This window comes from Copadichromis virginalis, linkage group LG4 (genome assembly GCF_057382275.1).
Source record: "Copadichromis virginalis isolate Kocher_CV1m ecotype Utaka linkage group LG4, C_Virginalis_male_GT1.1, whole genome shotgun sequence".
NCBI classification, from domain to species: Eukaryota; Metazoa; Chordata; class Actinopteri; order Cichliformes; family Cichlidae; genus Copadichromis; species Copadichromis virginalis.
Window position 1 is genome coordinate 565929 of NC_140621.1, and position 72089 is coordinate 638017.

Below are 72089 nucleotides of genomic sequence, written 5' to 3' on the forward strand. Positions count from 1 at the left end.
CATCATTACGCGGGGATTTCCATCGAGGACGGCACGAGATCGGTGAAAGACACGATCCCGAGGACCTAGACTGACATCCACAGTACAGTATGTGGAGCGCAAACAGGTGTCCGTTAGTGGCGGAGGTGTGGTTCCTGGCTCAGCTTCAGGGGAGGGGCGGTACAGTGAGCTCAAGTGCCGGGCAGGTGAGTGGACAGGTGGTGGTGATGGCACTGACGAGCTCTCTACTGCTTTTAGTGACGCTGGAGTGGAGAAGAGGAGGCATCGAAAGAAGCTGTGCGCGCCACACCGGGAGAGCTGCAGTGCAATTATGTGTGTGCCAACCCAGAAAGTACATGGCTGTGGGTCGTCAATTAAAAGAGAAACCGTGCACGCTGTGTGTCTGTGGGTCCTTCTACAGCGGTGTTTTACTCTGAGGCAGTTTGCTGAATCAAAAGTCAACACATCTACTCCGTTCACGAAGAACGCCACAGATATTCTCGTGATGTGATTTGTGATGACATGATGGAAAGCATACACGATTACAGTCTTCTCTTTGCGGACACACAACTGAGGGAACGGTGCTCCTGGTGTTTTTACGCACAGACTGTGGGTGCTTTTCCCTTTTATGAACTGCTTGAATTCAAACCGAGCATTCATGGAGCCTTTTGCCCGACATCGTGTGTTACACCACTCTATAATCAGACTATTAAATCTTATAATGCTGGATTCAACATCATCCTGTTGACGGGAGGGACGCATTTTAAAGACGAAATGCGTACAGCTGTCCAAATGTGTAATAGAAGGATCATTCTTGGTGACAAATAATTTAAAAAAGAATAAAAATTAAAATGTTAACTACAATAAAATCCTGTCCGTGTGTTAATGTGGATTCTTCTCTGGAGGCTTCAGCATATCAAATCAGAGCCCCGCTGTGCATCGACGCACTTTCCCCGCTGTCTACCTCCGAGCAATAGCCCGACTCCTTCCGCCTGCATCTCTCCAGTGCTGTGCTCACAGCGCGGATTGTAACACGGACAACAAACAAAGTAACATCTTTTCTGTGCGCGCGGCCACAGCTTTCTTTCGTTAAAAGCTGTTTGAATTTGAGGCTTTAAAATCTTTCCATTTGCACTCATTACTGTTAAACAGCAGAGCATATCAAAGGTTGTAACTACACAAGTCGTGTATAAAATCAGCGACACACCACGGGGTTGTTAGATCATTTTAATTGTCATCTTTTCAATATGTACATATATATGTTTAATATTTATCAGTTTCCATGTGTCTCATTGACATAGCAGCTCTCGGCTCCAGCGTCATCAGAAGCTGGCCGTGAACAGGGCGCCATGGCTCCGTGCACAGCCCCACACGTTCTAGATCGTTCTTCTGTGGTTTTGCTTTCCTCTGAAATGGTCTCAGGAAGCGGAACTGTCAGCGCGCACAGAGCAGCTGAGCCAATCCTGACGCTGGTGACGCCGCGATCACACCCTGCTACTCTGCTCCGTTCACGAAGAACACCACAAATATTCTAGTCAGGTAGATCTCAGCAAGCCTTTCGTTGGACACGTGAAGTGTTGCCACCAGCCCGTGAGTGTCGTTATAATTTAGCTGGATCCGAAACCGAGAGAACAAACACAAGACCCAAAGCGGCGTCTGCTGCTGTGCGGCACTCACACGTCCAGCGCCTCCATCCATAGTTTGTTTTAGTTCGAGTGCAACAAATGCTTTGGTGAATCTCTGCGGGGGCTCGAAGAGTGCGTGACAGTGAGGAAAGCAGTATCTTTAATATTTCAAAGTGCACTTATTCAGCCGAGAGTTTTCTGGTCAGTCAGCCTTTCAAATAAACGATCACTCCAATCCCTGCACTTCTATTTAAAATGCGATGACATTTATCGACTTTGACACCGACACCACCGGCCTGTCTCCTTTCTTTGAACGTTGTACTCTTGACTATTGTTTCCTCCCAAGCAATATTTTATTCTGGAGCAGATCAACGAAGTGGGAATCTTAAAGTAGGTTCATTAAGAACACGAGTTGAAGTTGGTCTGTGTGGATCTTGTCGAGTGTGTTCATCAAATTTTCGTTCATGTGTCAACAGCTCTTGTTCCAGTCTGCTATTGAAATAATGAATGGATCTGTCTGCTCCCGGTTTTTATCATCTAACCCACAGCTGATCCCGCCCACTTGAATGCACTCGCTTGGCACTCCTACTGTACTTGCAAACGGCCAGAGCGAGACCGGTGGCGCGAGCTTCCTCGATTCACACTTTCTTCTTTACTATCGCCTGCGCTCCGAACCACGCCAGGACAGGGAGAGCAGAAACTCCCGCGGATTCATACACACTGAAAGGTGTGCTTCAACAACCACAAAAGCGACGGCAGAGTATAGAGGTGTTTTAAATGTATGTCAACGAATTGAAGACAGTAGTCGTGTATGCTTTCACTGTTGAAATCCACGCTGCGAGCACAGCACGGGAGCGGCAAAATGACTCTGGCAGTTGCGGGGAAATGCAGGCACACACTGACTCGTGGAGAGCCGGTCGCTGTGCACTCAGCTTCATCAACCAGCACCTGCGCGCACGGCCTCGTCCACGCTGCGAGCAGCTTTTGACAAACTGTAGAAGAGAAGCTGGTGTCCGCCAGTTCTGTATTTCAGGTTTCCTGTTGTTTCATGTTTTACCGCCATCATAAGCTGTTTGCCGGTGGAGCAAATACACGACCGGCACAGATCGGTGTGAGACACGGTCTGCATCTATAGAGTGTAGTGTCTGGAGCGCAAACAGGAGTGCCGTGTTTTACTCTGAGGCAGAGAGGAAGAGCAGAGACTCCAGCGAATTCATGCACACTGAAAGATGTGCTTCAATTACGATAAAAGACACCGTACAGTAGAAATCTTTGAAATTCGTGTCAGTGAAGGGAAGACAGTAGTCGTGTATGCTTTCACTGATGAAAATCCACGCTGTGAGCACAGCAGGGGAGCGACGAAATGACTCTGGCAGTTGCGGGGAAATGCAGGCACACACTGACTCGCGGAGAGCCGGTCGCTGTGCACTCAGCTTCATCAACCAGCACCTGCGCGCACGGCCTCGTCCACGCTGCGAGCAGCTTTTGACAAACTGTAGAAGAAGAAGCTGGTGTCCGCCAGTTCTGAATTTCAGGTTTCATGTTGTTTTATCCCCATCATAACCTATTTGTCGGTCGGGGACAGAGATCATCCAGTGGGGATGTCGGTGGAGGGGGAAAATCCACGACCGACAGAGAGCGGTCTAAGCCACCATCTCGAGGATCTTAACGACACCCTGAGATTCAGTGTTTGCAGCTCATACGCGGTTCCCATTACGACCTCTTTAGACAGACATCATTACGCGGGGATTTCCATCGAGGACGGCACGAGATCGGTGAAAGACACGATCCCGAGGACCTAGACTGACATCCACAGTACAGTATGTGGAGCGCAAACAGGTGTCCGTTAGTGGCGGAGGTGTGGTTCCTGGCTCAGCTTCAGGGGAGGGGCGGTACAGTGAGCTCAAGTGCCGGGCAGGTGAGTGGACAGGTGGTGGTGATGGCACTGACGAGCTCTCTACTGCTTTTAGTGACGCTGGAGTGGAGAAGAGGAGGCATCGAAAGAAGCTGTGCGCGCCACACCGGGAGAGCTGCAGTGCAATTATGTGTGTGCCAACCCAGAAAGTACATGGCTGTGGGTCGTCAATTAAAAGAGAAACCGTGCACGCTGTGTGTCTGTGGGTCCTTCTACAGCGGTGTTTTACTCTGAGGCAGTTTGCTGAATCAAAAGTCAACACATCTACTCCGTTCACGAAGAACGCCACAGATATTCTCGTGATGTGATTTGTGATGACATGATGGAAAGCATACACGATTACAGTCTTCTCTTTGCGGACACACAACTGAGGGAACGGTGCTCCTGGTGTTTTTACGCACAGACTGTGGGTGCTTTTCCCTTTTATGAACTGCTTGAATTCAAACCGAGCATTCATGGAGCCTTTTGCCCGACATCGTGTGTTACACCACTCTATAATCAGACTATTAAATCTTATAATGCTGGATTCAACATCATCCTGTTGACGGGAGGGACGCATTTTAAAGACGAAATGCGTACAGCTGTCCAAATGTGTAATAGAAGGATCATTCTTGGTGACAAATAATTTAAAAAAGAATAAAAATTAAAATGTTAACTACAATAAAATCCTGTCCGTGTGTTAATGTGGATTCTTCTCTGGAGGCTTCAGCATATCAAATCAGAGCCCCGCTGTGCATCGACGCACTTTCCCCGCTGTCTACCTCCGGGCAATAGCCCGACTCCTTCCGCCTGCATCTCTCCAGTGCTGTGCTCACAGCGCGGATTGTAACACGGACAACAAACAAAGTAACATCTTTTCTGTGCGCGCGGCCACAGCTTTCTTTCGTTAAAAGCTGTTTGAATTTGAGGCTTTAAAATCTTTCCATTTGCACTCATTACTGTTAAACAGCAGAGCATATCAAAGGTTGTAACTACACAAGTCGTGTATAAAATCAGCGACACACCACGGGGTTGTTAGATCATTTTAATTGTCATCTTTTCAATATGTACATATATATGTTTAATATTTATCAGTTTCCATGTGTCTCATTGACATAGCAGCTCTCGGCTCCAGCGTCATCAGAAGCTGGCCGTGAACAGGGCGCCATGGCTCCGTGCACAGCCCCACACGTTCTAGATCGTTCTTCTGTGGTTTTGCTTTCCTCTGAAATGGTCTCAGGAAGCGGAACTGTCAGCGCGCACAGAGCAGCTGAGCCAATCCTGACGCTGGTGACGCCGCGATCACACCCTGCTACTCTGCTCCGTTCACGAAGAACACCACAAATATTCTAGTCAGGTAGATCTCAGCAAGCCTTTCGTTGGACACGTGAAGTGTTGCCACCAGCCCGTGAGTGTCGTTATAATTTAGCTGGATCCGAAACCGAGAGAACAAACACAAGACCCAAAGCGGCGTCTGCTGCTGTGCGGCACTCACACGTCCAGCGCCTCCATCCATAGTTTGTTTTAGTTCGAGTGCAACAAATGCTTTGGTGAATCTCTGCGGGGGCTCGAAGAGTGCGTGACAGTGAGGAAAGCAGTATCTTTAATATTTCAAAGTGCACTTATTCAGCCGAGAGTTTTCTGGTCAGTCAGCCTTTCAAATAAACGATCACTCCAATCCCTGCACTTCTATTTAAAATGCGATGACATTTATCGACTTTGACACCGACACCACCGGCCTGTCTCCTTTCTTTGAACGTTGTACTCTTGACTATTGTTTCCTCCCAAGCAATATTTTATTCTGGAGCAGATCAACGAAGTGGGAATCTTAAAGTAGGTTCATTAAGAACACGAGTTGAAGTTGGTCTGTGTGGATCTTGTCGAGTGTGTTCATCAAATTTTCGTTCATGTGTCAACAGCTCTTGTTCCAGTCTGCTATTGAAATAATGAATGGATCTGTCTGCTCCGGGTTTTTATCATCTAACCCACAGCTGATCCCGCCCACTTGAATGCACTCGCTTGGCACTCCTACTGTACTTGCAAACGGCCAGAGCGAGACCGGTGGCGCGAGCTTCCTCGATTCACACTTTCTTCTTTACTATCGCCTGCGCTCCGAACCACGCCAGGACAGGGAGAGCAGAAACTCCCGCGGATTCATACACACTGAAAGGTGTGCTTCAACAACCACAAAAGCGACGGCAGAGTATAGAGGTGTTTTAAATGTATGTCAACGAATTGAAGACAGTAGTCGTGTATGCTTTCACTGTTGAAATCCACGCTGCGAGCACAGCACGGGAGCGGCAAAATGACTCTGGCAGTTGCGGGGAAATGCAGGCACACACTGACTCGCGGAGAGCCGGTCGCTGTGCACTCAGCTTCATCAACCAGCACCTGCGCGCACGGCCTCGTCCACGCTGCGAGCAGCTTTTGACAAACTGTAGAAGAGAAGCTGGTGTCCGCCAGTTCTGAATTTCAGGTTTCATGTTGTTTTATCCCCATCATAACCTATTTGTCGGTCGGGGACAGAGATCATCCAGTGGGGATGTCGGTGGAGGGGGAAAATCCACGACCGACAGAGAGCGGTCTAAGCCACCATCTCGAGGATCTTAACGACACCCTGAGATTCAGTGTTTGCAGCTCATACGCGGTTCCCATTACGACCTCTTTAGACAGACATCATTACGCGGGGATTTCCATCGAGGACGGCACGAGATCGGTGAAAGACACGATCCCGAGGACCTAGACTGACATCCACAGTACAGTATGTGGAGCGCAAACAGGTGTCCGTTAGTGGCGGAGGTGTGGTTCCTGGCTCAGCTTCAGGGGAGGGGCGGTACAGTGAGCTCAAGTGCCGGGCAGGTGAGTGGACAGGTGGTGGTGATGGCACTGACGAGCTCTCTACTGCTTTTAGTGACGCTGGAGTGGAGAAGAGGAGGCATCGAAAGAAGCTGTGCGCGCCACACCGGGAGAGCTGCAGTGCAATTATGTGTGTGCCAACCCAGAAAGTACATGGCTGTGGGTCGTCAATTAAAAGAGAAACCGTGCACGCTGTGTGTCTGTGGGTCCTTCTACAGCGGTGTTTTACTCTGAGGCAGTTTGCTGAATCAAAAGTCAACACATCTACTCCGTTCACGAAGAACGCCACAGATATTCTCGTGATGTGATTTGTGATGACATGATGGAAAGCATACACGATTACAGTCTTCTCTTTGCGGACACACAACTGAGGGAACGGTGCTCCTGGTGTTTTTACGCACAGACTGTGGGTGCTTTTCCCTTTTATGAACTGCTTGAATTCAAACCGAGCATTCATGGAGCCTTTTGCCCGACATCGTGTGTTACACCACTCTATAATCAGACTATTAAATCTTATAATGCTGGATTCAACATCATCCTGTTGACGGGAGGGACGCATTTTAAAGACGAAATGCGTACAGCTGTCCAAATGTGTAATAGAAGGATCATTCTTGGTGACAAATAATTTAAAAAAGAATAAAAATAAAAATGTTAACTACAATAAAATCCTGTCCGTGTGTTAATGTGGATTCTTCTCTGGAGGCTTCAGCATATCAAATCAGAGCCCCGCTGTGCATCGACGCACTTTCCCCGCTGTCTACCTCCGAGCAATAGCCCGACTCCTTCCGCCTGCATCTCTCCAGTGCTGTGCTCACAGCGCGGATTGTAACACGGACAACAAACAAAGTAACATCTTTTCTGTGCGCGCGGCCACAGCTTTCTTTCGTTAAAAGCTGTTTGAATTTGAGGCTTTAAAATCTTTCCATTTGCACTCATTACTGTTAAACAGCAGAGCATATCAAAGGTTGTAACTACACAAGTCGTGTATAAAATCAGCGACACACCACGGGGTTGTTAGATCATTTTAATTGTCATCTTTTCAATATGTACATATATATGTTTAATATTTATCAGTTTCCATGTGTCTCATTGACATAGCAGCTCTCGGCTCCAGCGTCATCAGAAGCTGGCCGTGAACAGGGCGCCATGGCTCCGTGCACAGCCCCACACGTTCTAGATCGTTCTTCTGTGGTTTTGCTTTCCTCTGAAATGGTCTCAGGAAGCGGAACTGTCAGCGCGCACAGAGCAGCTGAGCCAATCCTGACGCTGGTGACGCCGCGATCACACCCTGCTACTCTGCTCCGTTCACGAAGAACACCACAAATATTCTAGTCAGGTAGATCTCAGCAAGCCTTTCGTTGGACACGTGAAGTGTTGCCACCAGCCCGTGAGTGTCGTTATAATTTAGCTGGATCCGAAACCGAGAGAACAAACACAAGACCCAAAGCGGCGTCTGCTGCTGTGCGGCACTCACACGTCCAGCGCCTCCATCCATAGTTTGTTTTAGTTCGAGTGCAACAAATGCTTTGGTGAATCTCTGCGGGGGCTCGAAGAGTGCGTGACAGTGAGGAAAGCAGTATCTTTAATATTTCAAAGTGCACTTATTCAGCCGAGAGTTTTCTGGTCAGTCAGCCTTTCAAATAAACGATCACTCCAATCCCTGCACTTCTATTTAAAATGCGATGACATTTATCGACTTTGACACCGACACCACCGGCCTGTCTCCTTTCTTTGAACGTTGTACTCTTGACTATTGTTTCCTCCCAAGCAATATTTTATTCTGGAGCAGATCAACGAAGTGGGAATCTTAAAGTAGGTTCATTAAGAACACGAGTTGAAGTTGGTCTGTGTGGATCTTGTCGAGTGTGTTCATCAAATTTTCGTTCATGTGTCAACAGCTCTTGTTCCAGTCTGCTATTGAAATAATGAATGGATCTGTCTGCTCCCGGTTTTTATCATCTAACCCACAGCTGATCCCGCCCACTTGAATGCACTCGCTTGGCACTCCTACTGTACTTGCAAACGGCCAGAGCGAGACCGGTGGCGCGAGCTTCCTCGATTCACACTTTCTTCTTTACTATCGCCTGCGCTCCGAACCACGCCAGGACAGGGAGAGCAGAAACTCCCGCGGATTCATACACACTGAAAGGTGTGCTTCAACAACCACAAAAGCGACGGCAGAGTATAGAGGTGTTTTAAATGTATGTCAACGAATTGAAGACAGTAGTCGTGTATGCTTTCACTGTTGAAATCCACGCTGCGAGCACAGCACGGGAGCGGCAAAATGACTCTGGCAGTTGCGGGGAAATGCAGGCACACACTGACTCGCGGAGAGCCGGTCGCTGTGCACTCAGCTTCATCAACCAGCACCTGCGCGCACGGCCTCGTCCACGCTGCGAGCAGCTTTTGACAAACTGTAGAAGAGAAGCTGGTGTCCGCCAGTTCTGAATTTCAGGTTTCATGTTGTTTTATCCCCATCATAACCTATTTGTCGGTCGGGGACAGAGATCATCCAGTGGGGATGTCGGTGGAGGGGGAAAATCCACGACCGACAGAGAGCGGTCTAAGCCACCATCTCGAGGATCTTAACGACACCCTGAGATTCAGTGTTTGCAGCTCATACGCGGTTCCCATTACGACCTCTTTAGACAGACATCATTACGCGGGGATTTCCATCGAGGACGGCACGAGATCGGTGAAAGACACGATCCCGAGGACCTAGACTGACATCCACAGTACAGTATGTGGAGCGCAAACAGGTGTCCGTTAGTGGCGGAGGTGTGGTTCCTGGCTCAGCTTCAGGGGAGGGGCGGTACAGTGAGCTCAAGTGCCGGGCAGGTGAGTGGACAGGTGGTGGTGATGGCACTGACGAGCTCTCTACTGCTTTTAGTGACGCTGGAGTGGAGAAGAGGAGGCATCGAAAGAAGCTGTGCGCGCCACACCGGGAGAGCTGCAGTGCAATTATGTGTGTGCCAACCCAGAAAGTACATGGCTGTGGGTCGTCAATTAAAAGAGAAACCGTGCACGCTGTGTGTCTGTGGGTCCTTCTACAGCGGTGTTTTACTCTGAGGCAGTTTGCTGAATCAAAAGTCAACACATCTACTCCGTTCACGAAGAACGCCACAGATATTCTCGTGATGTGATTTGTGATGACATGATGGAAAGCATACACGATTACAGTCTTCTCTTTGCGGACACACAACTGAGGGAACGGTGCTCCTGGTGTTTTTACGCACAGACTGTGGGTGCTTTTCCCTTTTATGAACTGCTTGAATTCAAACCGAGCATTCATGGAGCCTTTTGCCCGACATCGTGTGTTACACCACTCTATAATCAGACTATTAAATCTTATAATGCTGGATTCAACATCATCCTGTTGACGGGAGGGACGCATTTTAAAGACGAAATGCGTACAGCTGTCCAAATGTGTAATAGAAGGATCATTCTTGGTGACAAATAATTTAAAAAAGAATAAAAATTAAAATGTTAACTACAATAAAATCCTGTCCGTGTGTTAATGTGGATTCTTCTCTGGAGGCTTCAGCATATCAAATCAGAGCCCCGCTGTGCATCGACGCACTTTCCCCGCTGTCTACCTCCGGGCAATAGCCCGACTCCTTCCGCCTGCATCTCTCCAGTGCTGTGCTCACAGCGCGGATTGTAACACGGACAACAAACAAAGTAACATCTTTTCTGTGCGCGCGGCCACAGCTTTCTTTCGTTAAAAGCTGTTTGAATTTGAGGCTTTAAAATCTTTCCATTTGCACTCATTACTGTTAAACAGCAGAGCATATCAAAGGTTGTAACTACACAAGTCGTGTATAAAATCAGCGACACACCACGGGGTTGTTAGATCATTTTAATTGTCATCTTTTCAATATGTACATATATATGTTTAATATTTATCAGTTTCCATGTGTCTCATTGACATAGCAGCTCTCGGCTCCAGCGTCATCAGAAGCTGGCCGTGAACAGGGCGCCATGGCTCCGTGCACAGCCCCACACGTTCTAGATCGTTCTTCTGTGGTTTTGCTTTCCTCTGAAATGGTCTCAGGAAGCGGAACTGTCAGCGCGCACAGAGCAGCTGAGCCAATCCTGACGCTGGTGACGCCGCGATCACACCCTGCTACTCTGCTCCGTTCACGAAGAACACCACAAATATTCTAGTCAGGTAGATCTCAGCAAGCCTTTCGTTGGACACGTGAAGTGTTGCCACCAGCCCGTGAGTGTCGTTATAATTTAGCTGGATCCGAAACCGAGAGAACAAACACAAGACCCAAAGCGGCGTCTGCTGCTGTGCGGCACTCACACGTCCAGCGCCTCCATCCATAGTTTGTTTTAGTTCGAGTGCAACAAATGCTTTGGTGAATCTCTGCGGGGGCTCGAAGAGTGCGTGACAGTGAGGAAAGCAGTATCTTTAATATTTCAAAGTGCACTTATTCAGCCGAGAGTTTTCTGGTCAGTCAGCCTTTCAAATAAACGATCACTCCAATCCCTGCACTTCTATTTAAAATGCGATGACATTTATCGACTTTGACACCGACACCACCGGCCTGTCTCCTTTCTTTGAACGTTGTACTCTTGACTATTGTTTCCTCCCAAGCAATATTTTATTCTGGAGCAGATCAACGAAGTGGGAATCTTAAAGTAGGTTCATTAAGAACACGAGTTGAAGTTGGTCTGTGTGGATCTTGTCGAGTGTGTTCATCAAATTTTCGTTCATGTGTCAACAGCTCTTGTTCCAGTCTGCTATTGAAATAATGAATGGATCTGTCTGCTCCCGGTTTTTATCATCTAACCCACAGCTGATCCCGCCCACTTGAATGCACTCGCTTGGCACTCCTACTGTACTTGCAAACGGCCAGAGCGAGACCGGTGGCGCGAGCTTCCTCGATTCACACTTTCTTCTTTACTATCGCCTGCGCTCCGAACCACGCCAGGACAGGGAGAGCAGAAACTCCCGCGGATTCATACACACTGAAAGGTGTGCTTCAACAACCACAAAAGCGACGGCAGAGTATAGAGGTGTTTTAAATGTATGTCAACGAATTGAAGACAGTAGTCGTGTATGCTTTCACTGTTGAAATCCACGCTGCGAGCACAGCACGGGAGCGGCAAAATGACTCTGGCAGTTGCGGGGAAATGCAGGCACACACTGACTCGCGGAGAGCCGGTCGCTGTGCACTCAGCTTCATCAACCAGCACCTGCGCGCACGGCCTCGTCCACGCTGCGAGCAGCTTTTGACAAACTGTAGAAGAGAAGCTGGTGTCCGCCAGTTCTGTATTTCAGGTTTCCTGTTGTTTCATGTTTTACCGCCATCATAAGCTGTTTGCCGGTGGAGCAAATACACGACCGGCACAGATCGGTGTGAGACACGGTCTGCATCTATAGAGTGTAGTGTCTGGAGCGCAAACAGGAGTGCCGTGTTTTACTCTGAGGCAGAGAGGAAGAGCAGAGACTCCAGCGAATTCATGCACACTGAAAGATGTGCTTCAATTACGATAAAAGACACCGTACAGTAGAAATCTTTGAAATTCGTGTCAGTGAAGGGAAGACAGTAGTCGTGTATGCTTTCACTGATGAAAATCCACGCTGTGAGCACAGCAGGGGAGCGACGAAATGACTCTGGCAGTTGCGGGGAAATGCAGGCACACACTGACTCGCGGAGAGCCGGTCGCTGTGCACTCAGCTTCATCAACCAGCACCTGCGCGCACGGCCTCGTCCACGCTGCGAGCAGCTTTTGACAAACTGTAGAAGAAGAAGCTGGTGTCCGCCAGTTCTGAATTTCAGGTTTCATGTTGTTTTATCCCCATCATAACCTATTTGTCGGTCGGGGACAGAGATCATCCAGTGGGGATGTCGGTGGAGGGGGAAAATCCACGACCGACAGAGAGCGGTCTAAGCCACCATCTCGAGGATCTTAACGACACCCTGAGATTCAGTGTTTGCAGCTCATACGCGGTTCCCATTACGACCTCTTTAGACAGACATCATTACGCGGGGATTTCCATCGAGGACGGCACGAGATCGGTGAAAGACACGATCCCGAGGACCTAGACTGACATCCACAGTACAGTATGTGGAGCGCAAACAGGTGTCCGTTAGTGGCGGAGGTGTGGTTCCTGGCTCAGCTTCAGGGGAGGGGCGGTACAGTGAGCTCAAGTGCCGGGCAGGTGAGTGGACAGGTGGTGGTGATGGCACTGACGAGCTCTCTACTGCTTTTAGTGACGCTGGAGTGGAGAAGAGGAGGCATCGAAAGAAGCTGTGCGCGCCACACCGGGAGAGCTGCAGTGCAATTATGTGTGTGCCAACCCAGAAAGTACATGGCTGTGGGTCGTCAATTAAAAGAGAAACCGTGCACGCTGTGTGTCTGTGGGTCCTTCTACAGCGGTGTTTTACTCTGAGGCAGTTTGCTGAATCAAAAGTCAACACATCTACTCCGTTCACGAAGAACGCCACAGATATTCTCGTGATGTGATTTGTGATGACATGATGGAAAGCATACACGATTACAGTCTTCTCTTTGCGGACACACAACTGAGGGAACGGTGCTCCTGGTGTTTTTACGCACAGACTGTGGGTGCTTTTCCCTTTTATGAACTGCTTGAATTCAAACCGAGCATTCATGGAGCCTTTTGCCCGACATCGTGTGTTACACCACTCTATAATCAGACTATTAAATCTTATAATGCTGGATTCAACATCATCCTGTTGACGGGAGGGACGCATTTTAAAGACGAAATGCGTACAGCTGTCCAAATGTGTAATAGAAGGATCATTCTTGGTGACAAATAATTTAAAAAAGAATAAAAATTAAAATGTTAACTACAATAAAATCCTGTCCGTGTGTTAATGTGGATTCTTCTCTGGAGGCTTCAGCATATCAAATCAGAGCCCCGCTGTGCATCGACGCACTTTCCCCGCTGTCTACCTCCGGGCAATAGCCCGACTCCTTCCGCCTGCATCTCTCCAGTGCTGTGCTCACAGCGCGGATTGTAACACGGACAACAAACAAAGTAACATCTTTTCTGTGCGCGCGGCCACAGCTTTCTTTCGTTAAAAGCTGTTTGAATTTGAGGCTTTAAAATCTTTCCATTTGCACTCATTACTGTTAAACAGCAGAGCATATCAAAGGTTGTAACTACACAAGTCGTGTATAAAATCAGCGACACACCACGGGGTTGTTAGATCATTTTAATTGTCATCTTTTCAATATGTACATATATATGTTTAATATTTATCAGTTTCCATGTGTCTCATTGACATAGCAGCTCTCGGCTCCAGCGTCATCAGAAGCTGGCCGTGAACAGGGCGCCATGGCTCCGTGCACAGCCCCACACGTTCTAGATCGTTCTTCTGTGGTTTTGCTTTCCTCTGAAATGGTCTCAGGAAGCGGAACTGTCAGCGCGCACAGAGCAGCTGAGCCAATCCTGACGCTGGTGACGCCGCGATCACACCCTGCTACTCTGCTCCGTTCACGAAGAACACCACAAATATTCTAGTCAGGTAGATCTCAGCAAGCCTTTCGTTGGACACGTGAAGTGTTGCCACCAGCCCGTGAGTGTCGTTATAATTTAGCTGGATCCGAAACCGAGAGAACAAACACAAGACCCAAAGCGGCGTCTGCTGCTGTGCGGCACTCACACGTCCAGCGCCTCCATCCATAGTTTGTTTTAGTTCGAGTGCAACAAATGCTTTGGTGAATCTCTGCGGGGGCTCGAAGAGTGCGTGACAGTGAGGAAAGCAGTATCTTTAATATTTCAAAGTGCACTTATTCAGCCGAGAGTTTTCTGGTCAGTCAGCCTTTCAAATAAACGATCACTCCAATCCCTGCACTTCTATTTAAAATGCGATGACATTTATCGACTTTGACACCGACACCACCGGCCTGTCTCCTTTCTTTGAACGTTGTACTCTTGACTATTGTTTCCTCCCAAGCAATATTTTATTCTGGAGCAGATCAACGAAGTGGGAATCTTAAAGTAGGTTCATTAAGAACACGAGTTGAAGTTGGTCTGTGTGGATCTTGTCGAGTGTGTTCATCAAATTTTCGTTCATGTGTCAACAGCTCTTGTTCCAGTCTGCTATTGAAATAATGAATGGATCTGTCTGCTCCGGGTTTTTATCATCTAACCCACAGCTGATCCCGCCCACTTGAATGCACTCGCTTGGCACTCCTACTGTACTTGCAAACGGCCAGAGCGAGACCGGTGGCGCGAGCTTCCTCGATTCACACTTTCTTCTTTACTATCGCCTGCGCTCCGAACCACGCCAGGACAGGGAGAGCAGAAACTCCCGCGGATTCATACACACTGAAAGGTGTGCTTCAACAACCACAAAAGCGACGGCAGAGTATAGAGGTGTTTTAAATGTATGTCAACGAATTGAAGACAGTAGTCGTGTATGCTTTCACTGTTGAAATCCACGCTGCGAGCACAGCACGGGAGCGGCAAAATGACTCTGGCAGTTGCGGGGAAATGCAGGCACACACTGACTCGCGGAGAGCCGGTCGCTGTGCACTCAGCTTCATCAACCAGCACCTGCGCGCACGGCCTCGTCCACGCTGCGAGCAGCTTTTGACAAACTGTAGAAGAGAAGCTGGTGTCCGCCAGTTCTGTATTTCAGGTTTCCTGTTGTTTCATGTTTTACCGCCATCATAAGCTGTTTGCCGGTGGAGCAAATACACGACCGGCACAGATCGGTGTGAGACACGGTCTGCATCTATAGAGTGTAGTGTCTGGAGCGCAAACAGGAGTGCCGTGTTTTACTCTGAGGCAGAGAGGAAGAGCAGAGACTCCAGCGAATTCATGCACACTGAAAGATGTGCTTCAATTACGATAAAAGACACCGTACAGTAGAAATCTTTGAAATTCGTGTCAGTGAAGGGAAGACAGTAGTCGTGTATGCTTTCACTGATGAAAATCCACGCTGTGAGCACAGCAGGGGAGCGACGAAATGACTCTGGCAGTTGCGGGGAAATGCAGGCACACACTGACTCGCGGAGAGCCGGTCGCTGTGCACTCAGCTTCATCAACCAGCACCTGCGCGCACGGCCTCGTCCACGCTGCGAGCAGCTTTTGACAAACTGTAGAAGAAGAAGCTGGTGTCCGCCAGTTCTGAATTTCAGGTTTCATGTTGTTTTATCCCCATCATAACCTATTTGTCGGTCGGGGACAGAGATCATCCAGTGGGGATGTCGGTGGAGGGGGAAAACCCACGACCGACAGAGAGCGGTCTAAGCCACCATCTCGAGGATCTTAACGACACCCTGAGATTCAGTGTTTGCAGCTCATACGCGGTTCCCATTACGACCTCTTTAGACAGACATCATTACGCGGGGATTTCCATCGAGGACGGCACGAGATCGGTGAAAGACACGATCCCGAGGACCTAGACTGACATCCACAGTACAGTATGTGGAGCGCAAACAGGTGTCCGTTAGTGGCGGAGGTGTGGTTCCTGGCTCAGCTTCAGGGGAGGGGCGGTACAGTGAGCTCAAGTGCCGGGCAGGTGAGTGGACAGGTGGTGGTGATGGCACTGACGAGCTCTCTACTGCTTTTAGTGACGCTGGAGTGGAGAAGAGGAGGCATCGAAAGAAGCTGTGCGCGCCACACCGGGAGAGCTGCAGTGCAATTATGTGTGTGCCAACCCAGAAAGTACATGGCTGTGGGTCGTCAATTAAAAGAGAAACCGTGCACGCTGTGTGTCTGTGGGTCCTTCTACAGCGGTGTTTTACTCTGAGGCAGTTTGCTGAATCAAAAGTCAACACATCTACTCCGTTCACGAAGAACGCCACAGATATTCTCGTGATGTGATTTGTGATGACATGATGGAAAGCATACACGATTACAGTCTTCTCTTTGCGGACACACAACTGAGGGAACGGTGCTCCTGGTGTTTTTACGCACAGACTGTGGGTGCTTTTCCCTTTTATGAACTGCTTGAATTCAAACCGAGCATTCATGGAGCCTTTTGCCCGACATCGTGTGTTACACCACTCTATAATCAGACTATTAAATCTTATAATGCTGGATTCAACATCATCCTGTTGACGGGAGGGACGCATTTTAAAGACGAAATGCGTACAGCTGTCCAAATGTGTAATAGAAGGATCATTCTTGGTGACAAATAATTTAAAAAAGAATAAAAATTAAAATGTTAACTACAATAAAATCCTGTCCGTGTGTTAATGTGGATTCTTCTCTGGAGGCTTCAGCATATCAAATCAGAGCCCCGCTGTGCATCGACGCACTTTCCCCGCTGTCTACCTCCGGGCAATAGCCCGACTCCTTCCGCCTGCATCTCTCCAGTGCTGTGCTCACAGCGCGGATTGTAACACGGACAACAAACAAAGTAACATCTTTTCTGTGCGCGCGGCCACAGCTTTCTTTCGTTAAAAGCTGTTTGAATTTGAGGCTTTAAAATCTTTCCATTTGCACTCATTACTGTTAAACAGCAGAGCATATCAAAGGTTGTAACTACACAAGTCGTGTATAAAATCAGCGACACACCACGGGGTTGTTAGATCATTTTAATTGTCATCTTTTCAATATGTACATATATATGTTTAATATTTATCAGTTTCCATGTGTCTCATTGACATAGCAGCTCTCGGCTCCAGCGTCATCAGAAGCTGGCCGTGAACAGGGCGCCATGGCTCCGTGCACAGCCCCACACGTTCTAGATCGTTCTTCTGTGGTTTTGCTTTCCTCTGAAATGGTCTCAGGAAGCGGAACTGTCAGCGCGCACAGAGCAGCTGAGCCAATCCTGACGCTGGTGACGCCGCGATCACACCCTGCTACTCTGCTCCGTTCACGAAGAACACCACAAATATTCTAGTCAGGTAGATCTCAGCAAGCCTTTCGTTGGACACGTGAAGTGTTGCCACCAGCCCGTGAGTGTCGTTATAATTTAGCTGGATCCGAAACCGAGAGAACAAACACAAGACCCAAAGCGGCGTCTGCTGCTGTGCGGCACTCACACGTCCAGCGCCTCCATCCATAGTTTGTTTTAGTTCGAGTGCAACAAATGCTTTGGTGAATCTCTGCGGGGGCTCGAAGAGTGCGTGACAGTGAGGAAAGCAGTATCTTTAATATTTCAAAGTGCACTTATTCAGCCGAGAGTTTTCTGGTCAGTCAGCCTTTCAAATAAACGATCACTCCAATCCCTGCACTTCTATTTAAAATGCGATGACATTTATCGACTTTGACACCGACACCACCGGCCTGTCTCCTTTCTTTGAACGTTGTACTCTTGACTATTGTTTCCTCCCAAGCAATATTTTATTCTGGAGCAGATCAACGAAGTGGGAATCTTAAAGTAGGTTCATTAAGAACACGAGTTGAAGTTGGTCTGTGTGGATCTTGTCGAGTGTGTTCATCAAATTTTCGTTCATGTGTCAACAGCTCTTGTTCCAGTCTGCTATTGAAATAATGAATGGATCTGTCTGCTCCCGGTTTTTATCATCTAACCCACAGCTGATCCCGCCCACTTGAATGCACTCGCTTGGCACTCCTACTGTACTTGCAAACGGCCAGAGCGAGACCGGTGGCGCGAGCTTCCTCGATTCACACTTTCTTCTTTACTATCGCCTGCGCTCCGAACCACGCCAGGACAGGGAGAGCAGAAACTCCCGCGGATTCATACACACTGAAAGGTGTGCTTCAACAACCACAAAAGCGACGGCAGAGTATAGAGGTGTTTTAAATGTATGTCAACGAATTGAAGACAGTAGTCGTGTATGCTTTCACTGTTGAAATCCACGCTGCGAGCACAGCACGGGAGCGGCAAAATGACTCTGGCAGTTGCGGGGAAATGCAGGCACACACTGACTCGCGGAGAGCCGGTCGCTGTGCACTCAGCTTCATCAACCAGCACCTGCGCGCACGGCCTCGTCCACGCTGCGAGCAGCTTTTGACAAACTGTAGAAGAGAAGCTGGTGTCCGCCAGTTCTGTATTTCAGGTTTCCTGTTGTTTCATGTTTTACCGCCATCATAAGCTGTTTGCCGGTGGAGCAAATACACGACCGGCACAGATCGGTGTGAGACACGGTCTGCATCTATAGAGTGTAGTGTCTGGAGCGCAAACAGGAGTGCCGTGTTTTACTCTGAGGCAGAGAGGAAGAGCAGAGACTCCAGCGAATTCATGCACACTGAAAGATGTGCTTCAATTACGATAAAAGACACCGTACAGTAGAAATCTTTGAAATTCGTGTCAGTGAAGGGAAGACAGTAGTCGTGTATGCTTTCACTGATGAAAATCCACGCTGTGAGCACAGCAGGGGAGCGACGAAATGACTCTGGCAGTTGCGGGGAAATGCAGGCACACACTGACTCGCGGAGAGCCGGTCGCTGTGCACTCAGCTTCATCAACCAGCACCTGCGCGCACGGCCTCGTCCACGCTGCGAGCAGCTTTTGACAAACTGTAGAAGAGAAGCTGGTGTCCGCCAGTTCTGAATTTCAGGTTTCATGTTGTTTTATCCCCATCATAACCTATTTGTCGGTCGGGGACAGAGATCATCCAGTGGGGATGTCGGTGGAGGGGGAAAATCCACGACCGACAGAGAGCGGTCTAAGCCACCATCTCGAGGATCTTAACGACACCCTGAGATTCAGTGTTTGCAGCTCATACGCGGTTCCCATTACGACCTCTTTAGACAGACATCATTACGCGGGGATTTCCATCGAGGACGGCACGAGATCGGTGAAAGACACGATCCCGAGGACCTAGACTGACATCCACAGTACAGTATGTGGAGCGCAAACAGGTGTCCGTTAGTGGCGGAGGTGTGGTTCCTGGCTCAGCTTCAGGGGAGGGGCGGTACAGTGAGCTCAAGTGCCGGGCAGGTGAGTGGACAGGTGGTGGTGATGGCACTGACGAGCTCTCTACTGCTTTTAGTGACGCTGGAGTGGAGAAGAGGAGGCATCGAAAGAAGCTGTGCGCGCCACACCGGGAGAGCTGCAGTGCAATTATGTGTGTGCCAACCCAGAAAGTACATGGCTGTGGGTCGTCAATTAAAAGAGAAACCGTGCACGCTGTGTGTCTGTGGGTCCTTCTACAGCGGTGTTTTACTCTGAGGCAGTTTGCTGAATCAAAAGTCAACACATCTACTCCGTTCACGAAGAACGCCACAGATATTCTCGTGATGTGATTTGTGATGACATGATGGAAAGCATACACGATTACAGTCTTCTCTTTGCGGACACACAACTGAGGGAACGGTGCTCCTGGTGTTTTTACGCACAGACTGTGGGTGCTTTTCCCTTTTATGAACTGCTTGAATTCAAACCGAGCATTCATGGAGCCTTTTGCCCGACATCGTGTGTTACACCACTCTATAATCAGACTATTAAATCTTATAATGCTGGATTCAACATCATCCTGTTGACGGGAGGGACGCATTTTAAAGACGAAATGCGTACAGCTGTCCAAATGTGTAATAGAAGGATCATTCTTGGTGACAAATAATTTAAAAAAGAATAAAAATTAAAATGTTAACTACAATAAAATCCTGTCCGTGTGTTAATGTGGATTCTTCTCTGGAGGCTTCAGCATATCAAATCAGAGCCCCGCTGTGCATCGACGCACTTTCCCCGCTGTCTACCTCCGAGCAATAGCCCGACTCCTTCCGCCTGCATCTCTCCAGTGCTGTGCTCACAGCGCGGATTGTAACACGGACAACAAACAAAGTAACATCTTTTCTGTGCGCGCGGCCACAGCTTTCTTTCGTTAAAAGCTGTTTGAATTTGAGGCTTTAAAATCTTTCCATTTGCACTCATTACTGTTAAACAGCAGAGCATATCAAAGGTTGTAACTACACAAGTCGTGTATAAAATCAGCGACACACCACGGGGTTGTTAGATCATTTTAATTGTCATCTTTTCAATATGTACATATATATGTTTAATATTTATCAGTTTCCATGTGTCTCATTGACATAGCAGCTCTCGGCTCCAGCGTCATCAGAAGCTGGCCGTGAACAGGGCGCCATGGCTCCGTGCACAGCCCCACACGTTCTAGATCGTTCTTCTGTGGTTTTGCTTTCCTCTGAAATGGTCTCAGGAAGCGGAACTGTCAGCGCGCACAGAGCAGCTGAGCCAATCCTGACGCTGGTGACGCCGCGATCACACCCTGCTACTCTGCTCCGTTCACGAAGAACACCACAAATATTCTAGTCAGGTAGATCTCAGCAAGCCTTTCGTTGGACACGTGAAGTGTTGCCACCAGCCCGTGAGTGTCGTTATAATTTAGCTGGATCCGAAACCGAGAGAACAAACACAAGACCCAAAGCGGCGTCTGCTGCTGTGCGGCACTCACACGTCCATACATTCATGCATGTTCCATTTGAATTCAAGTAGTTGTGCGTAAAAACACCAGGAGCACCGCTGCGCACGGTCTGCTGTGTGCTGGAGTGGTGTACGTGTAAAGGGGGAGAGTGACACCGGTGGCGCGAGTTTCCTCGATGCACGTTTCGTTCTTTACTGCCTGCGCTCTGAACCACGTCAGGAGAGGAAGAGCAGATACTCCAGCGAAGATTTGGTTTTGGCATTGGTGGGGACGGAATATTCAACCACCGAACCCTGCCCTGTTTCTTTTTTTCTTTTTTTTCCTTTTTGTTTTTGCTTCTTAATAAAAAAAAAAGGAGAAATATACTTGCCTACATATGCTATTCTACCTGCTTTTAAACCATTTAAAATCACAATTCATAGTTTTACATTTGAATTATATAATGTTAAATTACTATTAAACAAATGACTGACGAAGTATTTTAGAGTTTAGTTCACTTCAGCCATATTCCATATAAATCAGGTATCATACAAAAATAAAAATAGCTTCAAATACAGTCATGACAATAAAAGAATATGACTTTAAGGACTTAACAACATTACTTCAGTTACACCAACATCTCTTATTAGCACTAAGGGAACACTGAATGACCTGCTGGGTTTTGTCCATAAAACTACTCATCTAAGATTACCACAAAGTAAAAGATCTCTCAGCAAAATTATGCAACATTTTAGGCACTACTGCCCCGATCAAATCAGTGAGCTGGGATGTTTTATTCTAAACATAAACTACTGTTACAGCAACAGACATGGACTACTGGTGTCCCACACAACAACTCAATGTCCACTATGTGAAGCAGCCAAACACATGCCTGCTCCTCTCGTTAGCTGAGATAAACTGCTGGCATATTGGTTTTCCATCTATACTGTCCAGCCTCTCCTGGTGGACACACAGCAGCATTGTTTAATCTCATTCGAGTCATTGTTAACCTTACCCATCTTTTTAGTCTTCTGAGAGCACTGAAGCTTCTTACAGCCTCAGTACCTGCGTTTTATCCTCAGATTAAAAGTATTATTGTGTGCTTGATGTGCCTCAGCTTTGGCCCTGGCTCCTCCCCTCTGACTGCACTAGGACATATTGTCATCTGACAAAATAACACATGGATTCGTGCCATATAAAAAGTGAGACATGTCAATTCAGATTCTTTGTCAAACATACACTAATGAATCAATTTACATCAGCAGCCTAACAATTGTCATGATAATAAATACTAGTTAATCTATAGCACCAAATCATCAGTCACCTGTGAGCTCGCCTCTCCACCTCTGTCCGAGCTACAACGTGGCAGAGCTGCCTCTGTCACCTGATGAATAACAGTGAGACACTCCACATACATGCAGTCACACATGTGCTTCAAATACAGTCATGAACCATCAAGTCATCATTTCACCTGTGATCTTGTGTCACCATTACTCTCTGAGCTTTGTGTTGGTTCTTCTGTCACCTGACAAATAGGACATACATGACAATAGAATAAAATGTGGAGCTGCTTCAGTGTTTCTGTCAATTTGTGCAGATCTTGACTCGTCAGTAATGTTTGTGCTGAGTGCATTTTTAAAACAATTTGTGCAAACTTCACTACAAAGTGGATATTTGCACAATCATGACTACCTCATGACATTTTTTCTCAAAAATTAACCCTATGAATATGTCAGTGCCATTAGGATGAAATTATTGTGTCACCAACATTTAACGTTAGACATATAATTTTACATCACGTAGGACCTGTCATGGTCCTGTCACATCAACACCGTGGTGAAAAAGGCCCGTCAGCGTCTCTACCACCTCAGACGCTTGAGAGACTTCCAACTGCCCTCCAAGGTGCTCAGGAACTTTTACTCGTGCACCATAGAGAGCATCCTGACGGGAAACATCTTAACCTGGTTCGGGAACAGCACCATGCAGGACAGACGAGCTCTACAGAGGGTTGTGCGGTCAGCTGAGCCCACCATCCGCTCCGAGCTCCCTGACCTGCACTCAATCTACAGCAGGCGGTGCTGGACCAAGGCCAGGAAGATGGTGAAGGACCTCAGCCATCCCAACAACAGACTGTTCTCTCTGTTGAGGTCAGGAAAGCGATTCCGCTCCCTGAAGACCAACACAGAGAGACTGAGGAGGAGCTTCTTCCCGCAGGCGATACGGTCTCTCAATCACACCACCACACAGTACTGACCCACACATATGGTTCTTACACACACACTGGACATTCTGGACTTTGGTTTCACTTCATCACTTAAATCACTTTAAGCATATTTGCACTGCACAAGACATAATGTGGATTGCACAACACTGGTCACTATATTCTTCATTTCCAGTTAATACTTGTACAGCTGCTGTTATTGTGTATATATTTATTTATATTTCTTCATACATTCTTATATAGTTCTATATTGTGTATTTTGTTGTACAGTTATTTTATTTTCAACTTTAATTTATATATTTTATCTTATTCCTTCCTTGTTAAATTTACCCTTCATTCTAATTTGTGTTGTACAGTTATTTCATTTTTAACCTTAATTTATATTTTATTCCTTCCTAGTTAAATTTACCCTTTTTAATTTTTCATATTTATTTCCTATCTTATTCATAGCCTTTTTTTTCTTTAGGTCACGAGCAGTTATATAAGCATTTCACTGCATATCGTACTGTGTATGACTGTGTACGTGACAAATAAAATTTGAATTTGATTTGAATTTGATTTAACAGCCTCTGTAAACTAATATCCTGGCTGCTCGAGGCTGCAGTTTTCTCTGACAGTTTCGATCAAAATGAGAAACGCTGCTCTGAGACTGAGAGAACTAACAGTGCTGCCTGTTGTGCAGTTAGTTTCCCAAACACGTTATTCATGGTTACATACAGTTTTAGACTGATGTGGGCCAAAGCCTAGCATAGCCTGTAACGTTATTATGACACATTTTATGAGTGAACTTGGCTTTAAGTGACTTGAAGGTTTCTTTGAAAAATACTTTCTTATATCCAGGTTCTTCCTCTTTGCTGCCGTCCTCCTCTCCTCCTGGCAGCGCAGGTTTGCCGCTGCTAGAACTAAACAGAGCTCCCTGAAAGGCTCAGCCAATCACATTGGCCATATTTGTCACATGACGTAGGACCCCAGTAGAGAACGTAATTTAACTCTTTCTGCACCGCTGGGTGAATGAGACGTCGACAGATGTTTTTTTCTTTATATCGGGTTTGATTTTCTTTACTCGAAGAGATCAAATTATTGGTGGAGACAATTCAATAATCGCTGGATATTAGTGGGGACATGTCCCTTCCGTCCATGCCAAATCTACGCCCTCGGCCCAGCCAGTACCACTCACTCAACTGAGGGATCTAAAACTCTACACAGATGATCTAAAAACACAAAACCTCTACACACTTCTAACATGCACATTTACACAACTAAATGGCAGTATTAACGAAAAGAAAAACATTCAACAAATCCCTTTAAACCTTAACACAAACAAAAGGAAGCATCTCTATGGACAAAGAAACCCCTCCACTTGGTTTGACCTGCTGATGCCATGTGTGACATCATCAGGACTTTAAAATGAGGAAATGCCAGGTGGGCGTTTCCCCACACCTGACCCTCATGGAGACTGAAAAGACAAACAAAGTAAGTATGAACAAATGACTTAATGTGTAACATAATAAAATATAAAGAAACATGTACCTGAGTATTTGTCTTAATTTGCAGCATGTTTGATTTGCCGGCAACAAAACGCTTCCACAAACAAACCCGGGATAGTGAGTGAAGCAAAGTTACATGACAAACAGCAAATCATAGCAAATACATAGAAACAGAATAATGTGTACAATGTGCAAAAAAAAAAAAAAAAAAAAAGGTAAACGCATATGGGACAAATGGAGAGCATTGCAACTGCTCCTCCACTTTGTCACAAAGAGCCTCCGGGCCAGAACTCGCAGACTGAGAGAGCTTCGTCCATCAGGCTGTCAGGATGCTGACCATCTCTGAATCGAGAAAGGGGGCCCAAGGGTACGTCTTTCGCCATCTTACAGTGCTGTGATTGCAGCCGTTCAGCACATTGTTCATTCAGTGGTGCTAGTTTCCTTCACTGTGCAAATGTACTGTTTATAAGGTTGTGGAAACCTGCAGTCAGCTGAGACTGAAGAAGTCACTTGGATGAGTGACAAAATGTTTCTCCCACTGAAAATGTCCAGATGAACAGAATCAACCTTTTGGAATTTACTTACCTGGATGATTGAGCACGCTTCAAGACATTATTTTATTAATATTTTTGAAATGATAGCAGCACAAACGAAATTTTTTGCAGCACAAACGTTTGATACCACTTTTGTTGGATTTGAAGAAGGTGGGGGGGCAACATCACTCACATCAGCAAGTTCATTAAACCAAGCTGTGGGTTAGATGATAAAACCCCGGAGCAGACAGATCCATTCATTATTTCAATAGCAGACTGGAACAAGAGCTGTTGACACATGTTGACCCAACTTCAACTCGTGTTCTTAATGAACCTACTTTAAGATTCCCACTTCGTTGATCTGCTCCAGAATAAAATATTGCTTGTGAGGAAACAATAGTCAATACATCTTTGAAGAGTACAACGTTCAAAGAAAGGAGACAGGCCGGTGGTGTCAAAGTCGATAAATGTTTTAACACAGGCATGATGTTTTACTGTACATGCATCCTGTTGTTGATGGGAACAACGTCAGTGAGAATAAAAACGGGAAAAGAAAATATCACTTTGGGCCCCACTACTATCACGCTAGCATAGACCTACATTCTGCTTAGATAGTTTTTTTTGATGAGATGTTTGCGAGCCACTTTTAATTTTAAAATTGATTATAATTATTTATTAGATTGATTGGTACCTTACACCACACACAGCTTAGAGAAAAGATACATTGGCTTTCTGAATGAAAGTACATTTAAATTTTGATCTATAAAATTATGTAAAAATATGTTTTATTCCTTAAAAGGGTAAAGGAGACACAAATGTCTGATGGACTCCAGGTCCATGGGAGCTTTTATTAGGAAACACATGTTTAGAAAATTAATAACCTTCTTTTTGTTTTGTTTTTTTAAATAAGTTAAATAAATAACAGAAATGTTTCCTGGATAATCGCTTCTTCAGGTGTGAGGTGCTTAATTCTTATTTTAACCGCTTCATATATTAAAGCTTTTATTCGAACCGAGCGCCATCTCTTGGTGACATTCTGCAATTGAGTCAAAGGGGAGATTTTAGAGTGGAAAATAGATGTCTCTTTGAAACTGTCTTTGGATGCATTACTTTGAGAAATCATCAAAAGACTGTTTCGTTTCATTTAACATTCAAATCAAAGTTTTAAACTTTTAAATTGATCTAATGACCCAAGTCTATAATATAGTGTTGTGCGTCTACTGTAGCAGGTGGTGTGCAGATGATCTACGGAAAATAAGGTCATTAAATAGAATTAAAAAAAAATGCTTCATGCAGTTTTTAATTCTTTGCATGTCATTTTGTTTTAAACAATTGGTGTTCTATGATGTTGGCTTCACATTTTTGATTCATGATACTTTCATGATCAGTTTGATGTTAATTTTGTCTTTGAACAGTGAGATTTATTCATCACACACACGGTTTCATATATATATATATATATATATATATAGATATTTATCAGTTCCACTTGCACTTCAGCTACAAGGCAAGGCAAGGCAAATTTATTTGTATAGCACAATTCAACAACAAGGTGATTCAAAGTGCTTTACAGAGACATTAGAAACAAAAACAAATAAAAAGCATGATTTAAAATTGATTAAAACAAACAAACAAACTAACTAAACACACACATTTCACACCTATTCGCGCGATCGGAACCCTTATCGTAAGGGGAGCTACCAGTCCTTCTGTGGACGAGCTACTTTCTATTTTAAATTCCCTGAATTTAAAATACTCTCTAGACCCAGTCTAGACCCAGTTGGGGAGCTACCCAGAGCTCTAATCCCACTTAACAAACAAACAAACAAACAAACAAACAAACAAACAAAACAGTATATAAAATCAAAACAGATAAAATCAGAAATAGATAAGATCAGTAGTTAGTGCAAGTTTTGAAATTTAAGCTTAAAAGTGTGGATTTGGTGCTTTATTCAAATGCAGCTGAGAACAGGTGAGTCTTCAACCTGGATTTAAATAAACTGAGTGTTTCAGCTGATCTGAGGCTTTCTGGGAGTTTGTTCCAGATATAAGGAGCATAAAAGCTGAATGCAGCTTCTCCGTGTCTGGTTCTGAGTGTCTACAATCAACGGATTTCAGGTCGTGTACCAGAGGAGGAAAATAGTAGCACATTATATATATAAAAATATATAAATAAATATATTTATTTATTTATTTATTACAGGTCTGTGTGTGTTTGTGTGTGTGCATTTCTTAAGTCACCAGTTCATCATTTCTGCAAACAAACATTGCTGCCCAGTTTTTTTTCAGATTTTTAGATTTTTGCCACAAAGTATTCCACAGCATGTTGCAGGAAATCGAGGAAAAGGGCAGACTACCACCAAATATGAATTCTGCCAACATTAGTCTCCTGCTAAAACCAGGCAAAGACCCTGTATATCCCTCAAGCTATCGTCCAATTTCTCTTTTAAATGTAGACCTTAAAATAATCTGCAAAGCTCTCTCAAAGAGATTAGAGAAAATGACCCCCCTCTTAATTCATCCTGACCAAACTGGTTTCATAAAAGGTCGGCACTCCTCAACAAACACTCGTAGATTACTTAATTTAATAGACTACTCATACGATAAAAACATCGAAACCATAATATTATCTCTAGATGCAGAAAAAGCATTTGACAGAGTTAACTGGAAATTTTTATTCGCAACTTTACACAAATTTGGTTTTGGAAACTCTTTCATAAACTGGATAAGAATATTATACAATTCCCCAACAGCTCGTATCAGAACAAATGACCAGACATCCTCCAGCTTCTGTCTCCTGAGGGGCACCAGGCAGGGATGCCCACTCTCCCCCTCACTTTTTGCAATTTTTATCGAACCTCTAGCAGCAGCATTTAGACAGGCTACAACAATTAAGGGCATAACATGTAAGAACATAGAACATAAAATCAGTCTCTATGCGGATGATGTGTTGCTTTTTCTGCAAAACACACAAACCAACCTCTCTGAGGTAATTACTTTAATAAACTGGTTTTCAAGAGTTTCAGATTATTCAATTAACTGGCCAAAATCTACAGTTCTCCCCATTAACTGCTCCTTCCATAATTCTTCCTCTGCCCCACTGCAATCCGGAAATATTAAATATTTAGGTATTAATATCTCTCCTAAGCTTTCAGACTTAACTAAATTAAACCACATCCCACTTCTAAAGAAAGTAGAAGGCGATCTGACTAGATGGAAATCTTTACCCATATCACTCATGGGAAGGGTCGCCACTATAAAAATGATGATCTTGCCAAAAATAAATTACTTATTTTTGATGATCCCTAACAAACCATCACAAGATTGGTTCAGATCTCTGGATTCATATATTTCCAAATTCCTTTGGAAAGATAAACCCCCGCGTATTAGCTTAAAAACGCTACAAAGAACCAAGGATAGAGGAGGATTAGATCTGCCTAATTTTCACCAATACTTCTTAGCCAACAGCCTTCAGTTCATCTCAGAATGGTTAAAACATACCTTCTTAGTTGAGCCCTGGCTAGATGTTGAACAGGCACTATGCAAGGATCTAGAGATTTCAGACCTACCATTTATTAGCTCAAACATCAAAAGACATGAATGCTTTAAAAGTATCAACATCAGCTTTTCTCTGACAGCATGGTGGGAGTTTCTAAAAATAACGGAGTCTTCATTAATCCCATGCAAACGTACACCTATCTGGAATAACCCTGACATATTACAAAACAATAATATGATTAATTTCCCAGAATGGAGTTGTAAAGGAATTAAATACTTAGAACATATATTAGAGGGAACAGAATTTATTCCATTTGACAGACTAGTTGAACAATATGGGATCAACAAGACAAGGTTTTTAGAATATCAACAAATTAAATCCATAGTAAAAAAGAAATTTAACCTCAGTCAAGTTGAATTACAAACACCACTAAGTGCGGCACATTTTCTTACTCTTAAATCCCCCAAATTATTATCTAAAATATACAGAACACTTTCTAAATTAGATGAATCAATATCCCTTCCTACTGCAAAGTGGGAAGCAGATTTATCAGTCAACCTAGACCAAAACTTCTGGTCTCAGATTTGCTTAAAAACTTTTAAATTAATTAAAAATCCCAGTCTGCAATTAATACAATACAAAATACTTCATAGAGTGCACTATACAGGTCATCGGATGTTCAAGATGGGCTTTACATCTTCCAACAACTGCTCACACTGTCAAGGCAATACACCAGACAATTATATCCACGCTCTTTGGTTCTGTCCACCAGTGCAAAAGTTTTGGCGCGAGATATGTGAAGACTTATCAAAATGTCTGAAATGTAACATTCCAACCTCCCCCTTAGTGTGTTTGTTGGGCAGCTTAGATAATGTCACTTCAGAAAAGAATATCGCCCATATGGTTTTCACTGCCCTATGCATAGCCAAGAAAACAGTCCTCATGAACTGGAAAAATAAAAATAATCTTAATTCTAACCAATATAGAAATTATCTATTAGATTACATTAGTCTTGACACAGCCTCTGCCACCACATCAGATCAATTGCTCTGGGCCCCTTTTATCAGCTCCATCACCTAGTGGGGGTGGGGGGTCATAGTTTGGTCCCGCCTTCACTGTTGTGATTGGTGAGGGGGTAGGGACAGGCTTAGGGCGTCGGGGGGTTCCCCGGAGGCATCTTCCTTGGGGGGCTCAACCCGGGGTAGCGGTCACGTCCGGTTGAGGGCTCTGTTGGCTCTCGGGTGACTGTTTCCTCGCGGCTGCGTGCAGCGGGGCTAGGGGAGGGTCTGTGCTGACGGACGTGGGTTACTGACCTGGCAACCTGGCTGCCCCTGGGTGGGTCCGGGATGGGCGTGAGGTTCTGGGGGTGCTCCGTCTCTGGGCGGGGGCCCGGGCCGGGCCTCGGGGGCTCGGGTCCTGGTTGGTGTGTTGCCGGGGTTGTGGGCGGGTGGGTGCATGGGGGCCCGGCCCTGGAGCAGGGTGCCGCCGGTGCATCGAGCCGCCTGGGGGGCTCTTCAACTGGTGGGGGGGATGGTCACATCTGGCAGGAGCTTTCTTCTCTCAGGAACTCTCTGCAGGAGGGGGAGATACAGGAGAGGTGGAGGAAGATCTCAGCCTGGGCGTTTACCGTCTTATGTAGTCTGGAAGATGTGTGGTTGGTGGGGTGGGTGCAGTTTTCTCTGTGGTGGGGTTGGGTGGACTGTCCAGGGCTCTGTGGAGCCGGAGGGCGCTGCTGCACTGGGCCCCGGTCTGATGGGCCTGGGCCCCCCTTCCCTGGCGGGTCGCGGAGGGTGGGAGTGCCTACTGGGGTCAGCGGGGGAGCTGGCCCCAGGGAGGGGTCACTTGCCCCTCCCCTCCTTCCCTCCCCATCTCCAGCTGCCTCCCTCTTCCCGCTCCTCCACAACCACCCACACATGCAGGGCCTTGGAGTGGGGGTATGTCACCAGGGTGCAGAGGAGGCTACCCCCCCCCCCCCCCCTGTCCCCTTCTGGCTGCCTCTGCCTCAATTTTATCCCACAACTTAGACATTCACATTATTCACACTCTCATTACACATACATATAGGATCTTGGGGGTGGGCACAATCACGGAGTCCAAATCACCATCAGGGTGTACACCCCACCCCTGACGTCGTTGCCCACCTCTCAATTTTAAATACACTTAGTCATTGAGGGCTAGCAGGAGGGACTATGCGCTTACCTGCTGCTCCTTGGCAGGTAGCTCCATGCCCTCCTGGGTTTTAATTGCACCTTAGAACACATATGCATCAACACTACAATGAGCGGGTGGAGGGAGGTTTGGAGTCTTCTCCCACCCCCATTCTCTGCGGCCTGCTGGAGCGGGAGGGCTAGTAGGAGGAGTTGGCCGTCCGACTGCGGTCTGGGGTGTGGGGCCTCCCTGCTGCTGCGGAGTCGGGGTGGTCTGCCTCTCCCCACCGCAGGGAAAAGGGTAACACCACCTGGGTCTGGGTGCAATTCCCCCCTCCAGGGGCAAGGGCACCTAGACCCGGTTTGTAGAGTACGCTTGGGGAGTGTGATTGTGTGTACAGCGTCTCTTTATGTCTGTCTCCACGTTGGTTGAGTGTGGAGTGAGTGCATATGAGAGCATGAGGGTGGGAATGGATGTTTGTGTCTGTGTGTGCCTGTATGTCTGTGTCTATATGTCAGGTTGGGTATCAGACGCCACCTCTCTGGGGACACCTCAGGCCCTCCAAGGTTTGGAGGCCTATCTCCACCCACCACCACTTCCCCTGCCGGTGGCGGACTCCCTCAGGTGTCGGTGTGTTGGTGGTTCTTTGTGTCTGGGGGTGGGCGTCCGGGTACACACCGGCTCACTCCTTGGCGGCCGCTTGTCGGGGCCTGGGGCCTGGGGCTCGCTCGGGCCCCTTTGGAGGTGGGGTGCCCCCGGCCTCTCGGCCTAGGGCTCGGTCACTCAGGCGCGGCTGGGGGCCGGCGGAGCTCATGGGCGCGTCACTGCAACCCCCCCTGGCTTCTGCTCCGCGGCTGCTGAGTGAGCCCTCATCTGGGACTCTCCTCAGCTCTTACTGGAACAGTGGCGCGGCTGCCCCTCTGTTGGTCTTCCTTGGTCTCTTGTGTTCTGGGGGCCTCTGGATGTCTGGAGTTTTGATCTCCTCCATACCCGCTTCACACCCTGGAGGACGGGGCTGTGGCCCCCCCACACTCCCTAGCAGATCATTACATGGAGAAACCTTTGGAATGCAAGCATGCTGATCCACACAGGTGTACACACGGGTATTCACAGACGCGGACTACAGCTTTCTTGGCTGCTGCCTCAAAGCACATTGTGCGCTGTCTATCTTGCGTGCTGCACAATATCGTTTATTACTTAGTAAATACTGATATCTATGACTAGCTAGTTTATTGTGATGGTGCTTTGTTTTCTCTATTATTATGTTGCTCTTTGTTGTTTGCTGTCTCCTCTGTTTGTTTGTTTGTTTGTTTGTTTGTTTTTTCTCCATACAGGTGACCCAGGAGTTTTTTTTTTTTTTGTTTGTTTTTTTTTTTGTCTCTCTTCCCCCCCCTTCTCACCGTCTCTTCTCCCCTTGGGTTTTCTTTCTTTCTCTCCCCCTCTCTCTCTCATTCATTCCCCCTGTCCTATTTATTAAAAAAAAAAAAAAAAAAAAAATGACAAAGGATGAACTGAAGCTCTGCCATCACGTAATGTCGCATACTGCTGTTTCTGATGTCATTTAAGAACGAAAAAAAAAAAAAAAAAAAAAAAAAAGAAACTATCATTTTAATTTATTTATTTATTTTTTCAGTTTTATTGGAGAGAAGGCCAACATTTCCTTAGCAGATCTCTTAGAACACAGCCATAAATTAAAGGACGGAAGAAAGTGCAACCATTTCATTTTGGTGAGAACTGTTCCTCTAAAATGTGATTTTGGTGCTGGTATGATCAAATTAATTATATCATCTAGAAAGCATGCAGGGCTTGCAATCATTGAAATACTAAAAACATCATAAAATTTAGCCTTTGTAGTAATAAAAACATAAAGGCTTATCAGTTCCACTTGCACTTCAGCTACAATCAACGGATTTCAGGTCGTGTACCAGAGGAGGAAAATAGTAGCACATTATACAGCCTGGATATGGAAATAATTTTTTATTTGCATAAAAGAAGAAGAGAGAGTAGTAAAGTGGAAAACTACTGCTTCCTGTCCCCCTCTTCATGTTTCTGAAGTACAATCACTGTGGCGATGACTTCAAAGTGTCTTTGTGCTGGGGTTCACCTTTGCTTTGTGTTCATACATAAATGCTAAGATAAACATCATACGTGTGACCTCATTAGGATAGTGATATTTGTTGTGTTGTAGCCTAGAGATTTATATTGTTAAATGGTAATTTGAGACAATGGGTTGGGAAGTAACAAAGTACAAATACTTTGTTACTGTACTCAAGAAGAATTTTCAGGTATCTGTACTTTACTCCCTACTTTTTAAGTAAATATCTCCAATGTCTACTTCTGAGATTTAAATTTTTTTTAACTGCTTTAGGTTCAATGTATCAGCATCTATATTGCTTATACTAGTGGATTAAAGTGGGCTGGAGTGAATACAGGTGTCCGTAAGTTCTTGTCACGTGACTTCTAGCTAGCCCTACAGAGGATGAGTGAGCATGGACTAATATCAAATGCAGCATTTCTATCAGCTCAACAACAAACATCAGTTACATTATTCATATGTTGCATGGGAATGATCTACAGCTTAGTGCAGGTTAGGTTGTTGTACTGTGATGGATTTACAGTAAAGCACAGTTTTGACTGGTGCACAGTGGCTGTGACGCTCATGGTCAGTGTTAGATTATATCGCGTGCAGCAGTGATGATTTTGCCTTTAGGCTGATGTTGCTTAAATTCATTCATTGAATTCAACTTATTAAGATCAAAGAGTTGTGTTGACAGATTTCTTTCATTACCAACCACAGTATTTCTTTATCATGTAGAGAAAACTGTTGAAGTTACACTTCTTTTTCTGATATTGAAATAGCTCACAAATGAAATGTGCAGTTAAACTACTCGACACTGACAGAAAGAAGATTTTCACTGGTGGTATGTGAGTGGCCCGTGATCAGTTTGACATCTCCGACTTAAACAGTATGCTGCTGGGATGGAAATCATGAAACATCTGTGTGCATCTTGTTGGATTCAGTTATGTAAATCCAAAGAGACCAGTAAACCTCAGGTAAACAATAGCAGCAGATCAGCTGATCACAGCATGTATACAGGATTCAGTTCAAGGAGACAGATTATTGTAAGTTGCCCATTAACTACTTAGTATTGACATATGTTTCTCTGTTTCTCTAAATTACAATAGAAACACATTAGAAGCCTCACAGTCAGTGTGACAGGAAACACGAAACAGAGGCACAGTTTTAGAAACTCGTGTAATGTGTACAATATGGAGTTTGAGTTTGGGCACAATTCAGAGAGGTGTACTGTTTTCCCTCCTTGTAAATCTCACATTTGATGATGGACCACAGGTTCTCAATGGGGTTCAGATCAGGTGAACAAGGAGGCCATGTCATTAGTTTTTCTTCTTTTATACCCTTTCTTGCAGCCACGCTGTGGAGTACTTGGACGCGTGTGATGGAGCATTGTCCTGCATGAAAATCATGTTTTTCTTGAAGGATGCAGACTTCTTCCTGTACCACTGCTTGAAGAAGGTGTCTTCCAGAAACTGGCAGTAGGACTGGGAGTTGAGCTTGACTCCATCCTCAACCCGAAAAGGCCCCACAAGCTCATCTTTGGTGATACCAGCCCAAACCAGTACTCCACCTCCACCTTGCTGGCGTCTGAGTTGGACTGGAGCTCTCTGCCCTTTACCAATCCAGCCACGGGCCCATCCATCTGGCCCATCAAGACTCACTCTCATTTCATCAGTCCATAAAACCTTAGAAAAACCAGTCTTGAGATATTTCTTGGCCCAGTCTTGACGTTTCAGCTTGTGTGTCTTGTTCAGTGGTGGTCGTCTTTCAGCCTTTCTTACCTTGGCCATGTCTCTGAGTATTGCACACCTTGTGCTTTTGGGCACTCCAGTGATGTTGCAGCTCTGAAATATGGCCAAACTGGTGGCAAGTGGCATCTTGGCAGCTGCACGCTTGACTTTTCTCAGTTCATGGGCAGTTATTTTGCGCCTTGGTTTTTCCACACGCTTCTTGCGACCCTGTTGACTATTTTGAATGAAACGCTTGATTGTTCGATGATCACGCTTCAGAAGCTTTGCAATTTTGAGACTGCTGCATCCCTCTGCAAGATATCTCACTATTTTTGACTTTTCTGAGCCTGTCAAGTCCTTCTTTTGACCCATTTTGCCAAAGGAAAGGACGTTGCCTAATAATTATGCACACCTGATATAGGGTGTTGATGTCATTAGACCACACCCCTTCTCATTACAGAGATGCACATCACCTAATATGCTTAATTGGTAGTAGGCTTTCGAGCCTATACAGCTTGGAGTAAGACAACATGCATGAAGAGGATGATGTGGACAAAATACTCATTTGCCTAATAATTCTGCACTCCCTGTATACATGTGTGCGTATTAAGGACTTGGATAATTGATAAATGGATAAAGAATAAACCATAAAATGAAACAATGATCTTTTTTGAGTGTTTATTTTTAAACAGGATAAAAGTACTAAATTAAAAACATATATAACAGCTGCTGGTTATGCTTCTAATTTCTGGTTGATATTGTAGTATTTTATCACACTGGATGTCCAAACTTGGTGAGGCGACTTTAGGTATGAATACGTATTAAATTTGAGTCCATTTGATTATATACCACCAATTCACAATAATTATTATATATAATAAATAAAAGACCTTAAAATAATAGCGACAAAACCCTACCAATAAAATAATCCCCTATGAGCAACCACTTGGGGATGGTGGGATGGAAAAACTCCCTTTTAAGAAACCTTCGGCAGAATGTGGCTCAAGGACGGGCAAATGGTTGAAGATGGTTGAAGATTTCAACAATGTTATCTGTTGTGTTTCAGTGGTACATTGTTACCAGATGTTACTTTATCCTGTTAAATCCCAGCTTTTCAGTCAGGACAACGTTTTCCAAAGACATAAGCACAAACCAAAATCATTGTGCAGATTAACAGCAGTACATTTGTCAGGTTTGTGATGGATCATCCCATTTTTGTTTTATAATCGCATTAAATCAAATTTGCACCTGGTTTATAACCATGTGATCTGTCCATGCAGGAGTGATTGGTACTAAAAGTGGGCCCATGTATAACTGTGCAGACATTTCCTAACACATCATGAGTGATTTACCATAAATGATTGATTAAAAACACATCTGTGAAAACATTACTGATAAACTTCATGTAATATTACGTTAAAGCAAATGTAAATTTATTATTAAAACAAGAATGTTTCAATCTGACCACAAACTTTTGAGCAGTCGTGTGTTTTGTGTACATGTGTCTGTATCTGATCAGGATTTTTTTGTTGTGTCTATCATCAAAAATCAAGATGAAGTGTTTTCACTCTGATGGCAAACTCTCCCTAACACGTCCACTTCATGCATGCTTCCTGACCTGTCACGCTCATCAGTGGCTCATGGATGTCTGTACTTGACCACAGAGGTAGAGCATCGTTCAATCCTGCCAGCTGCCTATCTAGGGAGCATTTCAAGGATGACAGACTCCACTTTCTCTGCAGCAAGACAGCTCATAACGTTTTAACAGTGTCTCCCTGTCCTCATACTTCTATATCATCTTCTATAATAGAGAACTATCATTGCAATCTACACTACAGCTCAGAAGTTTGAAGTCCATTAGAAACGTCTTATTTTGAAAAAGTACTAAAATTCTTATTCATATTTTGCAAATTTGTCAGAAATATAAAGAAATTAAAAGAAATGTCAATGATTAAAACTCACGTTGGGGGGGAAGAAAGAAAAAAACAAACAAACAAAAAAACAAAACACCTGGGTCACCTGTATGGAGAAAAAAAACAGAAGAGAAAGCAAACAACAAAGAGCAACATAATAAAAAAAAAAACGGCACCATGACAATAAATTAGCTAGCAGTAGATATCAGTAGATACTAAATAATAAACGATATTGTGCAGCACGCAAGATAGACAGCGCACAATGTGCTTTGAGGCAGCAGCCAAGAAAGCTGTAGTCCGCGTCTGTGAATACCCATGTGAACACCTGTGTGCATACCTGTGTGGATCAGCATGCTTGCATTCCAAAGGTTTCTCCATGTAACGATCTGCTAGGAGTGTGGGGGGGCCACAGCCCCGTCCCCCAGGGTATGAAGCAGGCATGGAGGAGATCAAAACTCCAGACATCCAGAGGCCCCCAAAACACAAGAGACCAAGGAAGACCAACAGAGGGGCAGCCGCGCCACTGTCCCAGTAAGAGCTGAGGAGAGTCCCAGATGAGGGCTCACTCAGCAGCCGCGGAGCAGAAGCCAGGGGGAGTTGCAGTGACGCGCCCGTGAGCTCCGCCGGCAGCCAGCCGTGCCTGAGTGACCGAGCCCCAGGCCGAGAGGCCGGGGGCACCCCACCTCCGAAGTGGCCCGAGCGAGCCCCAGGCTCCAGGCCCCGCCAAGGAGTGAGCCGGTGTGTACCCGGACGCCCATCCCCAGACACAAAGAACCACCAACGCACCGATGTCTGAGGGAGTCCGCCACTGGCAGGGGAAGTGGTGGTGGGGGGAGATAGGCCTCCAAACCTTGGAGGGCCTGAGATGTCCCCAGAGAGGTGGCGCCTGACACCCAACCTGACATATAGACACAGACATACAGGCACACACAGACACAAACATCCATTCCCACCCTCATGCTCTCATATGCACTTACTCCACACTCAACCAACGTGGAGACAGACATAAAGAGACGCTGTACACACGATCACACTCCCCAAGCGTACTCTACAAACCGGGTCTAGGTACCCTTGCCCCTGGAGGGGGAACTGCACCCAGACCCAGGTGGTGTTACCCTTTTCCCTGCGGTGGGGGGAGGCAGACCGCCCCAACTCCGCAACAGCAGGGAGGCCCCACACTCCAGACCGCAGTCGGACGGCCAACTCCTCCTCCTAGCTCCAGCAGGTCGCAGAGAACGGGGGTGAGAGAAGACTCCAAACCTCCCTCCACCCGCTCATTGTAGTGTTGATGCATGTGTGTTCTAAGGTGCATTTAAAACCCAGGAGGGCATGGAGCTACCTGCCAGAGAGCAGCAGGTAAGCGCATAGTCCCTCCTGATAGCCCTCAATGTCTACGTGTATTCATTTTTTTCTTCCTAATGTCATTAAAACAAATTTGCACATTTGTATAATAACAGTTGGACCTACAGATCTATTAAGCTTTCGGTTTTTTCTCAGTGTCACACATGGAATAGTTTTCATCTCTTTCAATCAGAAAGCTCAAATCTTTAACCAGATCTTTGTTTCTTTGAATCATTCCCATATTTTTCACCTCCTGTAATATAATTATAGTTAACCAGGTCTGAGCTACTTTGATCTGCAGTGACCTCGGGGGCTTGGATACCTATTTTTTATTTTCACAGGTGCAGAGCCTTTTCTACAAAATTACAATTACAATTATTTAATTATCAGTTAAACCCACGGATTAACTTTCAGTTCTTACAGTAAGAATCCTCCAACAACCTTTTGTAAGAAACATGTTTTTGTCTTTCTTCAATTTTGAGACCAACTGAACCCACAAACCTGAAGCTCCAGACCCCAAACTAACCAAATGTAATGTTTCCTTAATCAGCACAGTCATTTTAGCTCTTGGTGTGTGATGTCTACTCACAGTTTTGGTGCTTGCTTCTTCGACTTGATCCACGATCGTCTCCACAGCATCTCTCTGCTGTTTCCTCTCTCCTCATGCTTCTCTTCATGCGTCCTGTCCTCAGATATAATCCAACCAGCTGCCTCCTTGTTTCCAGCTTGACTTGTTTAGCAGAATTTCCAGTTAAGATAAATCCAGAAAAGTTGTCCTGCTTCAAAAGCTCCTCCAGCTGCCTGTCTTGTTGTCCTCCTCTTCTTTTGCATTTTTGTATTTGTATTTTTTGGACTTCATGTTGCCATGACAACATATCACAGAGCATTATGGTAGATTAAATCAGGGGCTTCTGTCCTCCTGCAGAACTGTTGGTGATGTCGTGGGGATTTAAAGTTGTGTTCGTGAGGTTTATCTTTAAACTCACTGATCCTGCAAGAGCAGGAATTAAACTACAAACCTTCATAGTCCCCATCAGTACTGTTCATTCTGCTCTGCAGCAGTGGTCACAGGGGCAGCTTTGAGTAGTTTAAGCACGTTTTTATGACATGTTTATGAACAGCTGTCTGCTCTGATGTTTACTGGGTCCTTGAACGTGTCATGTTGAGTCCTGGAGTAACACAAACACACAAACCTGTTTTATTCTGAATAAATGTGTGAGATGGCCCTCAGGCCTCTATGTCCAGGTCCAGGTTTGGGGGCTTCTTGTATTAGGGGAGTATTAGTTAGAGCAGTGTTGAGGCTGTATTTGGCCTCTCTCAGTCTTTCAGGGCATTCGGGCTTATTTGAATGTTGTTTGCTTTGCACAGCACAGATACACACACTACACATTACTACTGAACTGACAACACATTTTTGTTGTTGTTTTACTTTTTTTTAAATAAATGTGCTTTTTAGTTGATGTGTGATGTCCATCTTTTGTGGTGTCCATCATTTTGGCTGATCAAAAATCTTCATAGTGTCACTACAGGCCAAGGTAATGCCATCCATGGTAAGTATCTGGTTAGATGCTATGTTTTTAAGAATTTTAGGGTTAGTTTTGTCTGAATTCAAAGCAGAAAATTAGAGGCCATCCAGGCCTTCATGTCTATAAGACATGTCCTATTTGTGTCATCTGACTTCATAGATAACCATAACTGGGTATCAGCTGCATTGCATTGGAAATGCATCCTGTGTCTTCTAATAACACTTCTTAATGGGAGTAGGATTATGTAAAAAGGTCCCAGGAGAAAGGCAGCTGGCTTGAAATGAGAGGATGCTAATCTTTAGTTATATCATGCATCTATATTAAAAGTCTGGAAATCTGAACAGAACATTTAAAATCCAAATGCAACTTAACTGAAGAGTAAAAGAGTGGACAAGCTCAAAATGTAACAACCCTCAACTTCTGTCTCTTCCAGGACTCTCACTGAGTGACTGCATATAGCCTAAGAGCAAGCACTCATAGCAAGCAACATTGAAGGGAAATCTCCCTTTTAACAGGAAACAGCTTTGGCAGCCAGAGAGAGATACTTTCATTCTTGTAGAAAGATTATGCCATCTCAAGAGCAACAGAAGCAGGAATCGTCAGAGACACAAAGCACCGGACCTCCCCTGCAAAGTGCTCGGAGCTAAACTCTCCTTCTCTCCCCTTACTAGGAGTTTCTGCTGTTGACCCACTAGAGGGCAGGCTTTTGCCATGAGCAGGCCAGGAATGAACATATTTGTTGACACATCTATTCAATTACTTACAGCAAGAATGACTACGACCTGTCCTATAACATCAACCTCAGAAATAATCCGAGGGACAGAATACTCAGTTACGTTGCAATAGGTTTAGGCAGCTGGGGTACTCTCATGATGCACTGAGTGTTTCTTCTTCCAGTCAGCTTTTTAGTCACTATGTGTTTATACATCTCTCGATATTTAATTATTAGTTATGTATAATATCTGGCTCTCTTCCATAGCGTGTCGTGTCCCGATTTCCTCCCGTCACCTCCAACCAGTCGTGGCAAATGGCGACTCCTCCATAGCCTGGTTCTGATGGAGGTTTCTTCCTGTTAAAAGGGAGTTTTTCCTTCCCAATATTGCCAAAGCGCTTGCTCTTAGGGGGTCATTTGATTGTTGGGTGTTCTCTGTTTCCTCTGTATTATCGTAGGCTCTTTACCTTACAACATAAAGTCAGAATTTTAATCATGGATACTTTCCAAAACATGGGTATAAAACTGAGCAAATACCTGGATTTTCAAGAGTGAGAGAGGATTTCTTTGTGATGTGATTTTATTTCTAGATAACATTAATACAAGTGAATAAAATGACTACAAATCTTTTTTTGAGTTTATTTAGTTCCTGAAAATAAATAATTTGAAAAAATGTTTAGTTTTGTTATTACTGAATAAGGCACAACAAGGTACATAAAGTTTTTTTTCAGGGTGTAATAAAAAACACCTTTAGCTCATTTTAGATTTTACTTGCTATAAAGAAGGAAATGATTTCACTCTGCAGTATGGAGTGTCTCCAGTAGATGGCGATGGTGCATTACAAAAGTAATGTTAATAACAAGGCAATGATTTGTGCCAAATTAAATAAACCCACCAAAAATTTATAGCAAGACATTGGATCACATGTCCACGTGATTCCATATTTTCAAGTTAATTATTGGCTGTTATATTAAGATGTTTACATGAACCAATATAATTGTGCTGTTTGGGATGTGTGGTGCTTCATGGATCAGATTCTTTGTCATTGTGCTTTAAGAACAACACAAATTGTATGCAAGTGAAAAGAGCGCACTGTTAAGATATATATACACACACACACACACACACACACACACACACACACACACACACACACGAGATTGTTTGCCTTAGGCTGCTGAATAGGTGTACCAGATAAAGTAGGTCAAGTTGAGACTTCACTGGGGAGAAAACCAAAAGATATCCAGTAACATTTACATCTGATATGGTCTTGTTTGTATTTGGTCCCAATGTGTACAAATATTAACTCACACACCTGAGACGACCTTTGTCAACGCCATAATCTGACAAAGTCGACAAGGTAAAGAAGCAGTGATTTATTTAGTCTTTAGACCAACTGCTTGAACTAATCAGTAAAATGAGTCACAGATGCAGACAGACCAGAGATCCAGCTCAAAATGTTTATTCAGATGAACAGATCAGAAACATTTCCAAATGTCAGACAGCTTAGAAGCAGAGCCATACCCTGATAACATCCATCGCTCCATGTGACATTTCACACAAACACCACAACATACAAGAACTGATGCCAGCTTTAAAGCCAGGAAATCAGGAAAGAAATCAGCTGGAGCAGAAGTGAGTTTACTTCAAAGCCTGTGTTGTTAACATGCTGACTCCAGGCTCACTTCTACGTCTCAGCATTTAGCTCTTGTCACCCAGAGTGTGCTTGTCAAACAGGTACTCTGCCATCTTGTTGTTGTGGGCATCCATGCGGGTGAGGTTAGTGATGTGGTCACCCAGCTTCTTGATGGACTTCACCTGCTCATCCAGGTAGTGGCTCTCCAGGAAGTCACACAGCTGGGAAAACAAACTACAGTTAACATTTGATGATTTGTCAAACATACACAGCATGAACTAGTTCAGTCTTTAACCCCAAACTCTTCCCTCCAACTCCCACTTACATGAGGGTCATCATGCTGAGAAGCCAGCTTGTGCAGGTCCAGCAGAGCCTGGTTGACATTCTTCTCCAGCTGCAGAGCACACTGCATGGCCTCCAGCCCGCTGCCCCACTCGTCACGCTCTGGTTTCTGCACAACAAACAATTCTGTTAGAGACTGAACACTTGTTTTAAGCTCTGTATACACATTACACACTAACGCTAACAACAAGAGAACAAGTGTCATAACACTGCTCATTAATCCCAGTTTCTGTGTTAGAGACACAGTCAGGTATGTCACAGCAGGACTGGTTCAGTTTGTACACACCTTGATGTCCTGGAGTAAGACGCGACCTCCTCTCTTGTTCTGGAAGGACAGCAGCTTGTCAGCGTGCTCCCTCTCCTCATGGCTGTTCTCCTTGAAGAAGTGGGAGAAGCCTGGCAGGGCCACATCATCACGGTCAAAGTAGAAGGCCTGACAAATCAGACACAGGTTATTAGTACACAGCACCAATTCTTCTGCAAATACAGCATCGTGACAAACAGTTATGGAGACAGACATGATTCATGATGGACAGTTCAGCTGGTTTAGACCGAGGTAACTGCTGAAATAGAGACTAAGACCCCACTCTGCTGCTAGTTCAACAATTCAAACTTGACACCCACCAACACAGAATCTTGCACTGTGCAGGGTTGCTGCAAGTATGAGTGGAGCAGCAAATGCTCTCCAGGTCTGTTGTCCATTAAACATACAATTAACTGAGAAAAATATATAACTGTCAAAACATCTGTTGAAATTTCATGATTCAGTTTCACATTGTGACCTTTAAACTTTCACCTAAGAGCACAAGTCAATATGTAACACTGTTAAAAAATAATCTGTCATTTGTTAAAAAGCTGCATTAACACAATACATCTTAGTGTGCTACAATTACATCCCTGTTCTAGCTGCGCCATTTAACCTTAATATTCATAATAAAATGATTTTACATTTAAACAGCACACAGTGCCGTCATTTCAAAATAGTAAACATTCCTCAGAAAAGAGTCTGCTTTGATGATGGACTCTTTCTGTGTTCTCACCATAGAAGTGTAGGTGTAAGACGCAAACAGCTCCATGTTCACCATCCGGTTGATGGCGGCCTCGCAGTCGCGGTGGTAGTTCTGGCGCACTTGGGACTCCATTTCGGCTGGCGTTTCTTGTGCTTTTTATTAACAAAAACGGTGCAAAAATAAAGCTTTACGTTGAAGTTATCTGTAGCTGAAATATAAAGTTGGATGAAGTCAAGAAGTTCCGTTCAAACACTGTTGAAGCAACAACTCCTCAAAGATTCCTCCCCTGGTGTGAAATGGCACACTCGCGGGTCCCTGTGTTTATACTCCACGGAGGAGCTCGTGACAGATGTGACGTATGTTTCCACCAATCACTGAGCACGGGTGTAACGTGTGTGACACAGAGGATAGAGTTGCTTTTTTTCTCCTCCCGATTCGTAGAAAACTCATCATCCAGTTTAATGTTTAATGTGACCTGCTGGGAGATAAATGGTAAATGGCCTGTATTTATATAGCGCTTTACTAGTCCCTAAGGACCCCAAAGCGCTTTACACATCCAGTCATCCACACATTGGTGATGGCAGCTACATTGTAGCCACAGCCACCCTGGGGCGCACTGACAGAGGCGAGGCTGCCGGACACTGGCGCCACCGGGCCCTCTGACCACCACCAGTAGGCAACAGGTGAAGTGTCTTGCCCAAGGACACAACGACCGAGACTGTCCAAGCCGGGGCTCGAACCGGCAACCTTCCGATTACAAGACGAACTCCCAACTCTTGAGCCACGATCGCCCGTTATGGAGATAGTCAGGTGCAATAACAAAGCATTTTCATATTTCAACAGATAACAAGCAAAACATGTAAAATATGTAAAATTTAATCTCAAAACACTAGATGAAGACTCTCTGATGGACATCAGAGATGTCCACATGCACATGGTACGATATTTATTACTTAAAAATATGTACAATACTGTGCAAAAGTCTTGAGTCAAATGATTTATTAAAAAAACTAAAACTAAGCAATGTATTTTGTATCAGTCTGTTCATGTAAAAGCAGCTCTTTAGATTAAATTTGTCCTTGAAGAGTCTCATTGCAGCTGAGGTATAAGTTTAATATAGGGGTTAAATTCACACATGATATTTCTTTAATCGAAGACCCAAAACATATTCAGAGGCAGTACTTTTTCACTTGCAATGCTGTCCTTTGTGTAAAGTGCCCGAGAGACCTGCCAGTGTGCCTGCATTTTCTTTGCTGCACCCTTTCAGCTTCATTTTCCAACAATAAAGTGAATGCAGCCCAAAGTACTGCTTTGTGTGGACAAACATCACTAGACTTGCTTTAAAGCAGTTAAAATATTATTAAACCTTCGTCGCTGTCTCGTCATGTCTATTAGGTTCGGCTGTGTCTCACTCCTGTTGTGAATGTCCCTTGTTACCTTGTGTGTATATTTTTTTTGTATAATTTTGTCTTCTGTGGCTCTTGGAGGAGGCGGACGCATATTTCACCCTCTTCCCCCCTTATCTTCCCTGCTGCTGCTTCTATGACTTTGTCTAGTCTCGTCTAACTCTAACCCTCAAAGAGTTTCTCAGTCTTGTTCCCTAAATCCTAAAGAATTATGGATTTGATCAACTGGTCCCGTAATGAAATTGACACCTTCCTAGGCTTGCGAGAGCCAGATTGTCCTGCAGAGACGTTTGCTGCCGGATACTCGATGGTCCGTTACGCCGTGTGTCTGGTGACACTCTCAATGGAGGACATTGAATGAAATCTACCAAATCAGAACCACAATAACAGAGTTCTGGCTTATTGGAGCTGGCTCGGGCCTGGCTTATCGAGGAACAATAAGCGGCTACAGCTGTTCAAATGCTATAAAGCTGGCCGACATGATAGACGATGGGCAGGGCTGTGAGTACTCAGACTGTGTTTTCTATGCAATATGGATAAGATCTCTTGTGTTACGTTCTGGTCCCGGCAAGTAAATAAACATAACAAATAGTTTGCCCCACTCACTTCCCACCCACGCACAAACCCCAACAACGACACCTTTTTCAAGTATTTAAGCAGCCATTTATTTTCTTCGGCAGTGAGCAATGCCAAAACAATAAACAAAACTCCCTATAAAACAATCCCTACTCTTCCCTACACCAAAATAAAAAGAAGCCAAAACAAAAGACAAGTCACTTACCTAACTATCTAACGGAAAACAGGAGAAAACTTGTTCAACAAAAGAAAATGGCTTCTCACGCCTACTAGGCTGCGGCAGTGACAGTGATATATCAGGTGAACCAACCCGTGATCACTATTTGACAATCTATTTACAATTATTTACAACATAATAGCCATCCCACCCAGATATACTATTTACACTATTTACAACCAAGTAGACATCCCAACCAGATATACACTCAAAACTCTACACTGCACTAACATAGATCATCACACAGGTTCTTGGTCGAGTGGTGGAGGCTCGGGGAGGGCTTCCAGGTGGCTGTCGTTAAGTCCTTAAGTACCGGAGGTGGTCCATCAATTATCCACACAGGATCCACACAGGACAGGCAGAGACTCCACCCGGATACCCAGCAGCCACGCCCAGGTTTCCACCTCCTAGGAGAGAAAAAGGGGAAAGATACCCACAGCCATCCCCCCCGTGGGAGGCATAACACAACACACACATCACTGGGTCGTAACACTTGTTTGGTTTTTTCTGCCTGTCCCGTTTGGCTCTTTTGCATCAGAATTATTGTCTAAAGGCGAAGAAAGATGCCCAACGGACTTACTTTACCAAATGGACCATCCCAGCCTTGCCGTAATGGTCTATTTGATTCACCTTTGCTTTTATTGTTTATTTTATTTTATTTTCACTTGCTACACACGGGACAGACTTGACTGGGGAAGAGAAAAGGGAGAAAGAAAGAGGGAAAGAAAAACAGCAGAGAAGAGGAACGGTGATAAAGGTCAAAAAACAAAAACAAACAGACAAAAAATACATCTATCAATCACCTGGATCACCTGTTGAGAAAGAAAAAAGAGAAAACAAGCAAAGAAAAAGAGCAATATAATAAACAACATCACGATGATCTATGTGAATATGACAGTAAATACTAAATATTAAACATTATTGTGCAGCACATAAGATCAACAGAACACAGTGTGCTTTGAGGTAGGAGCCAAAAAGGGTGTAGTTTGTGGGTGTGATCACCCGTGTGTACACCTGTGAGCATGGACGCGCTTGTTTTTAAAAGGTTCCTTCATGTAATGATCTGTTAGAGGGTGTGGGGGGGCCACTGCCCCGTCCTCCAGGGCATGAAGCAGGTGAAGAGGAGATCCAGGCTCCAGACATCCAGAGGCCCTCAGAGCACAAGAGACCAAGGAAGACCAACAGAGGGGCAGCCGCGCCACTGTCCCAGAAAGAGCTGAGGAGAGTCCCAGATGAGGGCTCACTCAGCAGCCGCGGAGCAGAAGCCAGGGGGGGTTGCAGTGACGCGCCCGTGAGCTCCGCCGGCAGCCAGCTGTGCCTGAGTGACCGAGCTGGATAAGATCTTGGAGAAGCTCATGGCTCTGCAATATGGATAAGATCTTGGAGAAGAAGAACAGGAATTGAGAGAATTGGTGACCAGTGATGGACATTAGACCAACTGTAAAAATTGGATGCAGTTGTTCGCACTAAACCCAAACATTCACCATCTTCACTCATGCAGCTATCCCACTATCTGCAGCAGCAGAAGGCCTGCCGAGGTCGAAGCTGACTGGAACAACCAAAGTTCTTCCATGATAACAGGATTGTTGTCAGAGCTCTTTGTCCTTTCTTTAGGGCCACCTGGGTCCACTGGAGACAACTGAACTTCACTTAACCGGGCATGGTGACACTTTCTCTCAGCTGAACAAAGGATACACACACACACATGCATGGAACATGTACACTGATACTGATAAGCCCTCACTATCACCCTCTCTCCCCCGAATCCAACACCTCCTCCGATACTTACCTTCCAGCGGATCAGCTGGAGGTGCGATCAAAGATTGCAGTGGTCTCAGATCCAGCTGTACACACTGGAATATTCTCCCATGTTGCTTGTCTGTGTTTTATTGTGTTATGGTGTGTTGATATCGGTGCATTCCTGTATTATCCTTTTGTGTTACACATTTCAATGTTTTTTTTCCCTTGCTACCTAGCCTGACCCATCGCCCCAATGTGATGTTTGTGTATTGTATGTACGGTCGGCAAGTTCTGTCATCTCGGTTGTGGACAACTGCAACTGACAAATAAAGGCTGTCTCATCATCTCATCATCTCATCATATAATGTGTTCTTTCCTTTGTGCCTTGTCGGATTGCCTGTTTATCACTCCGGGTGTTTCATTTGCATACCTCTCCTTGTCTTCAACAGCTCGTCTTCACTCCTTCATCATCCTCTGCGCTTCCGCTGCTGATGTTTCCATGTCTCAGGTTCCTCATTCCTAGTTTCCTGCTTTGTTAATGTTTTCTGTGTTCCTCATGTTCTTTAGTTTAGCTTTTCCCAGTCTAGGTTTTGTTAGTGTTTTCAGTTCCCCCTTCGTTGTTGCTTTGTAGTGTTTTTGTTCAGCCTCTAAATAAACACCCACTTTCAGTTTAACCTCCGGCTACATCTCAGTTTTGTCTGCACTTGGGTCCACGCTCTCGCATTTCCACATGGTTTGCCTCACAAACCGTGACAGTACAATCCGACCACATAATGGACCCAGCAGACATCGAACTGCACCAGTGACAGCAGGCAGATTTTGCCCAGCTGGAAGACAAGCTCAGGGTGAAGCTATGGCTCACCCCAACTACAAGAGCATATTTCTGCTCCACCTGCTGCTCCACCAGCATCCAATCTTCGGCCGATTCAAGTGGGAGTTGGGAGGTTGCTCCATGCCCACACTCGCCAGCCTCGGCACCACCGTACTGTGCTCTGTAGGCCAAGTTGCCTGGCTTGCCAGCTTCCTCTTCCCAGTCGAAGCGGTGCTCACGCTGTCATTCCTCCGTCTCTGCTGAGCAAACAGCAGTATTGAGTGAAAATGACTGTTTTTCTCACGCTCATCCCAATCTCACAAACAAATAAAGAACAATAATCTCACTTCAGAAAATTTCAAGATTTTTATCCATGTTGAGTCAAAGTCTGTTAAGACTGTCAATCCAGAGTTTGTCAGCCACAAAGACCTTAAAAACTGTTTGTCGTGGTGGAAAAGATGGAAAACCTGTTTTTGCTTACCCTGCTCCTCTGCCTCACTGTGTTCCTGTTCTCAATGCAGCTGTGGTCCAGCTTTCACCTGCAAATTTGTTTCCCTGTTGAGGGGGACTAGGGCCCAGTTGATCGCTGCTCCACTTTCCAGGCAGGCGGCGGATTTGCTAGTCCCTGCATCCAGCTCTTCAGGTCAGGACAGCAGCAGCCCAGTCATTGGCTCCTGGTTCTTAGGGTGAGGGCAGCTCTGAACTAGCTCACTCCTATCCGGTTGTCCAGTGATGACGAGACGAATCCTACTTCCGGGCCTAAAGTAGTCTGCGTTTAATATGGCTTTTGTGTTGTTAACATGTTTAATGCTATGTATTTTCTTCTATTTGATCTCAAAAAGCTCCTAAAACAGTCAGTGATCACTGTTGACCTCCCTCGGCTTTTATTACCGCTAATCATTTATTTAAGCTCAGTTTTTAAAACCTTAGGATGTAGCTACAGCCCAGCCCATGCAGCAGTATATGAATGACTAACCTCGTATTGTGGATGGATTATCTCAGTTGTTCTCCTGGCTGAAGTTTGGTCCTTTTACAGCATCCTGCCATGCGATTACATTTGTTCCTGACCACCGAGAACACTCACGTTAACTTTTATCGAGTGGAAAAAAAGTTAGCTTGTTTATATTATGCTAACATAGCTGTGTCGCTAGCGGTCACGTAGCACATCATTATATACCAGCTAGCCCAACTTCAGTAACCCTACAAACTAAAGTCGAAGTCTCTGGCTTTGGTGTAGGAGCTAGCGCTGGTGGTAGCACGTCACGGTGTAACACGGAAGGGCTGTCAGAGTATCAGAAGAAAGCACTGTCGTCTATATCTAGACAGTCTCAATACGTGCAGATAGGAGGTGACGACCTCGGGCGAGAGAGCGAGTGGGAGAGCACGCTCAAGATGAACCCGTACCCTCTGAGGGTGCGCATAACCCCGATTTTCCACATAAAGGGTATATCTCAGACTGCTGTCGAGTTGCTAAAGCACAAGCTTCAGAACGTTGAGCTCTACCCAGATGAGTTTTTAGCCGAGCAGGTACCGGACATAGTGACAAGGCGTTGCTGATGGGGGGGGGGAGAAGGGGATATTTCATGCTCTTTTCATGCAGTGTGTGTATATTTTTGTAAAAGCCACCACCACGATAAGTCTATTTTACTTGTGATATAAAATTGTATATGTAACCTCAACATGCTGATGTATTCGTGAATAAACAAACGTACACTGTGATCGTGTACGGGGTTTTCATTTGACATTTGGTGTATAAAGGAATCAAACCCAGCTCAGTGTACGATTGAGTTTTCAACACAAACAGTGTAAAACACCACACGATAACAGTATGTTTCCACCTTTATTGTACTGCACAGATACCACATTATCCACACAACAAGGACAGAAACAGACTCCTAATATCGGTCGACATCTTGTATATCCATTTGGTGAAGAACACCGACTCTCAGCACACTGTCTTCATAAACAGTTCTGTCAAAACAATCTTGCGTGTGATGGCAAACTATCTAATGTAGCTGGCCCACCTAACTGAACATGGCCACAGAACAATTAAACTGAGAATACCCAATCACCCCACCGATCCCCATTAGAATAGAATAGAATAGAATAGAATAGAATTCAACTTTATTGTCATTGCACATGCACAGGTACAGGGCAACGAAATGCATTTTGCATCCATCCAGAAGTGCTTTAGTGATATAGGTATATTACAATATATATTAGCAATAGTATAGATATGTAAGTATATTACAGAAATGGGTCTATTATGGTATGTTATAATGTACACGGTATGAAGTATGTTGTGAATATTCTATAACTAAGTATGTACAGGCTGTAGTGAGTACAAGCTATGAACAGGATATAAATATGAAAAACTATACAGAATATGAAATAAATAACTTTACAGAAATCTGAGATATACAGTTATACAGAAATGTGAACTATGCAAGTTGTAAACAGTTGTAGGATTAAAGATTATTGAATGTACAGAATGATTATTTACACAGAGCTATACAGTAGTGCAGTTAAGATAAGTGAGGGTGTAGATAGTTTCTACAGAGGCTATATAAAGTGCTAGTGGTTGTGAGTGGTGGTTCAGTCCATGTTATTATTGTGTTTGAGGGTACAGTTGTCCATTGTGGGTGTGTGTATGTTCAGTCCATGAGTTTAACGTGGGTCAGATGTCAGGAGGCACGTAAGAGGACAAGCATGCTCCTGCTCCAAATAGTCCCAGAGACGTAAGACCGAAGAATCTACACCATTCCCTTGTCTTAATAATCTCCCTGTCTCTTTCGAGTTTCTTCTGCGCTGCCTTGTACATATCGTTGCTGTAGTGCTCACCTCCGTTGAATTCTACCATGTCCTCTATTTTACTCAACAGAGTATCCACTTGGGTTTGGTTTACTCTCTGAGTGTTGCTCAGCGTGTGGTACCTTCCGCCACACTGGTTTATCACTCTTTGTAGCTCTTTGCTTTCCTTCACGTAGTCTCTCACCGATTTACCCTTTAGCGAGTCACCGTGTGTAAACAAGACCAAGGTGTACGTGAAAGCGTCTTCTCCGAAATTGTCTCGAATCCACTTTATGCTGCTCCGCTCCTCTTGTGTGAACCTAGACTTTAGACTGATTACCAAAAGGAATCCGTGCGGTCCGGGTACCGACTGTTCGACACACTCCTCGATCTTGCTTTTCACATCGTATTGGGTTTTGGTTGTGTCAAACAACCCCGGAGTGTCGATCACAGCGACTTTGGCGCCGTCTCTGTCCACCTCCTTCTTCGCACAGCCAACGGTGACGGACTCGGGTGACATGTCCTCCTCGAAAGCGTTGCTATCGCCGAGTATAGTGTTACCAGACGCGCTCTTGCCAGACCCGGTCTTGCCCACGAGAATCAATCTGACGTGCGGACGGGGTGGAGAACCTGCGGGTGACATTCGCATTCTCGTAAAGACTCCTATGGACAGCAATGCATTCATTGTTTGGTGTGTTGTTGTGCGATAACAAGGCCATTTTTACACCCACCTTTGTCATTCTTATGCTGACACAGAGCGACGTGTCTGCTTAGTGTGAGTGACAAAACAACTATGAAGGAGATAACTGTTGCCATGTTTCATGCTCGCCGTGAGAGACGCAGTAAGCCGCGCATAAACTAGGAGTAGCTGGAAGGGGTACTTTGATAATACGTGCTTTTTCGTGAGAACGCCTGAGAACGCATGTACCCTTGCGCTCGATGATGAGCGAGATGACATGGGATAGAACGTTCAAACTGTACAAGCCTTTGCTCTACAATGGCAGCACGTACTGCCATTACATGGATCGTGAACATCAACTGTGTACAATGCAAGCAATAAAATAAACGACACTCTGTGTGTGTGTGTGTGTGTGTGTGTGTGTGTATTCATCCTTCATTTATTGTTATTTCACGTTCAAAACACCTATACACAACAATACCATAACGGGTTCAATTAACACGGTGTGTTCTGTTGAAACCTTGACACATTTCAAACGCTATCCGTCATTCCACCGTAACCTCTCGTGGCGGACACAGAGTCTTGTTTCTTTGGTGCATTACACGTCCAATAGCAACTGTGACGAGAACAACGATCACACCCAAGCTCAATCCAATTATTAGTCTAACATATCTGGTCTGCTTGCCGCCTGTGTGATCTCTAGGGACAACTATCAGATTGAAAATGCCAATAGTTTCCACGGCTCGCTTTGTACGAGATCTTCGTGTGGTCAGAACAGAACAGCTGTACGTTCCCGCATCACCAAATGTCACATTCTGAAGAATCAAAGACAGGTCTCCCTCGTTCATTCCTCTGTCTTGTAAATCGACTCGCTCCTTGAAGGATGGGTGTTGGCCGTCTGGTACAAAACAGTCGTCACGATACAGAAGCACATATTCAGCACGCATCAGATCAGTTCTCGTCCACTCTACGCCCACAATGATGGTCCTCGTGTATGAACATCGACACGGTAGAATCACAACCCCTTGTCCGCTCTCTGCCGTGACAACAGTGGGATCGTCCGTGGCGTTGATCAGTTGACAGCACACAACGACAATCACAAAGGGTAGCATTCCGATGGTGCGTACGTTCTCCCGTGTCGCCGCCGGATTCAAATGTGTTGTTTATGTTTCCTGTGGGGTAGACACTGTCACACACATCGCACTACATGCATACCGTCGTTACAATGCCAGGTACTCATCGACTCACCGTACGCCATCCCAGGGTGGCGTTCCCCGACTCTAAGATCGACAAACTCTCTAGACTCTACAGCCCCAGGCTAGACAAAAATTATGAAAAGGCACGTGCTCTCGAACTCAATGACGACCAAGATGACCGCGGACGAGAAGCCTAAACTGTACACGTTACTGCCGTATATAAAGCTTTTGGAGGTGGAAGACCTGGGTGCGCTGAGCACGGACGGGTTTCAGCTGTGTCAGTTTTGGTCGAGATATTACACGAACAGGGATTACGTGTGCTGGCCGTGGTACGTGCAAGTGGATCGCAGCGCTGACTTAGGGTGGACGTTGACCCTTTTGATGGAAGACGACACGATGGATGTAGAGCGCTTCACTGAGCAGTTGTGGAAAGCTTACAAAGAATACTTCACGCTCAGCTGGATACCAGGAGAGGCAGATCGACACACCGACTGCCGGTTTGAAGACAACCGCTGGAAACTCGTAAGCGCAGCGATCGACAAAGACCTACGGGAGTTGGTGGGTGACCGCTTTAGTGTGGTGCCTCGTTTAGGTGATGTTTTCCGTGAGACGGAATCGCAGCAACCTACTTGCCTGCTGTGGTGAGTGAAGCGTGTCCACAATTGAGCTGTGCTGTGTGTAACATACAACAACGACAACACCGGCTATGGTGCTTATGAAAGCAATGATAAACCTACTAAGAATGTCCTTTGTGTAACATGCAGTGTACCTACACAACTTGTAAACATAAACATCGGACCACACTAATAAAAGAAACCACACAAACCACACTGTGTGTGTGTCACCTTGATTTTATTTGCTGTTGCCAACATTCACATTCACAATAACATCGGGAGCGACATATACATTTCACTGGTTACGGTGCGCAGTCTACGAGTCTGTAGCTCGAAACACTTTATAGCCTTTCCATTCGTCCGTCAGTCCGTATATGTGCATGTTATGTGACATGAGTATCAGGCCTACTGTGCTTTGTAGCAACTGGTATGTCTGGATCACTAAGCATCTTGCGTATTGTGCCGACCTGGCTACACTATCCAGCCGACCTGGCTACATTTTCCAGCCGACCTGGCTACACTATCCAGCCGACCTGGCTACATTTTCCAGCCGACCTGGCTACACTATCCAGCCGACCTGGCTACACTATCCAGCCGACCTGGCTACACTTGCCAGCCGACCTGGCTACACTTGCCAGCCGACCTGGCTACATATTCCAGCCGACCTGGTTACACTTTCCAGCCGACCTGGCTACATTTTCCAGCCGACCTGGCTACACTTTCCAGCCGACCTGGCTACATTTTCCAGCCGACCTGGCTACACTATCCAGCCGACCTGGCTACATTTTCCAGCAGACCTGGCTACACTATCCAGCCGACCTGGCTACACTTGCCAGCCGACCTGGCTACACTTGCAGGCCGACCTGGCTACATTTTCCAGCCGACCTGGCTACACTATCCAGCCGACCTGGCTACATTTTACAGCCGACCTGGCTACAATTCCAGCCGACCTGGTTACACTTTCCAGCCGACCTGGCTACATCTTCCAGCCGACCTGGCTACACTTTCCAGCCGACCTGGCTACACTTTCCAGCCGGCCTGGCTACATTTTCCAGCCGACCTGGCTACACTTTCCAGCCGGCCTGGCTACATTTTCCAGCCGACCTGGCTACACTATCCAGCCGACCTGGCTACATTTGCCAGCCGACCTGGCTACATTTTCCAGCCGACCTGGCTACACTATCCAGCCGACCTGGCTACACTTGCCAGCCGACCTGGCTACACTATCCAGCCGACCTGGCTACACTTTCCAGCCGACCTGGTTACATTTTCCAGCCGACCTGGCTACACTATCCAGCCGACCTGGCTACACTTGCCAGCCGACCTGGCTACATTTTCCAGCCGACCTGGCTACACTATCCAGCCGACCTGGCTACACTTGCCAGCCGACCTGGCTACACTTGCCAGCCGACCTGGCTACACTTGCCAGCCGACCTGGCTACACTGTCCAGCCGACCTGGTTACATTTTCCAGCCGACCTGGCTACATTTTCCAGCCGACCTGGCTACATTTTCCAGCCGACCTGGCTACACTTTCCAGCCGACCTGGCTACATTTGCCAGCCGACCTGGCTACACTATCCAGCCGACCTGGTTACATTTTCCAGCCGACCTGGCTACATTTTCCAGCCGACCTGGCTACACTATCCAGCCGACCTGGCTACATTTGCCAGCCGACCTGGCTACACTATCCAGCCGACCTGGTTACATTTTCCAGCCGACCTGGCTACACTATCCAGCCGACCTGGTTACATTTTCCAGCCGACCTGGCTACACTATCCAGCCGACCTGGTTACATTTTCCAGCCGACCTGGCTACACTTTCCAGCAGACCTGGCTACACTTGCCAGCCGACCTGGCTACACTATCCAGCCGACCTGGCTACACTTTCCAGCCGACCTGGCTACACTTTCCAGCCGACCTGGCTACACTTGCCAGCCGACCTGGCTACATTTGCCACCCGACCTGGCTACATTTTTCAGCCGACCTGGCTACACTTTCCAGCCGACCTGGCTACACTATCCAGCCGACCTGGCTACACTTTCCAGCCGACCTGGCTACACTTTCCAGCCGACCTGGCTACATTTGCCAGCCGACCTGGCTACATTTGCCAGCCGACCTGGCTACATTTTTCAGCTGACCTGGCTACACTTTCCAGCCGACCTGGCTACATTTTTCAGCCGACCTGGCTACATTTTCCAGCCGACCTGGCTACACTATCCAGCCGACCTGGCTACATTTTCCAGCCGACCTGGCTACACTATCCAGCCGACCTGGCTACATTTTCCAGCCGACCTGGCTACATATTCCAGCCGACCTGGCTACACTTGCCAGCCGACCTGGCTACACTTGCCAGCCGACCTGGCTACATTTTCCAGCCGACCTGGCTACACTATCCAGCCGACCTGGCTACACTATCCAGCCGACCTGGCTACACTTTCCAGCCGACCTGGCTACACTTTCCAGCCGACCTGGCTACACTATCCAGCCGACCTGGCTACACTTTCCAGCCGACCTGGCTACATTTGCCAGCCGACCTGGCTACATTTTTCAGCCGACCTGGCTACACTTTCCAGCCGACCTGGATACACTTTCCAGCCGACCTGGCTACATTTTCCAGCCGACCTGGCTACACTATCCAGCCGACCTGGCTACATTTTCCAGCCGACCTGGCTACACTATCCAGCCGACCTGGCTACATTTTCCAGCCGACCTGGCTACATTTTCCAGCCGACCTGGCTACATATTCCAGCCGACCTGGCTACACTTGCCAGCCGACCTGGCTACATTTTTCAGCCGACCTGGCTACACTTTCCAGCCGACCTGGCTACACTATCCAGCCGACCTGGATACACTTTCCAGCCGACCTGGCTACACTATCCAGCCGACCTGGCTACACTTGCCAGCCGACCTGGCTACACTTGCCAGCCGACCTGGCTACACTTTCCAGCCGACCTGGCTACACTTGCCAGCCGACCTGGCTACATTTGCCAGCCGACCTGGCTACATTTTTCAGCCGACCTGGCTACACTTTCCAGCCGACCTGGATACACTTGCCAGCCGACCTGGCTACACTATCCAGCCGACCTGGCTACACTTTCCAGCCGACCTGGCTACACTTTCCAGCCGACCTGGCTACACTATCCAGCCGACCTGGCTACACTTTCCAGCCGACCTGGCTACATTTGAGAGCCGACCTGGCTACACTATCCAGCCGACCTGGCTACACTTTCCAGCCGACCTGGCTACACTATCCAGCCGACCTGGCTACACTTTCCAGCCGACCTGGCTACATTTGAGAGCCTACCTGGCTACACTATCCAGCCGACCTGGCTACACTTTCCAGCCGACCTGGCTACACTATCCAGCCGACCTGGCTACATTTTTCAGCCGACCTGGCTACACTTTCCAGCCGACCTGGCTACACTTGCCAGCCGACCTCCGAAGTGGCCCGAGCGAGCCCCAGGCTCCAGGCCCCGATAAGCGGCCGCCAAGGAGTGAGCCGGTGTGTACCTGGACGCCCATCCCCGGACACAAAGAACCACCAACGCACCACTAACACAAGCTGTTGGGGAATTATATAATATTTTTAACCAGTTTATGAAAGAGGATCCAAAACCAAATTTGTGTAAAGTTGCAAATAGAAATTTCCAGTTAACTCTGTCAAATGCTTTTTCTGCATCTAAAGAGAATATTGTAGTTTCTAGGTTTTTACTGTATGAGTAGTCTATCAAATTAAGTTGATGAGTGCCTACCTTTTATGAAACCAGTTTGGTCAGGATGAATTAAGAGGGGGGTTATTTTCTCCAGTCTCTTTGAGAGAGCTTTGCAGATTATTTTAAGGTCTACATTTATAAGGGATATTGGACGATAGCTTGAGGGATATACAGGGTCTTTGCCTGGTTTTAGCAGGAGATTAATGTTTGCAGAATTCATATTTGATGGAAGTCTGCCCTTTTCTTTAATTTCCAACAACGTTCTGTAGAAAACTGGTGCTAGAATCGTCCAGAATTCTTTGTAGAATTCTGCAGGAAAGCCGTCTGGACCTGGAGCCTTATTATTGGGCATACTTATCAGGGCTTCCTGGAGTTCACCTGGTGTCAGTGGTGAATCCAGTGCCATTGCTTGAGTGTCCAATAATTTTGGAAGAGTTATGTTGTCCAAAAACTGATCAATTTCTTTTTTAGATGGGTTTATTTGTGGTGAATACAACGTTTTATAGAAATCCCTGAAAATGTTGTTTATTTGTATCGGTTCATATAATGTGTTCCCAGATGAATCTTGAACAGCACATATAGTTGTTTTTTCTTTATTTATTTTTAGCTGGTTTGCTAGAAATTGACCGGATTTATTACCATGTTCGTAATTTTGTAGGCGTAGTCTTTGTACTAAGAATTTTGTTTTTTTATCAATTATCTCATTTAATTCTAGTTTTGTTTTGCGTATTTTGTTCATTATTTCTTGATCTTGGTGGGACGCGTAGGCTTCTTCTAGTGATTTGATGTTTTTTTCTAATTCCTGAATATTTTTGTTTTCTTTTTTCTTTTTATGTGATGAAAAAGAAATTATTTTACCTCTCATCACAGCTTTCCCTGCTTCCCATAGAACAGAAGCTGATGTTTCGGGAGTGTCATTAAAGTTCAAATATGAAGTCCACTCTTTTTTAAAATATTTAATAAAGTCTTCATCTTTAAGTAGTGATATATTAAATCTCCAGTTTTTTCTTGGCGTAGTATTATTCTTGTGCATTAGTGTTAAAGATACAGGACCATGATCGCTGACAGCTATAGGGTGAATCTCAGTGTCTGAAATGTCGTTCAGCAGTGAGCTGCTGACCAAAAAATAATCCAGACGAGAGTAGGAGTGATGGACATGTGAGAAAAAAGTATATTCCTTACTGGTGGGGTGAAGGGAGCGCCATGCATCGCAAAGACCAAAGTCGCTCATATACTGTTTGATTATATTTGTGGACTGCCAATTACGCTGAGTTCCCGCTGTATTGAGCCTATCCATGTCTTCATTTAGTCCAAGGTTGAGGTCACCGCCAAGAACAAGTGTGCCATCTAAGTGTTCAGAGAGTGCACTGAAAAAACCGTGAAAGAATGAGGGATCATCAACATTTGGACCATATACACTTGCAATACATAGCTTTTTATCAAGTATAGATATTTTAATGATTAAGAATCTGCCCTCTGGATCTATAACTGTATCGAGTACTGTGAAATTAATATTTTTATGTATTAAAATTGCTGCTCCCCTTTGTCTAGAATTATAACAAGCTGAGAACACATTAGGAAACTCAGGTGTTTTAAGTTCATTCGAACCTCTAAGAGGTCTGTGGGTCTCTTGTAAAAGGACAACATCCGCCTGTAGTTTTTTGAGTTGGTTAAATATTTTTAACCTCTTTTCTCTGGAGCCAGCTCCATTTATATTCCATGTAATGAACCTCAGTGTACCCATAGATGTTTGTGTATAACTAGGGATGTATGCTGTGTGCGTCGCTTAGCCAGGTGGAGAGAATACGTCACTTGTTCATAAATAAAGAGAAGGAGAGAGAGAAAAAATGTGTGGCGAGATGCTCCCTGAGTCTGACTTTGTGTATGCATAGTTACTAATATGAGTAGGCTTGGCTTAAGTGTGTGTGTATCTTATATGACTGTGTGCGCTGTCTGACTGATGTAAATGTGCTGCCGTTGAGCGCATGGTGCGTATGTGTCGAAATAAAGGATGTTTGTGGATGAGTGTCGAAGCAGGTGATCGAGGCAGTGAAAGGAATAAAGAAAGAAACCAAGGACAGGGGTGAGCAGCATAAAACCAAGAGGGGGAAAAGAGCGGGAAAAAAAACGAGAAAAAAACAAACAAAAACAAAACGTAAACATTCCAATTAAATCACTGACGGAGAGTGACGGTGTTAATTCTGCTATGAAATCACACTTTAAGATGCGATTTGATGCTCGTAAGTTAAACAGATGTTAATGCAAGTTAGTGTGAGTGGATAGGGAAATGGTGTAGCTGATTCTTATCTGGTGTGAGGTTAATACAGCCACGGAGTGACGTTGGGGTCGCGGTGGAGCTGTCCGTCCACGTACAGCCGGTCCACAGCGATGACAGCGCGGGAGCCCTTCTGGATGAAGCCGCGTCTGATTTTTTTATTTTCTCTATTGAGCTGGGTAACATTATCTGTGAGACATTTCACCGACTCCCTTAGCGTGGCATTTTCAGCAGCAAGCGTTTCCACCTGCTGCTGGCTGTACTCCAGGGATTCTCGCAAGCATTTAAATTCTCGGTGAAGAATCTCCACCAAGGACAGCCTTGCGTCGAAACTGGACAATCGCTTGTCGATTGACTCCAATATGTCGGCAATATCTTTGCCGGCTGGCGATGTTGAGCCGGGGGAATCTGCCTGGCGTTGTCTTTTCGACGACGGCGTCTCAGGTTTGGCTGAGCTGCACACGGGGTCTTCCTCATCACGAGATCCTGAAAGCACTGATCAATATAATCTTGGAGAGTCTCTAAACTCTCCTCGTTGTTCTCCAGGGTGTTGGAGATTATTTAGACAAATAGTGTTAGTTATAAGACAATTGATAAGTGTATTTGGTAATGCTGAAGCTTAAATGAATTTGTTCAAATCTAAACTACCATTTGCTTTAATTTTCCGCCAAAATCTCCGGCGTCTGATGTCAGTTACAACATGAGTCGCTTACCTTGTCCGTCACTTCCGTCACTTACTCACCTGGCTACATTATCCAGCCGACCTGGCTACATTATCCAGCCGACCTGGCTACACTATCCAGCCGACCTGGCTACACTTTCCAGCCGACCTGGCTACATTTTCCAGCCGACCTGGCTACACTTTCCAGCCGACCTGGCTACACTTTCCAGCCGACCTGGCTACATTTTTCAGCCGACCTGGATACACTATCCAGCCGACCTGGCTACACTTTCCAGCCGACCTGGCTACACTTTCCAGCCGACCTGGCTACACTATCCAGCCGACCTGGCTACATTTGCCAGCCGACCTGGCTACATTTTTCAGCCGACCTGGATACACTTTTCAGCCGACCTGGCTACACTTGCCAGCCGACCTGGCTACATTATCCAGCCAACCTGGCTACATTTGCCAGCCGACCTGGCTACACTATCCAGCCGACCTGGCTACATTTTCCAGCCGACCTGGCTACATTTTCCAGCCGACCTGGCAACATATTCCAGCCGACCTGACTACACTTTCCAGCCGACCTGGCTACATTTTCCAGCCGACCTGGCTACACTTTCCAGCCGACCTGGCTACACTTGCCAGCCGACCTGGCTACATTTGCCAGCCGACCTGGCTACATTTGCCAGCCGACCTGGCTACACTTTCCAGCCGACCTGGATACACTTTCCAGCCGACCTGGATACACTTTCCAGCCGACCTGGCTACACTTTCCAGCCGACCTGGCTACACTATCCAGCCGACCTGGCTACATTTTCCAGCCGACCTGGCTACACTTTCCAGCCGACCTGGCTACACTATCCAGCCGACCTGGCTACATTTTTCAGCCGACCTGGCTACACTTTCCAGCCGACCTGGATACACTTTCCAGCCGACCTGGCTACACTATCCAGCCGACCTGGCTACACTATCCAGCCGACCTGGCTACACTTTCCAGCCGACCTGGCTACACTTTCCAGCCGACCTGGCTACACTATCCAGCCGACCTGGCTACACTATCCAGCCGACCTGGCTACACTTTCCAGCCGACCTGGCTACACTATCCAGCCGACCTGGCTACATTTTCCAGCCGACCTGGCTACACTTTCCAGCCGACCTGGCTACACTTTCCAGCCGACCTGGCTACATTTTTCAGCCGACCCGGCTACACTTTCCAGCCGACCCGGCTACACTTTCCAGCCGACCTGGCTACACTATCCAGCCGACCTGGCTACACTTGCCAGCCGACCTGGCTACATTTGCCAGCCGACCTGGCTACATTTTTCAGCCGACCTGGCTACACTTTCCAGCCGACCTGGCTACACTTGCCAGCCGACCTGGCTACATTTTTCAGCCGACCTGGCTACACTTTCCAGCCGACCTGGATACACTTTCCAGCCGACCTGGCTACACTATCCAGCCGACCTGGCTACACTTTCCAGCCGACCTGGCTACACTTTCCAGCCGACCTGGCTACATTTTTCAGCCGACCTGGCTACACTTTCCAGCCGACCTGGATACACTTGCCAGCCGACCTGGCTACACTATCCAGCCGACCTGGCTACATTTGAGAGCCGACCTGGCTACACTATCCAGCCGACCTGGATACACTTGCCAGCCGACCTGGCTACACTATCCAGCCGACCTGGCTACATTTGAGAGCCGACCTGGCTACATTTGCCAGCCGACCTGGCTACATTTTTCAGCCGACCTGGCTACACTTGCCAGCCGACCTGGATACACTTTCCAGCCGACCTGGCTACACTATCCAGCCGACCTGGCTACACTATCCAGCCGACCTGGCTACACTTTCCAGCCGACCTGGCTACACTATCCAGCCGACCTGGCTACATTTTTCAGCCGACCTGGCTACATTTGCCAGCCGACCTGGCTACATTTTTCAGCCGACCTGGCTACACTTTCCAGCCGACCTGGCTACACTATCCAGCCGACCTGGCTACACTTTCCAGCCGACCTGGCTACACTATCCAGCCGACCTGGCTACACTATCCAGCCGACCTGGCTACACTTTCCAGCCGACCTGGCTACACTATCCAGCCGACCTGGCTACACTATCCAGCCGACCTGGCTACACTTTCCAGCCGACCTGGCTACACTATCCAGCCGACCTGGCTACATTTTTCAGCCGACCTGGCTACACTTTCCAGCCGACCTGGCTACACTATCCAGCCGACCTGGCTACACTTTCCAGCCGACCTGGCTACATTTTCCAGCCGACCTGGCTACACTATCCAGCCGACATGGCTACACTTTCCAGCCGACCTGGCTACACTATCCAGCCGACCTGGCTACACTATCCAGCCGACCTGGCTACATTTTCCAGCCGACCTGGCTACACTATCCAGCCGACCTGGCTACACTTTCCAGCCGACCTGGCTACACTATCCAGCCGACCTGGATACACTTTCCAGCCGACCTGGCTACACTATCCAGCCGACCTGGCTACACTATCCAGCCGACCTGGCTACATTTTCCAGCCGACCTGGCTACACTATCCGGCCGACCTGGCTACATTATCCAGCCGACCTGGCTACACTTTCCGGCCGACCTGGCTACATTTTCCAGCCGACCTGGCTACACTATCCGGCCGACCTGGCTACATTTGCCAGCCGACCTGGCTACACTATCCAGCCGACCTGGCTACACTTTCCAGCCGACCTGGCTACACTATCCAGCCAACCTGGCTACACTTGCCAGCCGACCTGGCTACACTATCCAGCCGACCTGGCTACACTTTCCAGCCGACCTGGCTACACTATCCAGCCAACCTGGCTACACTTGCCAGCCGACCTGGCTACACTATCCAGCTGACCTGGCTACACTTGCCAGCCGACCTGGCTACACTTGCCAGCCGACCTGGCTACACTTTCCAGCCGACCTGGCTACATTTTTCAGCCGACCTGGCTACACTTTCCAGCCGACCTGGCTACACTTTCCAGCCGACCTGGCTACACTATCCAGCCGACCTGGCTACACTTGCCAGCCGACCTGGCTACATTTGCCAGCCGACCTGGCTACATTTGCCAGCCGACCTGGCTACATTTTTCAGCCGACCTGGCTACACTTTCCAGCCGACCTGGATACACTTTCCAGCCGACCTGGCTACACTATCCAGCCGACCTGGCTACACTATCCAGCCGACCTGGCTACACTTTCCAGCCGACCTGGCTACACTATCCAGCCGACCTGGCTACACTATCCAGCCGACCTGGCTACACTTTCCAGCCGACCTGGCTACACTATCCAGCCGACCTGGCTACACTTTTCAGCCGACCTGGCTACACTTGCCAGCCGACCTGGCTACATTTTTCAGCCGACCTGGCTACACTTTCCAGCCGACCTGGCTACACTTTCCAGCCGACCTGGCTACACTATCCAGCCGACCTGGCTACACTTGCCAGCCGACCTGGCTACATTTGCCAGCCGACCTGGCTACACTATCCAGCCGACCTGGCTACACTATCCAGCCGACCTGGCTACACTTGCCAGCCGACCTGGCTACACTTTCCAGCCGACCTGGCTACACTTTCCAGCCGACCTGGCTACACTTGCCAGCCGACCTGGCTATATTTGCCAGCCGACCTGGCTACATTTTTCAGCCGACCTGGCTACACTTTCCAGCCGACCTGGCTACATTTTCCAGCCGACCTGGCTACACTTTCCAGCCGACCTGGATACACTTTCCAGCCGACCTGGCTACACTTTCCAGCCGACCTGGCTACACTATCCAGCCGACCTGGCTACACTATCCAGCCGACCTGGCTACATTTTCCAGCCGACCTGGCTACACTTTCCAGCCGACCTGGCTACATTTTCCAGCCGACCTGGCTACACTTTCCAGCCGACCTGGCTACACTTTTCAGCCGACCTGGCTACACTTGCCAGCCGACCTGGCTACATTTTTCAGCCGACCTGGCTACACTTTCCAGCCGACCTGGCTACACTTTCCAGCCGACCTGGCTACACTATCCAGCCGACCTGGCTACACTTGCCAGCCGACCTGGCTACATTTGCCAGCCGACCTGGCTACATTTTTCAGCCGACCTGGCTACACTTTCCAGCCGACCTGGATACACTTTCCAGCCGACCTGGCTACACTATCCAGCCGACCTGGCTACACTTGCCAGCCGACCTGGCTACACTTTCCAGCCGACCTGGCTACACTTTCCAGCCGACCTGGCTACATTTTTCAGCCGACCTGGCTACACTTTCCAGCCGACCTGGATACACTTGCCAGCCGACCTGGCTAAACTATCCAGCCGACCTGGCTACATTTGAGAGCCGACCTGGCTACACTATCCAGCCGACCTGGATACACTTGCCAGCCGACCTGGCTACACTATCCAGCCGACCTGGCTACATTTGAGAGCCGACCTGGCTACATTTGAGAGCCGACCTGGCTACATTTGCCAGCCGACCTGGCTACATTTTTCAGCCGACCTGGCTACACTTTCCAGCCGACCTGGATACACTTTCCAGCCGACCTGGCTACACTATCCAGCCGACCTGGCTACACTTTCCAGCCGACCTGGCTACACTATCCAGCCGACCTGGCTACACTATCCAGCCGACCCGGCTACACTTTCCAGCCGACCTGGCTACACTTTCCAGCCGACCTGGCTACACTATCCAGCCGACCTGGCTACATTTTTCAGCCGACCTGGCTACACTTTCCAGCCGACCTGGCTACACTATCCAGCCGATCTGGCTACACTTTCCAGCCGACCTGGCTACACTATCCAGCCGACCTGGCTACACTATCCAGCCGACCTGGCTACACTTGCCAGCCGACCTGGCTACATTTGCCAGCCGACCTGGCTACATTTTTCAGCCGAACCGGCTACACTTTCCAGCCTACCTGGATACACTTTCCAGCCGACCTGGCTACACTTGCCAGCCGACCTGGCTACACTTTCCAGCCGAGCTGGCTACACTTTCCAGCCGACCTGGCTACACTATCCAGCCGACCTGGCTACACTTTCCAGCCGACCTGGCTACACTATCCAGCCGACCTGGCTACACTATCCAGCCGACCTGGCTACATTTTCCAGCCGACCTGGCTACACTATCCAGCCGACCTGGCTACACTTTCCAGCCGACCTGGCTACACTATCCAGCCGACCTGGCTACACTATCCAGCCGACCTGGCTACATTTTCCAGCCGACCTGGCTACATTTTCCAGCCGACCTGGCTACACTTTCCAGCCGACCTGGCTACACTTTTCAGCCGACCTGGCTACACTTGCCAGCCGACCTGGCTACATTTTTCAGCCGACCTGGCTACACTTTCCAGCCGACCTGGCTACACTTTCCAGCCGACCTGGCTACACTATCCAGCCGACCTGGCTACACTTGCCAGCCGACCTGGCTACATTTGCCAGCCGACCTGGCTACACTATCCAGCCGACCTGGATACACTTTCCAGCCGACCTGGCTACACTATCCAGCCGACCTGGCTACACTTTCCAGCCGACCTGGATACACTATCCAGCCGACCTGGCTACATTTTCCAGCCGACCTGGCTACACTATCCAGCCGACCTGGCTACACTTTCCAGCCGACCTGGCTACACTATCCAGCCGACCTGGCTACATTTTCCAGCCGACCTGGCTACACTTTCCAGCCGACCTGGCTACACTTTTCAGCCGACCTGGCTACACTTGCCAGCCGACCTGGCTACATTTTTCAGCCGACCTGGCTACACTTTCCAGCCGACCTGGCTACACTTTCCAGCCGACCTGGCTACACTATCCATCCGACCTGGCTACACTTGCCAGCCGACCTGGCTACATTTGCCAGCCGACCTGGCTACACTATCCAGCCGACCTGGATACACTTTCCAGCCGACCTGGCTACACTATCCAGCCGACCTGGCTACACTTTCCAGCCGACCTGGATACACTTTCCAGCCGACCTGGATACACTTTCCAGCCGACCTGGCTACACTATCCAGCCGACCTGGCTACACTTGCCAGCCGACCTGGCTACACTTTCCAGCCGACCTGGCTACACTTTCCAGCCGACCTGGCTACACTTGCCAGCCGACCTGGCTACATTTGCCAGCCGACCTGGCTACATTTTTCAGCCGACCTGGCTACACTTTCCAGCCGACCTGGCTACATTTTCCAGCCGACCTGGCTACACTTTCCAGCCGACCTGGCTACACTTTCCAGCCGACCTGGATACACTTTCCAGCTGACCTGGCTACACTTGCCAGCCGACCTCCGAAGTGTCCCGAGCGAGCCCCAGGCTCCAGGCCCCGATAAGCGGCCGCCAAGGAGTGAGGCGGTGTGTACCTGGACGCCCATCCCCGGACACAAAGAACCACCAACGCACCACTAACACAAGCTGTTGGGGAATTATATAATATTTTTAACCAGTTTATGAAAGAGGATCCAAAACCAAATTTGTGTAAAGTTGCAAATAGAAATTTCCAGTTAATTCTGTCAAATGCTTTTTCTGCGTCTAAAGAGAATATTGTAGTTTCTAGGTTTTTACTGTATGAGTAGTCTATCAAATTAAGTTGATGAGTGCCTACCTTCTATGAAACCAGTTTGGTCAGGATGAATTAAGATGGGGGTTATTTTCTCCAGTCTCTTTGAGAGAGCTTTGCAGATTATTTTAAGGTCTACATTTATAAGGGATATTGGACGATAGCTTGAGGGATATACAGGGTCTTTGCCTGGTTTTAGCAGGAGATTAATGTTTGCAGAATTCATATTTGATGGAAGTCTGCCCTTTTCTTTAATTTCCAACAACGTTCTGTAGAAAACTGGTGCTAGAATCATCCAGAATTCTTTGTAGAATTCTGCAGGAAAGCCGTCTGGACCTGGAGCCTTATTATTGGGCATACTTATCAGGGCTTCCTGGAGTTCACCTGGTGTCAGTGGTGAATCCAGTGCCATTGCTTGAGTGTCCAATAATTTTGGAAGAGTTATGTTGTCCAAAAACTGATCAATTTCTTTTTTAGATGGGTTTATTTGTGGTGAATACAACGTTTTATAGAAATCCCTGAAAATGTTGTTTATTTGTATCGGTTCATATAATGTGTTCCCAGATGAATCTTGAACAGCACATATAGTTGTTTTTTCTTTATTTATTTTTAGCTGGTTTGCTAGAAATTGACCGGATTTATTACCATGTTCGTAATTTTGTAGGCATAGTCTTTGTACTAAGAATTTTGTTTTTTTATCAATTATCTCATTTAATTCTAGTTTTGTTTACGTATTTTGTTCAATGTTTCCTGATCTTGGTGGGACGCGTAGGCTTCTTCTAGTGATTTGATGTTTTTTTCTAATTCCTGAATATTTTTGTTTTCTTTTTTCTTTTTATGTGATGAAAAAGAAATTATTTTACCTCTCATCACAGCTTTCCCTGCTTCCCATAGAACAGAAGCTGATGTTTCGGGAGTGTCATTATAGTCCAAATATGAAGTCCACTCTTTTTTAAAATATTTAATAAAGTCTTCATCTTTAAGTAGTGATATATTAAATCTCCAGTTTTTTCTTGGCGTAGTATTATTCTTGTGCATTAGTGTTAAAGATACAGGACCATGATCGCTGACAGCTATAGGGTGAATCTCAGTGTCTGAAATGTCGTTCAGCAGTGAGCTGCTGACCAAAAAATAATCCAGACGAGAGTAGGGGTGATGGACATGTGAGAAAAAAGTATATTCCTTACTGGTGGGGTGAAGGGAGCGCCATGCATCGCAAAGACCAAAGTCGCTCATATACTGTTTGATTATATTTGTGGACTGCCAATTACGCTGAGTTCCCGCTGTATTGAGCCTATCCATGTCTTCATTTAGTCCAAGGTTGAGGTCACCTCCAAGAACAAGTGTGCCATCTAAGTGTTCAGAGAGTGCACTGAAAAAACCGTGAAAGAATGAGGGATCATCAACATTTGGACCATATACACTTGCAATACATAGCTTTTTATCACGTATAGATATTTTAATGATTAAGAATCTGCCCTCTGGATCTATAACTGTATCGAGTACTGTGAAATTAATATTTTTATGTATTAAAATTGCTGCTCCCCTTTGTCTAGAATTATAACAAGCTGAGAACACATTGGGAAACTCAGGTGTTTTAAGTTCATTCGAACCTCTAAGAGGTCTGTGGGTCTCTTGTAATAGGACAACATCTGCCTGTAGTTTTTTGAGTTGGTTAAAAATTTTTAACCTCTTTTCTCTGGAGCCAGCTCCATTTATATTCCATGTAATGAACCTCAGTGTACCCATAGATGTTTGTGTATAACTAGGGATGTATGCTGTGTGCGTCGCTTAGCCAGGTGGAGAGAATACGTCACTTGTTCATAAATAAAGAGAAGGAGAGAGAGAAAAAATGTGTGGCGAGATGCTCCCTGAGTCTGACTTTGTGTATGCATAGTTACTAATATGAGTAGGCTTGGCTTAAGTGTGTGTGTATCTTATATGACTGTGTGCGCTGTCTGACTGATGTAAATGTGCTGCCGTTGAGCGCATGGTGCGTATGTGTCGAAATAAAGGATGTTTGTGGATGAGTGTCGAAGCAGGTGATCGAGGCAGTGAAAGGAATAAGGAAAGAAACCAAGGACAGGGGTGAGCAGCATAAAACCAAGAGGGGGAAAAGAGAGGAGGAAAAAAAAACGAGAAGAAAAAAAAAACAGAAACAAAACGTAAACATTCCAATTAAATCACTGACGGAGAGTGACGGTGTTAATTCTGCTATGAAATCACACTTTAAGATGCGATTTGATGCTCGTAAGTTAAACAGATGTTAATGCAAGTTAGTGTGAGTGGATAGGGAAATGGTGTAGCTGATTCTTATCTGGTGTGAGGTTAATAATCAGAATCAGAATCAGAATACTTTATTGATCCCTGGGGGAAATTATTTTTTGTTACAGTGCTCCATTTTAAACCAACATTAAGACAAGACAGACAATACGCTAACTAAGAATAGTACAATATATACATATATATACATACATACATACAGTGGGGCAAAAAAGTATTTAGTCAGCCACCGATTGTGCAAGTTCCCCCACTTAAAATGATGACAGAGGTCAGTAATTTGCACCAGAGGTACACTTCAACTGTGAGAGACAGAATGTGAAAAAAAAATCCATGAATCCACATGGTAGGATTTGTAAAGAATTTATTCGTAAATCAGGGTGGAAAATAAGTATTTGGTCACCTCAAACAAGGAAAATCTCTGGCTCTCACAGACCTGTAACGTCTTCTGTAAGAAGCTTTTCTGTCCCCCACTCGTTACCTGTATGAATGGCACCTGTTTGAACTCATCATCTGTATAAAAGACAACTGTCCACAGCCTCAAACAGTCAGACTCCAAACTCCGCCTTGGCCAAGACCAAAGAGCTTTCGAAGGACACCAGGAAAAGTATTGTAGACCTGCACCAGACTGGGAAGAGTGAATCTACAATAGGCAAGCAGCTTGGTGTGAAAAAATCAACTGTGGGAGCAATCATCAGAAAATGGAAGACATACAAGACCACTGATAATCTCCCTCGATCTGGGGCTCCACGCAAGATCTCATCCCGTGGGGTCAAAATGATCATGAGAACGGTGAGCAAAGATCCCAGAACCACACGGGGGGACCTGGTGAATGACCTGCAGAGAGCTGGGACCAAAGTAACAAAGGTCACCATCAGTAACACACTACAACGGCAGGGAATCAAATCCCGCAGTGCCAGACGTGTTCCGCTGCTGAAGCCAGTGCATGTCCAGGCCCGTCTGAAGTTTGCCAGAGAGCACATGGATGATACAGCAGAGGATTGGGAGAATGTCATGTGGTCAGATGAAACCAAAGTAGAACTTTTTGGTATAAACTCAACTCGTCGTGTTTGGAGGAAGAAGAATACTGAGTTGCATCCCAGGAACACCATACCTACTGTGAAGCATGGGGGTGGAAACATCATGCTATGGGGCTGTTTTTCTGCCAAGGGGACAGGACGACTGATCCGTGTTAAGGACAGAATGAATGGGGCCATGTATCGTGAGATTTTGAGCCAAAACCTCCTTCCATCAGTGAGAACTTTGAAGATGAAACGAGGCTGGGTCTTCCAACATGACAATGATCCAAAACACACCGCCCGGGCAACAAAGGAGTGGCTCCATAAGAAGCATTTGAAAGTCCTGGAGTGGCCTAGCCAGTCTCCAGACCTCAACCCCATAGAAAATCTGTGGCGGGAGTTGAAAGTCCGTATTGCTCGGCGACAGCCCCAAAACATCACTGCTCTCGAGAACAAAGGTTATGTTACAAAGTATTGAGTTGTATTTTTGTTATTGACCAAATACTTATTTTCCACCCTGATTTACGAATAAATTCTTTACAAATCCTACCATGTGGATTCATGGATTTTTTTTTTCCACATTCTGTCTCTCACAGTTGAAGTGTACCTCTGGTGCAAATTACTGACCTCTGTCATCATTTTAGGTGGGGGAACTTGCACAATCGGTGGCTGACTAAATACTTTTTTGCCCCACTGTACATAAGTCACTTATAAATAAATATTTGGAAAAGAAACATGTGTAGTTGTAGCAGCAAACAGTGTGTTAAGTGGATGCGTTGTACAGGGAGCCACAGGCAGGAATGATTTCCTGTGTTGTTCAGTGGTGCTTTTCGGTAATCTCAGTCTCTCACTGAACGAGCTCCTGTGACTGACCAGCATGTCATGGAGTGGGTGGGAGGTGTTATCCAACATTGTCTTTATCTTGGACAGCATCCGCCTCTCCGACACCACCTTGAGGGAGTCCAGCTCCATCCCCACAACATTGCTGGCCTTACGGATCAGTTTATTAAGTCTGTTGGCATCTGCGACCCTCAGCCTGCTCCCCCAGCATGCAACAGCATAGAGGATCGCACTGGCCACCACAGACTCATAGAAAATCCTCAGCATTTTCTGGCAGATGTTGAAGGACCTCAGTCGCCTCAAAAAATAGAGACGACTCTGGCCCTTCCTGTAAAGTGCTGTGGTGTTTTTAGCCCAGTCCAGTTTATTGTCAATGTGTACTCCAAGGTATTTATAGTCCTCCACAATGTCAATACTGACCCCCTGGATTGAAACAGGGGTCAAGTGTTTCCTGGTCTTCCTGAAGTCCACGATCAGTTCCTTGGTCTTTGCCACGTTGAGCTGCAGATGATTCTGCTCACACCACGTGACAAAGGAGTCGACCACAGCCCGGTACTCTGTCTCATCATCCCTGCTGATGCATCCAACCACCGCAGAGTCATCAGAAAACTTCTGAAGATGGAGGTCTCTGTGCAGTGGCTGAAGTCTGTGGTGTAGAGGGTGAAGAGGAAGGGGGAGAGGACAGTCCCCTGTGGTGCCCCTGTGTTGCTAATCACCTTGTCAGACACACACTGTGGGAGACGTACATATTGTGGTCTTCCTGTCAGGTAATCAACAATCCAGGACACCAGAGAAGCATCCACCTGCATCGCTGCTAACTTATCACCCAGGAGGGTCGGCCTGATGGTGTTGAAAGCACTGGAAAAGTCAAAAAACATGACCCTCACAGTGCTCGCCGGCTGGTCCAGATGGGTGTAGACATGATTGAGCAGGTAGATGATGGCGTCCTCTGTTCCGAGACGAGGCTGATAAGCGAACTGAAGGGGATCCAGATGTGGTCTTACTATGGGTCGCAGCTGGTCCAGGATGAGCCTTTCCAGGGTCTTCATGATGTGGGAGGTCAGTGCCATGGGCCTGTAATCCTGGGGGCCACTGGGACGAGGCGTCTTTGGTACAGGGACGAGGCATGATGTCTTCCACATCACCGGGACCCTCTGCAGACTCAGACTCAGCATAAACAGTTTATGAAAGACTCCACACAGCTGGGGGGCACAGGCCTTGAGGACAAGGGGACTCACTCCGTCTGGTCCAGCAGACTTGCCTGAGTGAAGTCTCCTCATTTGCATCTCAACCTGGTATTGAGTGAAGGTGATGGGTGGGGGAGGGGTGTCAGGAATCTCACAGGAGGCAACATGTGAAGAGAGAGGCTGGCACAGTGGTGTGGCTCTGGATTCCAGGCTGACTGCAGGTGAGGTTGTGGGGGTGGGAGCAGACACTGTGGAGTCGAATCTATTGAAAAACAGATTCAACTCGTCGGCTCTATTCTCACCTCCCTCAGCTCCCCTGCTGTTGGTTGGCCTGAATCCAGTGATGGTCTTCATGCCCCTCCACACCTCTCTCATGCTGTTCTGCTGGAGTTTCCACTCCAGCTTCCTCCTGTAATTGTCCTTAGCCTCTCTGATCTTGTCCTTTAGTAACACCTGGACCTTCCTCACCTCCTCTTTGTTGCCCCCTCTGAAAGCCCTCTTCTTGTTGTTGAGGAGGGCTTTGATGTCCTTAGTCACCCACGGCTTGTTATTTGGGTAACAATGAACAGTCTGAGCTGGAACAATGGAGTCGGTGCAGAAAGTTATGTAGTCTGTGATACACTCAGTAAGCCCATTGATGTCCTCGGCGTGAGGCTCACAGAGTGTTTCCCAGTCGGTCACCTCGAAACAGCCCTGTAGTTCCGCTATTGCCTCCTCTGACCACCTCCTAAC

The 72089-nt window shown here is 46.5% G+C and overlaps 2 protein-coding genes across 2 annotated transcripts; both read right to left on the reverse strand.

Annotated features, from left to right (window-relative positions):
• Window positions 1-41255: 41255 nt before the first annotated feature.
• Window positions 41256-43094, reverse strand: LOC146710469 (ferritin, middle subunit). The gene is made up of 4 exons (XM_085453013.1): window positions 42828-43094; window positions 42074-42220; window positions 41771-41896; window positions 41256-41666 (listed from the first exon to the last, which is right to left on the reverse strand). The coding sequence occupies exons 1-4, from the start codon at window positions 42927-42929 to the stop codon at window positions 41511-41513; spliced, it is 531 nt and encodes a 176-aa protein (XP_085309139.1). The 5' UTR covers window positions 42930-43094; the 3' UTR covers window positions 41256-41510.
• Window positions 43095-49571: 6477 nt separating this feature from the next.
• On the reverse strand, window positions 49572-51261 carry LOC146710470 (GTPase IMAP family member 7-like). The gene is made up of 3 exons (XM_085455314.1): window positions 51230-51261; window positions 50242-50942; window positions 49572-49639 (listed from the first exon to the last, which is right to left on the reverse strand). Exons 1-3 carry the CDS (start codon window positions 51259-51261, stop codon window positions 49572-49574), a joined length of 801 nt encoding a protein of 266 aa, XP_085311440.1.
• Between the last annotated feature and the right edge of the window lie 20828 nt (window positions 51262-72089).

Bases quoted from the DNA above. Each gene is read 5' to 3' on its own strand.
- LOC146710469 (XM_085453013.1), bottom strand. From the start codon at position 42,929: ATGGAGTCCCAAGTGCGCCAGAACTACCACCGCGACTGCGAGGCCGCC. The intron at 42,221-42,827 runs GTGAGAACACAG...CTGATTTGTCAG, and splicing joins CTTACACCTACACTTCTATG to GCCTTCTACTTTGACCGTGA. The intron at 41,897-42,073 runs GTGTGTACAAAC...TTTGTTGTGCAG, and splicing joins TCTTACTCCAGGACATCAAG to AAACCAGAGCGTGACGAGTG.
- LOC146710470 (XM_085455314.1), bottom strand. From the start codon at position 51,261: ATGCGTTCTCAGGCGTTCTCACGAAAAAGCAC. The intron at 50,943-51,229 runs GTATTATCAAAG...TCCGCACGTCAG, and splicing joins GCGTTCTCACGAAAAAGCAC to ATTGATTCTCGTGGGCAAGA. The intron at 49,640-50,241 runs TGCCTCCTGACA...TATTCTATTCTA, and splicing joins AGCATGCTTGTCCTCTTACG to TTCTAATGGGGATCGGTGGG.